The 71599-nt window shown below is 38.1% G+C and overlaps 5 protein-coding genes across 13 annotated transcripts in view; 4 read left to right on the forward strand and 1 right to left on the reverse strand.

The window, feature by feature from the left end:
- Window positions 1–3344: 3344 nt before the first annotated feature.
- Window positions 3345–8731, forward strand: prxl2b (peroxiredoxin like 2B). Its single transcript, XM_057361934.1, has 7 exons — window positions 3345–3479; window positions 3919–4123; window positions 4471–4522; window positions 4726–4789; window positions 4997–5072; window positions 5544–5662; window positions 8234–8731. The coding sequence occupies exons 1-7, from the start codon at window positions 3417–3419 to the stop codon at window positions 8273–8275; spliced, it is 621 nt and encodes a 206-aa protein (XP_057217917.1). The 5' UTR covers window positions 3345–3416; the 3' UTR covers window positions 8276–8731.
- Window positions 8732–13808: 5077 nt separating this feature from the next.
- Window positions 13809–35144, reverse strand: mmel1 (membrane metallo-endopeptidase-like 1). 3 transcript variants are annotated; one of them, XM_057362409.1, is made up of 24 exons: window positions 34925–35144; window positions 26840–27004; window positions 26645–26674; window positions 26300–26362; window positions 26023–26184; window positions 25226–25306; window positions 24928–25083; window positions 23885–24003; window positions 23672–23737; window positions 23446–23580; window positions 22712–22801; window positions 22230–22366; window positions 21880–21973; window positions 21478–21606; window positions 20961–21059; window positions 20626–20709; window positions 20391–20494; window positions 20251–20309; window positions 17876–17995; window positions 17535–17668; window positions 16728–16793; window positions 16409–16504; window positions 15865–15941; window positions 13809–14955 (listed from the first exon to the last, which is right to left on the reverse strand). In XM_057362409.1, the coding sequence occupies exons 2-24, from the start codon at window positions 26994–26996 to the stop codon at window positions 14856–14858; spliced, it is 2358 nt and encodes a 785-aa protein (XP_057218392.1). In that variant the 5' UTR covers window positions 26997–27004; window positions 34925–35144; the 3' UTR covers window positions 13809–14855. The 3 variants fall into 3 exon arrangements, with proteins under 3 accessions (XP_057218392.1, XP_057218393.1, XP_057218391.1); XM_057362410.1 differs by lacking the exon at window positions 34925–35144 and adding an exon at window positions 28469–28603 and having other exon boundaries at window positions 24928–25023; XM_057362408.1 differs by lacking the exon at window positions 34925–35144 and adding an exon at window positions 28469–28603.
- LOC130571448 (uncharacterized) lies at window positions 34418–46404 on the forward strand. 2 transcript variants are annotated; one of them, XM_057362412.1, is made up of 16 exons: window positions 34418–34902; window positions 35746–35912; window positions 36248–36311; window positions 36435–36546; window positions 36728–36804; window positions 37178–37304; window positions 37502–37598; window positions 37812–37937; window positions 40579–40615; window positions 41711–41791; window positions 42136–42325; window positions 42673–42989; window positions 43260–43412; window positions 43835–43854; window positions 44214–44430; window positions 45273–46404. In XM_057362412.1, the coding sequence occupies exons 1-16, from the start codon at window positions 34623–34625 to the stop codon at window positions 45482–45484; spliced, it is 2277 nt and encodes a 758-aa protein (XP_057218395.1). In that variant the 5' UTR covers window positions 34418–34622; the 3' UTR covers window positions 45485–46404. The 2 variants fall into 2 exon arrangements, with proteins under 2 accessions (XP_057218395.1, XP_057218394.1); XM_057362411.1 differs by having other exon boundaries at window positions 36209–36311; window positions 45273–46402.
- A 301-nt stretch (window positions 46405–46705) lies between these two features.
- Window positions 46706–53499, forward strand: tnfrsf1b (tumor necrosis factor receptor superfamily, member 1B). Its single transcript, XM_057361522.1, has 9 exons — window positions 46706–46872; window positions 49026–49122; window positions 49267–49392; window positions 49485–49649; window positions 49759–49849; window positions 49938–50194; window positions 50389–50466; window positions 50613–50647; window positions 51767–53499. The coding sequence occupies exons 1-9, from the start codon at window positions 46813–46815 to the stop codon at window positions 52175–52177; spliced, it is 1320 nt and encodes a 439-aa protein (XP_057217505.1). The 5' UTR covers window positions 46706–46812; the 3' UTR covers window positions 52178–53499.
- Window positions 53500–56294: 2795 nt separating this feature from the next.
- Window positions 56295–71599, forward strand: part of trim62.1 (tripartite motif containing 62, tandem duplicate 1) — a 29664-nt gene continuing 14359 nt past the window's right edge. For 5 of the 6 annotated variants that reach the window (XR_008965034.1, XR_008965035.1, XM_057361518.1 and 2 more), the window contains exons 1-2: window positions 56355–56491; window positions 57302–57738. Coding sequence is in view for 4 of the 6 variants with exons in the window: in XM_057361518.1 (XP_057217501.1) it covers window positions 57331–57738 (408 nt within the window). In the remaining 2 variants the exon portion in view is untranslated. Of the gene's footprint in view, window positions 56492–57301; window positions 57739–71599 lie in introns of all 6 variants that reach the window. The other variant, XM_057361519.1, reaches the window with a different exon arrangement.

The following is a 71599-nucleotide window of genomic DNA, read 5'->3' on the forward strand; positions in this document are numbered from 1 at the left end:
AAAATGCTGCTGCATCCGAAAGCCAGAGGGCGCTCTCGTGCGGAAACTCCAAATACGCACTGCAGAAGAAGACCATAACATGTTCTAGAATCTAGGAAATGCCTATGGTATGGACATATTTTTATCACTGTACCGTAGATGCCACGATTTCACGATCAGAAACTCATTTCTGTATGAATTGAATAACTGTGTGTGGCATAGCATCAGAAACTGTATTAACCAAATATGATAAATGCTTACAAATAAAAGTCTCGTGGTATATAATGCTATTTTGTTCAAATGTAGTTTTTAAAGTTTAAACAGTACATCGCATACGTGCCACTCAAAAAAATATTTGGGCCTAATACATAAGATTTATGTATTTTGATTGCATATAGAATTTCCATCCATTTAGATTACATATTTTTTACCTAAACAAAGTAATAAATTTAATGTGATACAAATTTGTAAGACATATGAAAATGAAACGAGTAAGAATAAGTTGTATGTAATAATATTAATAAATAAAACGTGTTTTAAATTTATAAGAAACATGATCACATATTCTTACATATTAAACCCAATTTAATTCTTATGCATCACATTTAAGTAATTTTCATTAATAAATCTAAATAAATTTGTATTAATTTATTCCTGCATAAATCATTTGAAGTGCTTGCTTTGAACATAATTGTTCCAATTGATAGTAAAAAAATCATTGCTTTCTTGTACGTTTTGTATAGACCCCCTGGTCCCTACACTGATTTTCTGAAAGAGTTTGCGGACTTCCTATCGGACCTATTGGTTAACGTTGATAAAGTACTAATTGTCGGAGACTTTAATATCCACGTAGATAGTGCTAACGATGCATTAGCAGTGGCATTTACAGAGCTATTACACTCTTTTGGAGTAACACAACACATCAATGGACCCACTCATCGATTTAATCATACACTACTTGATTATATCTCACGGAGCCGATCTAACCAATATAGATATTATACCTCAAAGCGACGATGTCACTGATCACTATCTTATAACATGTACACTGCGCACTGCAGAAATCAGCCGTTTAACTCGTTATCGACAGGGTAGAACAATTACCTCGACTACTAAAGATAGTTTCGCAAAGAGCTTGCCAGATCTGACTCCTTTAATAATAAAAATATGAATAAAAAATATGTAATCTAAATGGATGGAAATTCTATATGCAATCAAAATACATAAATCTTATGTATTAGGCAAAATATTTTTTTGAGTGCGGCTCCCAACGTCTCTGGCTGCTAGAGATGCCGCTTGAAGTGCCGCTGTAGCGGCAGTGGCCGGAGAAAGTCTCTGGCTGCGGAGATGCTGCACTTTCAAAATCATAAACTCTTTTCTGTATTTACTGAATAACAGTTTATCGCCTATTTACATAGCATTTCAAAGTAATATGTATATACACTGCATCTTTATAAAGTCATGTGATTTTTTATTTCTTCGGCACTGAAAGAACAAAATATTGAATCAGACAGTTGTATCATTACACACATTATTTGCTGTCACTCGCACGCAGTATTACAATATAACAGTATTACAATGTTACATCGGATTATGTAATTGATCAGCGCAGTTACTACAAAGGGCGACGGGTGCCAAAGAAAGTCCTTGGCTGCTAGAGATGCCGTTGTGCCGCTGCTGAGAAGCCACCGGAAGTGCCGCTGCGAGATGCCGCTGTAGCGACAGACGCCGGACGAAATTCTCTGGCTGCTGGAGAAGCCACCGGAAGTGCCGCTGCGAGATGCCGCTGTAGCGACAGATGCCGGACGAAATTCTCTGGCTGCTGGAGAAGCCACCGGAAGTGCCACTTGAGATGCCGATGCCACGATTTGCGCCAGCCCCTACTGCGAAAATGAGTATGAGTCATGAATAGTATGTCCGAAACCTCAGTATGCAAAAAACAGTAGGCGAGAAATACCCGGATGGTCTACTACTTCCGCCGAGATTCGTGAGACAGATCGGATGGACACTTATCTATCCCATGATGCCACGGGAAGCTGAGCAACGGTCAAATTTCATAAGTAAATCAAATAAATGTAGCGGAAAACTTCAAAGGCGGACTTCTGTTAATGTAAGTGCCAATAAATGAGTTTCTCGTGACTAAATTATGTTTTTATCAATGCTCAAGTGTAGGACGTTGTTAATACATCATAGGTCAAAGAGCATACGGGTCACATGACCATAAAACATGGCGGAAGCAGTATGTCCGAAATGTATTCATACTACTCCCACTCATACTATACAGAAAATACTGTTTTAACGGCCGATAGGTAGGTACTTATTCAAATTCAGTACGTACTGTCACAGTATACGATTTCGGACGTAGCCTATATGAACAAACAAATCCACACGAAATATAATTTATAGAAATTATTTATAGAAAATAAATAAGCAATAATGTGAATAACAAACTATTTTTTATTTAAAATTTCATCAAATCATTGATTAAAAATATATCTGTATTGTTTATGTATATAGATATCTGACATCAACGACACCCCTCCCATCCGTACTGTGATTGGTTGCTCGCAAGGATTCCTGGGTAGGTAACTTCAGCGGAGTCTCCAAAGATGCAGGCTTCACGGAAGACCACCACATAGGAGGCGCTCACGAAAACACGTTTGAGCCCTAAAAAGACGACTGGGACACTCTACGGACTAGTAGACTTGGCGAGCACGCGCAATTTAAGTCCGCGAGACCGCAAGTCCACATGAAGTGCGTAATTTGGGACAGGACCTAAAATGGAAAGTCATTAAAGGAAGTTAATTTTTTTATTTTTAACTAAAGATTAGGAGGGCACACGAATTTTTAAAAGAGAATGACCCACATTGATAAACTTTTTACAATAAACGGTGCAATATTTCATGAAAAAATTCCAATGCAATTTTTAATTTCACTGGGACTTAAGGCTCAGGAAAAACTCACAATGCTCATGTGCACCCATTAATTTTTACAATTTTTTTTTGTAAATTGTACAAAACATTCTGGATATTCATTCCATAAATTAAGAATAAAGCATATTAGTGCACATGTAACCACACAGAACATGCCATTGTCACATTAGGCTTGTTCGAGCTTGTGAGATGCTGCGCCGGCTGAGCAAGCCGGCTGTTCTCGAAATGCTCTCGCGGTATGTCACGTGGCATCGGCGCCGTTTCAAGTCGGACAAAATTTCTAACCTGCATGCACTGCTTCAAGTCAGATTTCGAACGATCTGCGCAGCGCCGCATGAAGTCGAACAAGCCTATTTATATAATACGCCCCGCCTCTCGACCGCACGTTTGGATTCCCGAGTCCGTGATTGGCTGTTACGCGTGTCACTCATACCAAGTCTGACGCAAGTGGGCGTGTCGTGTGTATATAACGGCATCGTTTGTGTAAAAGAGAAATACAGAAACATGTCGTCCGTCGATTTGACCAAGCTAGGAGCCAATCAGCTAAAAAACACCACGTCTGGAGAGGTAATTTACCTTGTTTATGCGGGTGATAGTTAACCAAGTTAATGCAGAAATGTATGTTGTGAAATGTATAGTGCGCTGTCATTTTGTGACTTCCTGTTGGGACATAATTTTTGTTGGCAGGTGTCTGTACTGTATTATCAGATCTGCATCAGGAATACCATTACAAATAATGGTACAAATAAGAGTTTATTTTGTGTTTGCTGTGTGCATTGTAAGATATCTGCATTAAAATGTGTTTCAACATCTCAAGTTGGTTGGTCACATGCACATGTGTATCTGCTGCTATGATCAGGGCCCAAAACAAGCAAAGTCATACACCCTAATAATAAATGCATCTATTCCACATGATCTTGTATTGGAAACAGAGTCTCTATTCGTATTTTTTGACAAAGCACATTATAAGATGATGTTTGTAATTTTGTTTCTCTGTTCTCTTCAGATGGTGGAGGTGGGCTCTCTTTGGCGGGAACAGACGGTGGTCCTCTTCTTCCTCCGGAGGTTTGGATGTCAGGTGTGTCGGTGGTTGGCCGCTGAGGTCAGTAAACTAGAGAAGGACCTGAAAGCGAACGGTGTTGCTCTGGTTGGTGTTGGACCTGAAGTCTTAGGAGTGAAGGAGTTTAAGGATGGAGGATTTTTAAAGGGTGGTGAGTATTAACAAGAGCGTACTGTCATTATGGCTATAGAGGGACATAACACTTGCGTGTATAAAAAAATGTAAATAATTTGAAGGTTTATGGTCAATTTGGATTTTCTTACTTTTGGATTTAGACTTTAAACCCTAGTAGAATAGAATTTAAAGATTGTAAACCCTAAACCTTCATTGAATTTGCATTCATCTCTTATAAACGTTTCGTATGAATCTGTGCCTTTTGCTGTCAGTTAATCTGTTACTTTGTTACCCATGCTTGTGTTTACTTCAGGTTTGCCGCTGATAAAAAGGTGTCACAGGTTTCTTCCTGCTGCTGTGAATCTTTAACTTTCTTTCTTTCAGAAATTTACATCGATGAGAAGAAACAATGCTACAAAGATTTAGGCTTTAAAAGGTATGAGGGCCACTATGTAGTGTCATAACTGAAGTGTTTATCAGGTTTTACCCAATATTATTATATTTTATTGATATATTATTATTATTCCTAAGAAATAGTAAACACATCAGTCAACCAATATTTGAGAAAAGTTTTAAAATGAAATGCATGTTATAAAGATATCAAGAATAACATATTCATTAATACTTTTGATAATACAGGTACAATGCCATAAATATAGTTCCCGCTGCAATGGGAAAGAAAGTACGAGAAATTGCCTCAAAGGTATTTACGATACTTTACAAACTAATTTAATTATTATTATTATTATTTGACTGTAGATGGATCTTATTTGTGGTCTCATTTATTATAAATGGGTGATTTGCTTGTATTGTTTTGATGGCTCACTTGCCTACAACAACCACATTGTTTTCATCAAAGGAGTTATTTTAGAAAAATCATGTGATCCCAGTTTATCCTTCTTTTTTGAAGGCCAGTGCTGAAGGAATTCAAGGAAACTTTAGCGGGGATCTTTTGCAGAGCGGTGGCATGCTCATAGTCGCTAAAGGTAACTTTAAACATTCCTTATCGCCCAGCGTAGTAAGATTCATAAAGTTTCACAACTTGTTTTCATAACTTGGAATTGGCCTCATGTTTTAGTTACGCAAGGCACATGATTATGGCTTTTTATGGGTTTCCTGGAGTCACAAATTCCTCTGTGTGCTTGTAAAACTGCCCTAGCAGGAAGTCATTGAAGTTTGTCACTAGAGGGCAGCATAACTTCACATTTCAAAAACCCAGCACACGCAAACCTGCAGCTGAGAAAAACGTTCCGAAAACAAATGTGATGATGAAATGTGCCTGTGGCAAAGATGACCTCTTGTGATACCTGTTTTGGATTGAGACACGTTTTCAAAACATCTAATTTGAATTAATTTAACTATTGTAGATTATATTTCACTTCCATGAGTTTGATCTCTTTGATCTTTCTGCATCATAAAATCTCAGGGAGAACAAATGACCTCTTTTGTCTGTTCAGGTGGAGAGAAGGTTCTGATGCATTTTGTCCAGAATACGCCAGGAGACAATGCATCGCTTGAAGACATCGCCAAAGCTCTCGGGATTTCAGTCAGTGTTCAGGCTGGTGAGAGACCACAGGTAATGTAGACGTCATATTCTGGGTGGGCATCCTATCTGTTGTTTCAGTGGTTTCCGTGGTCATAGGAAAATAATTGCGCCATATTGTTACTTTGTTGAAGTTTTGGCTGTAGGAATTATCCTCCTGATCCATTTTGAATGGATCTATTTAAGCAAACTTATACTTTGCTTTATAAATCTCATGTTTGTGCTTGATTGCATGTGTTGAATCTGTGTCTTTTGTTCACAAACAATACATTATCTAAGAAAGTCCAGTATCACCCTTTTACTACAAATAAAACCCAAAAAACATGTTTACTATAAACCATGGCCTTGCTACAGTAACCATAATTTAATAATAGTATTTGTAGTAAAACTGTGGTCATACTAATGGTGATCAATCTACAAAAACATAGTTTCTACACTTACTATAATAAAACCATGGTTAGTTTTGTAAGGGCGCTTATAGATGGTTTCAAAGTGATGACATAAACACACGTTCGTGGACTGCCCTTAACTTCCGGTACACATTCACAAACAATAGTGCCTGTAAATGATTTCTGATAACAAGCAAAAGAAACCGAAAAAAAGTTACTTGGCTAAACTTGTCTCTCCAATATTTAGACTGCGATACCAATCTCAACCGCTAGATGTCAATGTACCATGCAGTTTCTTTAAATTCGACCAAACTACATGACCCATTCAACAAATTCTTTATTTAAAAAATTAAACGCAACAAAATTCAACATCGTTTATTTAAATTTTTTATACATAAAATAATAATGTAAATAAATATTAACATAAATTAATTATAGTTTAATTTTATTAGACACTAGCCAAACACAGACCGGAAGTTAACTGCAGTCCTGGCGTGCGAGTCCGATGAAACGGTCTATACTTGCATACTATCCGTGTCATTTTAAATAAATGTAAAACCAGTAAAATATTATTTCTTGCATATTTTGTAAAGAAACACAAAACAGTTTGCTTTGGATAAAAGCATCTGCTAAATGTACACACCGTAATATCGTAGCACAAAATGATTTTGGGTTGCAATTATCAATGCAAAAGGCTAGAACATTTGATACATGGGACACCAGAAAACTGTGTACCATTATATGAAGTTCTGTTGAAACGGTATGTAATAATCAGAAGTGAGTTAAAGAGATCATAATAAAATGTAAAAAAAAGTGAGAGAAAAAAAGCTGTACGTGCTACATCAAGACTAAAGCCTTGTGTTCTGTTGACCTAGTTGAAATATGAAGTTGTGTGACGCTGTGGTCAGTCATGTGTTTGTTGTTGAATGAATTACTATATACAACAGCACAAATCTCTCTGATCTTTGATGCACCTGGCCTTGAGTTTTCTGCAGACCAAACCGACCACTGCCTCCCCCCAGCTGCTATTTTTGTTACGGGGGGATTTTACGCAGTTGGTTCTTAATGTCACGGGCTGTCTGATGTAAGGGTTTTACGGCGATGTCCTGCAGGAAATGGCACTGTTTTCTTTCTCTTGTGAAGTTCAAGACAGAATGACCATGTTATTGTGGGCACATGTGTCTTCAATTTAAAAAAGAAAGCATGTTGAACTTCCTCTAAAAATCCCCTGAGAAGAAATGACATTACGAGTAGGAGTATAAATGTGATGCTGGTTATCAGTTTTAGCCCGCCGCATACAGGCTTTAGCCAATACTTCATCAGACGCTTTTTATCTATTGTAGCTTTATTGATGTTAAAATACTTTCTTATAAACCAGTTTTTATTCCAAAACAGTTGTAGATTTAAAGTGCCATACATTGCAAGGTTTAAACCTAGTCGGTGTATAAAAACGAAGAGATTTCATTCTTGCTTGTACAATCAAAGTAAATGGCCTCATGAATATTTTTTTGTACAATTCTAGTACCTGGCTCAAGCATACACTCATGTCGAGTTTAGTTCTGCGATTCATTTCTGGTCAAGTTTCTAACTTATTTATTTTTAGATATTGAAAATATTTTCGTGCTGCAAGTAGAGATTTGGTTTGCATAAAGACATTTTTGTCATTTGGCAAAAAGGTAAATGTAAAAATGTCTCTTCAAAAGATGTGGCAGGTCTTCGTGAAAGAGTGTGTAGTTTTTGTCATTAGTTTAGTTTCATCAGTGCTGCCATAAACCTTGTTCAGAAACCTTCATTGTGTGGCACCACACCCCGACAACTTCCATCAGATCCAAAGAATAAACATGGTGTCAGTCAACATGAAATCTCAAAGCTTTGAAGTTGAATAACAGGACATGTCGCAGGTCTGTAGATCTTCATCTTTGATGCCACCTCCCGTCTGCTGGTTTTAGACCGGGCGGGAGTGCAAAGGTTTGTTTCATACAGACATAAATGTAGTAACGTACCCACCCATGAACGCTATTCCGGTTCAGAATCCTGGACCTGATGGACAGTAGATAGACTCATGAACTTCTCATTAGTTTCATAAATTAGACTGAAAAACCCCTTTTTTATTTTGGGAAAAATCTTCTGGTTGTAATTTTGACCTTAATGTATACAATATTAGTGGACACGCCCTCAGCTACTTCTGTTTTTTAACCGTTTTTGTCATTTTCAGTGTAATGAAGATGTTTGCACGGGTGATGACAGAAGAACTTAACATTATGATGGATGAAGATCAAGATCTGCTGATGAAGATGAATGCATTCTTTTAAATCTAATACTTATCGACTGTAAATTTGCATTTTGAAAATGTAACTATTTAAGATTTTGATGTATTGATTATTTTTGAATGTATTGATTATGAACCTCATGAATTAGTGTTTGTTAGTAATTAAGCTCTGGCGCTTGCTGTGTTATGAGAGCTTGTGTGATTTAACACTGATCTGCCTTGATCTTCAAACTCCTGACAAATGTACTGAAACTGCTTTAAGATGTTATTAATCACTGAAACAGGTTTACATGCGTGTATTTTGTCATAAACTGTGTATGTGCCGGAGTTTAGATGCTCTGTTTTAATTCCATTTTTTTCATTATGATTTTCTGATCATTTCCAAACTGAAGATGTGACATTTTGACGTATGCATGATTTAAAAAAATATATATTAATATTATCTGTTTGTCTTTTTGTGGTTTTGTATTTCTACAGGAATTTGCCTTAACATTTAGTATAACACAACAAACTTGCCTCATCAGGAAAAATGATAAAGTGGATGTTGATCATTAGAGAATGTGAAGGTGTGAAAGTCTCAACTGCTATCTGAAGTGTGGCATTCACGTCTCATCTAATTCAACATCTAATCGGGATTTTATCCTTGACATAAAATTTATTGTTATTATTATATGCAAACATTTACGATGTTGCCGAAAGGCACAAATTCCTTCCCACAAAAAAAGAACAAATGCTGAAAATTGATTTGTTGCTTTACATAAGTTTATTGTTTAAGCGTACATAGTTTCTCTTAAATATGACAACTATAGTTTCATGAGGTTAAAGAAGCCTATAGCTATATATTATTATTAAGCCTGCAATATGTATTGGCAGAACAATATAATTACAAAGCATTCACTTAGAAAGTATTTCAAATGTATCTTAATTAACATATAATATCAATAACATATTTAATCTTTTAACATGTCAACAAGTCTATGTACAGAATAAGAGCAAGTACAGACATATTGAAATAGCAGCATCTGTGAGCATGTGACATCTTAACAGGAATCTGTTTTTTTCTGATGAAGCCAATTTTCATTACAATTCAGCACATCTTTACCTCCCATTCTCATTACTGTAATGCAAAATAAATCGTATAAGATCATAAACTATAAGAATATAAACTATTCATGCAGTATTTGTTACTGTCTTTATGCTGATTTTCATAAATCATTGTATAACAGTAATGAGAATCTAATGTGTATCGCCTTAGAGAGCATTTAAACAACAAACTTTAAACTGCATAATGATATAGAGAATTTGACGGGGCAAATGTGCTTAATGGTCATGAAAGTAACGCAACAAATCTTTGTCGTCACATAAATAGGCTTCATTATTCACACTAAATACATCCTCTTACTTTTTCCTTCGGTTGTGTGACATGTTAAACAGGGAAATCACAGAATCTGTAAAACTCAGTTGTGGATTAGTCATGTTTCTGGTACAGATGACAAGTATTTCATAAAGTCCTGCACTGAAGAAAGAGAAACATTAAAACATCTATGAAGAATCACTAAATGCACGCAAATGTTATTTTACAATTCACACGTGGCAAACGTGTTTCACAGGCTCCTTTTTCAAGTTTTTTTCTTGGCAGTTGTATAAATCACAGAAGAGGATTTCATTAAATTCACAATATACAAAATATCAATGTTTCTCAAAAGCACATTTTCAATCCTTGGCACAGATATATATATATATATCTCTCTCTCATTGAAGTCAACATGAAATTTGCAAATGAAACTTTCTTGATTGCTCTTATTCATGTTTGATCTAATGGTTAAAGTGATCAAACGCCTTTATTATGTAGATAAATTAGTTTGGATTTCATGTTGACTTCAATTTTGTATAAAGAGCAGGTAGTTCATATATTATTATTTGTTCTAAAAAGTCAAACTATTTACAGCCTTGGTAACGTTTATGCAAGCAAACATGGACTTATTTTGCCAAAGATGAGCCTTCCCTTCCAATTAAATCTAAATAATGAAAAAATGATCAACTTTGAAATGAACAGCTATAGAGAATAACAGGTGTTCAGTATTATAGGTTCATCATTTCTTTAAAAGTCATTGTTTTTAAATGTTTGTTTTTAAATGACAAAGGATTTTGCAAGTGTCAGTATCCGCTTGAATCCACTAAATCGATTTTTTTATGAGGAATGGCTGGAGTTCTTGTCTTGTATGGTTTTACAAAAAAATTATAATTCAGGCGTTGCATTTTATTTGGCATTTCATTTCTGTAAAACCTATAATGCTGTTATAGTGAAATTCTAGTACTATATACTGTGTATGTTGCCTGCATCGATACATCACTCGTTGTCCCGTGCATCAAACAGTACGCGCCATTACAGTGGTGTCGAGGTTTAGATTGGCGAGCAATGAGGCTTCAAAGGCAAATATGAACATTCTCATGATCAAATTCTCTGCTGTGAGAGATAACAGTCATAATCAATATCCCAACCCAACCCCATATCTTTCCTTATTGACTCCGCTAAGCTTTCCGAGAACTCCGCAATCCTCTTCTCCCTCTGCGGTGGCAATCTGACGTTTGTTTGATCTCGATCATATGTTCCTCCCTCCTTCACTTCTGCTGTCATTACGGCTTAATCAAGATAACAGCAGCCTTGACCACATCTCTAATGAGAAGACCGCTTCCACAACAACTGTCCCCCGCCGCCCCGTCAGTCCCCGTGTTCTCGGCGCGCGACCGATCAATTTATGAAATCAGGAGATACGACTTCACTTAACTCGTCTAGGCGGCAAGCGCGAGATCCTTTCACCTAACAAATCCTCCTGTCGGTTAATGGTACAGTGTGTAGTACAAAAATACAAAGTCCTTCCTGGAATCAAAGCTGAAAACCATAAACCAGTCTTGGTTGCAGGACAAATCAGCTACCATGTTTCAAGAACCAACTTGAACTTTGTACAACTGCAGTTTTAAAATGTATAATTAATCGCGATTAATCGCATCCAGAACAAATGTTTGTGTTTACATAATATTTATCTATGTACTGTGCATAATATTTTTGTATTTATAAATACAAACACATACACATGAATACATATTTAGGAAATATTTAAATATATTTATTTATATTTACCAATAATTGAAATTATAAATAAATGTTTGTACATTTTTGATTTTTCTTAAATATATGCATGTATGTGTATGTTTTAATAAATACAAAATTATTATGCACAGTACACAGATATATATTATGTAAACACAAACTTTTATTCTGGATGCGATTAATCGCGATTAATCGTTTGATTGGCTGGAAGGTGTGCATTAAAACCCTTTAACGCACAGGTAGCTCCAGTACGTTTGATTACATTTTAAATTTAACTGACAAAATCACTGTAATTTTCACCTGTTTGATCTAAAATTTCACTGTAAACATCAATAAAAGATTTAACTTGGCAAATGACCATGGTATAAGCGGGATAATCCACAGCTAGCTGTGCGTTAAAGGATTTTAATGCACTTCGCAGAGGCAACCACCCTCCTTCTTGGCCTCCACGTCGTGCATTAAAACCCTTTATATATATGAAGAGTTTGTTTCCAAAATGATATAACTCCGTTTTTTTAATTTTTCAAAAATCATGTTTTTATCCTGTTGCATGTTTTTATTGTGTTAGTTACCTGTATTTTCTTTTGTTATTATGGCTTAAATCAAAACAAACCAACTGCAGTTTGATTGATAATCGGAATGTACAATAAAAAAACATGATTTTTGTAAAAACAATTATCTCATTTTGGAAATAAACTCTTCATATATACAGTATATATATATACACAGTGTATATATATATATATATATATACATATACACACACATAGTATATATATATATATATATATGTGTATATATATGTACAGTATATATATATATATATATACAGTATATGTATATACAGTGAGGGAAATAAGTATTTGATCCCCTGCTGATTTTGTAAGTTTGCCTACTTACAAACAAATGAAGGGTCTATAATTTTTATGGTGGGTTTATTTTAACTGATAGACACAGAATATTAAAAAAAATCAGGGGAAAAAAATGTTATATAAAGGTTATAAATTGATTTGCATTTCAGTCAGTGAAATAAGTATTTGATCCCCAAGCAAAACATAACTTTGTACTTTGTGGAGAAACCCTTGTTGGCAAGCACAGAGGTCAGACATTTCTGATAGTTGGTCACCAGGTTTGCACATGTGTCCGGATACATTTAGTCCACTCCTCTGTCAATCTTTAAGGTTTCTTGGCTGTCGCTCAGCAAATTGGAGTTTTAGCCTCCTTCACAGAGGTTCTATAGGACTAGGGTCTAGAGACTGGCTAGGACATTTAATGTGCTTCTCCTTAAGCCACTATTTGGTTGTCTTGGCAATATGTTTTGCGTCTTTGTCATGTTAAAGGCTCATCCATGACCCATCTTCAGTGACCTAGTTAAGGGGAGGAGGTTCTCGTCCAAGATTTTACGGTACATGGGCCCGTCCCTCAGCCCCTCAATGCGGTGAAGTCATCCTGTATACCTGTAGCAGAGAAAAAGCCCTAAAGCAGAATGTTTCCAACACTGTGCTTCTCTGTAGACATGATGTTCTTGGGCTCATAGTCAGCATTTCTCTCCCTCCAAACACAGGAGTCCATTTTGGTCTCACAGCAGTGCCAGCACTTTCGCCAAAGCCTTTTCTGAATCATTTTTATGTTCATTGTCAAACTTAAGACGAGCCAGGCGGGCCTTCTTGGGCAGGAGGACCTTGCGGGTGCTTCAGGATTTCAGTCTACTGTGGCATAGCGTGTTACCAATGTGTTACCAATGTTTTGCTTGCTAACTGTGTTCCCAACTGTCTTGAAATCATTAACAGGCTTCTTCCGTGTAGTTCTGGGCTGATCTTTAACATTTCTCATGATCATCTTTACCCCATTGGGGAAATATTGCAGGGAGCTCCAGAACAAGGGCATTTGATAGTTATTTTGTATATCTTCTATTTCCAAATAATCACACCAACAGTTGTCTCCTTCTCACCAAGCTTCTGTCTGTAGCCTATTCAAGGTTTGTGCAGGTCTCCAATCTTGTCGCTGACATCCTTTAAAACCTATTTGGTCTGGACCATGGTGTTGGAGAGGTTGAACTGGAAGATACAGATTCTGTTGGCAGGCATCTTTTATATACATAACAAGCTGATTTAGGAGTACTTTCTTAAAGTGACAGGACTAATCTGTGGTCCATATAGGCACATAACCAATCTGTGGAGCCAGAATTCTTGCTAGTTGGTAGGGGATCAAATACTTATTTCACTGACTGAAATGCAAATCAATTTATAACCTTTATATAACATTTTTTTCCCCTGATTTTTTTTAATATTCTGTGTCTATCAGTTAAAATAAACCCACCATAAAAATTATAGACCCTTCATTTGTTTGTAAGTAGGCAAACTTACAAAATCAGCAGGGGATCAAATACTTATTTCCCTCACTGTACCTGTATATGTGTGTGTGTGTATATATATATTTTTTTTTTTGCGTGTATATGTATATATATATATATATATGTATATGTAAGTATATATATATGCAAACAATTTCAAAGCGCACAATGCAGTGACATCTTTGCTAAGGAAAGCCAGTGAAAAACCAGATCAGGAGCATCTGAAATGTTCAAGATCTTTAACCCGCTTATTAAAGCACAAAAAGTCTTGTTAAACAACAAGACAATAGTCTGTGACCTGTTATTTTGTTCCTGTATTGCAGTGTCTGCCTGCCATTTTCTGCTGGCGTACAAGAGTCTGTGTCACAAAGCCAGGCATCGATAATCTAATCTATTTATGGACAAAAACATGAAGCTTGAAGCGTTTTAACAGTCTTAAAGTTGTCAGGTAATAGTTACAGATGCACGTAACGTTAAGCCCTCGTACTTAACCAAATAAAAATACAGGGTCAGCACATGCATTAACAAAATTAGGAAAACTGCAATCAATAAGACTCTGTTTCTCACCACTGCATGCTTTAAACCAAATATGTATATATATATAAAACATCTCAAGGATGTCTATTGAGAAAGGAAAGATGCCAAGACACAATGTACGTGGGCTTCCGAACCTCATCTTGAAATCTCTATGCGGAGAGGCGACAGAATCGAATGCCAGCCGGGGGACTTATCTGTTTACATAATCCGAAAAAGGTTTTTTGCTCCATGTCAGTAAGCCTCGGCACAATGAAACCGTTTGGCATCATCTAACGTCATTATTAATAACGCGTGAGAAGCCTGCAAACAGGCACACAAGATGAAATCTAAAAGTCAAGCGTCTCTTCAACGTTTGGTGAGAAAGCATGCCTCAAAACAACACCCTTCACTACATCTGCACATCTGTTGGTTATGCGTGTGCATTTGAAAGTTCACAGTAAACATCTATGTAGTCACGTATGTTGGCGTCTAACACACATCAGACCGACAGGCAGGTGCCACTGTGGAATAACAGCACAACAGCTGCCGTGTTGGTGAAATATACACAGACTCGGGATATTAACGGGTTACCACACTCGACATTTCTCTTTTGGGTTCATGGGGGTTCCTCGTTCACAATGGAAGGCCTCGGAGAACGCTTCAAAGTTCTGGAGGGATCCGAGGACCCTGTTAAAAGAAGCAGAGCTCTCAGTATTTCATTAAGAAGCTTATTTGAAGCTTATCTACACCCTGGACAGTAACTGGACACTTAAGCCACTTTAAATAAATGTTACATTTACATGTAATCTGGTCCAAAACTGAAAAGCAGAATAACAAAAGCATAGATCATCACATGAACACATTCCCCTAACATTTGACAATCACAAAGCGTTTAAAGGTTTATTATATACTGTACACTACACGTGTCCCTTACTCATTCTATATTTATATTTTTAAATTGCAAAATCACTTTGCATTTTTGAGGACTAAACAGCATTGAAGGATTTTTTTTATCTATGCTAGACTCTTATTGGCTGCTCTTTATTCATTATTTGGTCCAAGTAATCCGTTTAAGGAATAGTTTTAAATAAAAATGTTTAGTAATAAAAAAATGAATTATATTTTTGTCAAACATATAGATACACCTTGAGATAATTGTTTTTGTAAGATTATAAGAAATATTTTTATGGAGAGCAAATGGAAACTTTTTCCTGCGTCTCAGATGTTTCTCTTGAGAAAAAGAGTCAGAAATGTCACAAATGTGTCTGTCATTAGAGTTGCAGAAGAGAATAATGTGTCAAACTGAGCTCAGATTTGTCACGTCTGCAATCAAAAGTCAATATTATTGAAGATCTCAATATGAACTCAAACATTTCTCATCAAATTGACCCAAATCCAGATTATTTTACTTCTACAATCTACATTCATTTTACACCTCCATCCTCTTAATGGATTTAAGCAATTACAGTCTCACTTGTTTCTGTTTTTATTTCTCCTAACCAATTTTAGGAGAAACATCTGAGACTAAATTGATGCTTAAATCAAAGTAACCATTAATATTGAATCACAAATACTGTACTGTGGAAATGGTCTTGCCTGTACTCCAAAGGGCTGTGTGGATCTGTCTTGATAGACTGTATGGCGTATTCAGGACGGCAAGCGCCACACCAGACCTATAGAAAACAAGCAATTCTAACGTAATAATAAAATAACCATTGATGTCTTTATATCTGACAGATACACATTATGGACAGATGAACACATTTACATGAGCAGTTTCTGTAAGCTATACAACACATAAAGATGTGAACAGAACCTTGTGCACTTACTGTCAAAAGCACAATATCTGCCGACATGGAAATATTTTTTCGTACCTCGACCTCCAAAAATACTTTTAAAGTTGGTCATTTGCCATCCATACTCAATTCATTGGACAGCGTGTGATTCAATTATGAATTTCACGCTTGGAGGATTATATTAGAGGGCCTAGAGTCACTTATTTTCAGAAGGTTAAGCATCACCTGCACCTTTAATAAAATGTCAGTTTAATTTGATGCGGCCGTTGAGAGACTGACCGGAATCACCTTGCACGGGCATCAGGCTGAACACATTAAACCCAAACTGATTCATGATCACATACCTGGGCAAAGTTTAGAAAGAAGAGCTGTTTATGATCCATGTCCAATCCGGGAAGACGGGGCTCCTCGCCCTCCCTCTCCACCCACTTTATATACGCCTAACATCACACACAAGATATATACATGATCTGAAGAAAATGTGTCATGTTTGCTCATCAAAAACTTGATGGTTCACTTTAACAACCCACCGCTGTCTCTATATGATGCTTTGCTTTAAATACACGGCTTAGGTTTTTCTGTCCGTCATAATAATTCAGGAGGAGTTACGTGTCAAAAATTCTAACTTAGGCTGAATCTATCAGGAAAGGAATCACTTTAAACCTTATATGCTTGGCGAACTCCACCGTTGTCTGCAATATTCTCTCCTAATGTTGTGATGCCACTGACCTGCGACAAAGTACATGTAACAAATGTCAACAATGTTTGAACAGAATGATGTAATGAATGAAAAATCAGATGTTGCTCTTTAATAGCTCAAGACTTTTAACAGAATTCCCAATTGTGCAGATATAAATCAGACAATTGTAGGTGTACAATAAGATCAATAATTAATGTGGACGGCAAAATGCAGGTCATTTTGTTCGTGAGAACAATATTTGATTTCTCGGATCAAGCACGCAAAGCAAGGCAAGCAGCATTCGCTTACAAAAAAAGTTTGTGTGCTTTACTTATTTTAAACTAAAACATTTAGTAGTATGCTATCAGTCTTTTACTTAGAAATATACAACCTACAAGATCACTAGTACTACATAAAGTATACATTTGTCTTTATTTCAGTACATTTTTATTGTAAAATAAAAATTAAATACTTAAAGATCAAGTAAATGTTTTATTGTAAATATTGCATACATTATATTGTAGATGGCTATAGATCACCTGGACCTAAAAGCAAGCATTTATAAGGTACATTTTGTCACTGACATCTGTACACATAACAAATACACTTTTATTCGCTATGCTTAATAAAAATGACGAAGTATACTTATTTTTGTAGGAGTTGCTGACTACTGCCTATGTAGGGAGCAACTTTCTTAGGACGCAACCAGACTGAATATGATCTTATAGGTGTCAGATTTGAAACACTCCACATAGAAACACTTTCCATCATACTAAACCCAGTAAACTTACATTCTGGCCTCCTGCAAGTTTCCAGCTGAATTTTCCATACTGTTCCACCATGCATTTAGATTGATCTTCAAAGTGTTCGGCAGAATAGTTACTCCACCAGTTATTCATATTCCCATCTTTATCAAAGTTCCGGCCTGCAAATGTAAACGATGAATTTTACGGTCTGAGCTATATTTTAAAGTACAATGAGAACCAATTTATCAGTGATATTTACAAGCTCTACTTCAACTTTGCTTTTAATACATCACGCAGAAATGAGATCATCAAAGATTACAAATGGGTTTTTTTTCATCCAAAACTGAATATAATTGGTACCATCCATCAGATGGGATGTAGATTACCGTGGTCATCAAATCCGTGAGTTATTTCGTGTCCTATAACCATCCCGATTCCTCCAAAGTTCAGAGCCTGAAGTTGTTTCTCGCTGAAGAACGGCGGCTGTAAGATGCCAGCGGGAAAGACTGAAACATTGAGTCGGAGGAGAAAACATCTTATTCAATAATAATAGAGCTGTTACTTTTAAAAACAACCATTTTTTGTTGTAAAAAATAAAATTGTATAAATATAATATTTATATAATTTTATTTTTATATATAGATGTCACATTAAAAATATCCCAGTGTAATATCTGAAATATAAAATGTCACAATTTTTTCAAATGTCCTTTGTATAGAAATTTGATTTACTTTACTTGAAATTAGGGCTGTCAAAAGATTAATCACGATTAATCGCATCCAGAATAAAAGTTTGTGTTTACATAACATATGTCTATGTACTGTGCATATTAATTTTGTATTTATAAATACAAACACATACACAAGTATACATATTTAGGAAATATTTACATTTATTTATTTATATTTACCAATAATTGAAATTATATATAAATGTTTATTCATATTTAGATTTTTCTTAAACATATGCATGGATGTGTATGTGTTAATAAATACAAAATTATTATGCACAGTAAACAGATAAATATTATGTAAACACAAACTTTTATTCTGGATGCGATTAATCGCGATGAATCTTTTTGAAAGATTACTTGCCCTACTTGAAATATAAAAATCTATCAGAAAATAGAAATTATTTTACACAGTTAATGAAGATTCAGAACTATTTTATAAGGTGGCTAATTTGCTGTTAAGGTTAAGGGTGGGGGGTGGGGCATCATTATCAATCATATGTTTTTTATTCAAATTCATATGAAATTTATACAAAAAAGTATATGAAATATAAAAATTCATCAGAAAATATCAATGATTCAACTAAAACCCACAAAAGCTCATTCATTTGCATTTACATTTACATTTAGTCATTTAGCAGACGCTTTTATCCAAAGCGACTTACAAATGAAACAATAGAAGCAATTGGAACAACACAAGGACAACAAAAGCATAAGTGCAGTAAAAACTGGTCTCATATAGCCTACCACAGTATACAAAGCTAAGGTTTTTTTTATAGAAAGAGTAGAAAAGAAATAGAAGTCAGAACTAATCGGTCATGTGTTGACGGATTGTTAACGTTTGTGTTGACGTTCTCGTTTGCATTTTTAACATGATCTGCTTTTGCGTTAGGTTTAGGGGTGGGGCTTCATTATTACTTAGTCAAATAATGCTTTTTGTACAGTTCATTGTGTATGAATTCATACAAAATAGCAACATTGTAAAACGAATTCATTCAATCCCTCACACACAACCAGTAAAAGAATGAAAAAAGTGTTTTAAAGGAGTTTATTGTCTTAAAGTCCACAGGGTCAGTAACACCCAGTAATGTGATGATAATGTTGTATACCGGACAGTAAAACCCATATTACAACTGGAACACAAACATCACAGCCACGCACGCTCTGTCCTCCAGCTATAGTTCACAATCCCGTACAGCTGCCTCTCGTCTCGCAAATAGCAATTCAGAGTGAAGTGTTTCCCAGATTGTCCGAGAACATTAAAATGTGCAATCTAAGAGTAATTACGTGGAAATTTCTCCCACAGAAAATCTGCATAATCACCCGGCTTTTGTAATCTCTGTATTAACCCGAGCTGAATAGCGGCGTTCTGTGCCTGAAGCTCTGGAATATCTGAAGCGCAAGCTTTGTGGCCACCGGAGCCTGAAACTAGCTTTGTTTTATCTATAGAAAAATGCACAATGGGCATAAGAGGCGTTATGGCAATGGACCGAGAAAACATTTCTATCAGGAGCCGAGTCTTCAAGCTTAGCTGCTAATATGACCAGAACAAATGAAGAGTCAAAGAAGAGTTACATTTTTTTCAAAAATCATGTTTTTTTGTGCATTCCAATGAACATCAATCAAACTGCAGTTGGTTTGTTTTGATTTAAGCCATAATAACTCAAAAAAAATACAGCTAACTAACACAATGAAAACATGACATAATAAAAAACATGATTTTTGAAAATTGAGTCATCTCATTTTGGAACCCAACTCTTCAAATATACTTCAACAAGAGGACCGGTGTGAATTCATTTTTTTGCTGGTTTAAGCTGGTTAGTACTGGTTTGGTTCTTAACTAGCTGACAGCACCTAGAATTGCAAAAATGATATTTTCCACGTCACCTTCATGCATCAACTCTGGAAATAACATCCAGAAGTGTTTTCAGTCACCTAGTGGACTATTTTAGACTATCGTCTATAGATCATTTGAGGTTTATCAATGACAGGAAAGCAGTTTAGTATTTATAAATGGAAGTGTGAATTTACCAATCTGGTTTCTGTTGTGCGAATAGAAAGCGTTGACCACCGCAGCACCAATAATCCACCTAAAAACATTCAGAGAAAAAGAAAAACATCAGGGTTCACGGAGGAAACAGTGTTCATTTGCTTATTTGGTGGTTTCGTACATGTGGGGATCCACCGCCTCTCTCAGCTTCTTATGACCTTTCTGAGCGGATGCTGCCAAGTTCTCCAGAACATTCTCAAAGTAGTTCTCCTGACTGAAATTCAGCTGTGTGGAGAGAGAGAGATCAATGTTTATTTCAGTTTAACGTATGTTCTTATATTTCACATTTCTGTGAATGAGACATTATATTGGTTTGAATGATGTTGATGTTGAAGGTCGCATTGAGCGGTTCATACGTGTGTATATTCCTCGTCCAGCTTCTTGTTTTCCTCCTCCAGGATGTGGTCGGGATAACCGATCTGTTCCGATACGGCCATTGCCTGAAATATCAAGACAGTAGGAGTGGAGGGTGAACTTTTGTGGGGTATTACATGGTCTACCAGAGTAGATCTAGTCTTTTCACTCAACACACAAAGTTTAGATCTCACATGATAGACAACGTAGCTAAACCAAACCATCTGTTATTCACTCACTTCCAAAGTTTATTTTAGAAGCTACCCTACAGCTATAAAAGCTCTGCCTGTGCAAAGCATCTGCTAAACGAAGAGATGTAGCCTAAATGTAACGTTACCTTCTCTCTGGCCTTTTCTTTGGACTGCTCATCCATCCAGCTTAACTCCTCCAGGGTGTCCACATAAGCTTCTTGAATCTTTTTGATCAGATCTCCCACCTGATCAACACATTTCAAATATATGAGATCAAAATACAGCCACGGGAAAAAATTAAGACACCTATTTTCAGTTATGTGTTTAGGTAAAATTATCATTTTTGTTTCGTTTTGTGAACTATTAACAATATTGCTCACCAATTTCAAATGCATTTATTTGCAGAAAAATATTTTCATAAGTTCATATTCACTTTTAAGCAATACAACAGTAATATCTGTGCTTAGGAAAAGTTTGTGTGATTTTCATCATGCTCTCAGTCTTTCACATTGACGTTGGATGACTTTATGTCCCTCCTGAGGTTTGGTTTGGTTTACTTGAAATTCAACAGACACTGGACTGAAATGACCACAACACATCTAGAAACGCTGATTAAATGAACATTTGGAATCTGGTGTGTTTTGGCTAATGTTGTGGTCTTACCATTCGTTTACTGTTTCCAGAGAAGGTTTCCCGGACATAAAGGGCGCCCACGGCGTTCTCCATATTACCCTGAACATAGCGGACACAATCTCTCCACCTCGCTTCTTCTACCGTTGTGCCATGCAAAGCCTGATATAAAGTGACTGTATTGTTAATAAATGCATGCTTAAACTGATTTACAGTACAACAATGCAGATGGTATACACATTGTTCAACTCAGGATTGGTGAGGGAACAAACCCATATAGTTTGACCACTCATTTATATAGTGCACTCGTGTGCATTAGTAGAATCTAATAGATTAAAAGAGTCTGTATCTGATGCACTCTTTTAACAGGTGATAGGAACGGGCAGAGCTAAATGTCACGCGGGCTCTCCTCTCTTCTCTCTCAGCGTAACTGACCTTTCTGTAATGCGCTCTGACATCTTTGAAGCGTCGACTGAGGCTGCTGACTCTGTCCATGACGAGCGTCCAGCCCAGATAGTTCTGTAGAGTCCTGCAGTCATCACCAGATACGATGTGAAACCGATTATGGTCTCAGGTCTCAATATTAATTCTTCATTATTATGCATCAAACTGAGTTCACTGCTTCTGGCATATCTGCGCATATCTGCGCAGTGCCCTTCAGAAGAATTGAACCGTTTTGTACCTTCTAACGGATTCATTTGTGTCGGTCTCTTCGGGGACCTTTTTTCATGACAAATCTCTCAAAACCAGTTGGCACGCGTCCAACATGCACGTTAGAAACTCACCTGTGGTTGTATTTGGACAGAACATCACTGAGTTTCTCCAGGTAAGGTGAGCAGTACACAACGATGGCTTCCTCTGGCTGCACCGCAATGGAAACGCTGGACATGATGCCTTGAATGTAGCGCGTCCAGTTAAACCCCTGCAAGACAAAAGAGAAGCAAATGGAAGAAAAACAAACACATCACTGGTCCTGTTAACATATCTTTCTGGTCCTGAAACCCAATCAGGGCTAGAAATTAGTTTTAGGGTTAATGGGATATTGCACCCAAATAGGTTTTCAAAACTATGGAACACAAATGAAGATATTTTGAGAAATGTCTCGGTGGTTCTGTGCTCATACAATGAAAGGCAATGGAGTTCAGTGTTGTTTGGTTACCAATATTCTTCAAAATATCTTCCCTTGTGTTCTGCAGAAGGAAAACCGTCATACAGGTTTGTAATGCCATGAGGACAGATGAAAAGACCTTTACTCTCCTGCACTTACATTGAGATTGAAGGTTTGCTGCAGCTCTACAAGTGTCATTTTGTTGTACAGCACAGTGATGTCATTGCGTTCTTCTGCCGGTGAGGAAGCCTGTCGAGACATCACATATCAATCATGTTAACTTCATGTTATTTTTGACGTTTTTGCCTTGATTTGTACAGAACGGTGAGAGGAAGTGACAGGGGGCGAAGTAGGAGGGAGAAGGGGGTGGGATCGGGAAAATGAGACGGGAATCGAACCCGTGTCGCCCAAAGTTGTTTGTAAACGTTAACGTTTTGCACATTGATGTTGGACACATGTATGTGCATAATGAATTCTGTGACACGTCAGAGGAGACCTGGCCCTCCCGACTGAGACTGGGTTTTTTTCATTTATTTATCATTGGAGTTGCAGGGCCGTGTTGGCTTGCTTACCGGGAGACTGATTTTATTAGATATTATTTGTTATTTATTAGAATGATCTGGCTTGCTCTATAAACACCATGCACTGTGTTTTACCTTTTCTTATTTTCTCCTGCAAAGCTGCTTTGGAACAATGCACATTGTGAAAAGCGCTATATAAATAAAATTGAATTAATTCAAATGTGCAATTTCTTCACCAGCACCAAAAAGAAATACGACGTGTTTGTTTGTCTGGGTTGAACATAACAATTTTAGCTGAACCAATGGAATGAATTTGGCGCATTGTATGTGGATTTCCGTGCACACTTTCTGTGTTTCTCTGGTTTAACTCACATTAGCGATGTCTGTCTCAAGCTCCAGCACTTGAGTCATGTCCTCCCACACACGCTCTTCATCCTGGGTCAGGTTCCTGTCTTCTCGTGCTATCCTCGCCATGGAAACCATGAACTCCAGGTAGGCCTTGCGCACCTGCCCACAAACACAAACAACGGGGGAGTCGTTGATTCATGTAATTATAACCCGAGCAATAGAATGTCTCTCACAAAAACTCACAAAGTACCTTCTTATAATTCCCATCGCTGAGGTAATAATCTCTTGATGGCATTCCTAAAGCCGGCTGGTCAACCTGTGATAACAGAACAATGGATTTAATGACTGGATCATTCAGTAGGATTTTGTGACATACAACCATTATATTATAGCAGATGTCCTAAAAAACATATTTTTGTTTGTGATGCATAAGAGTAAATTATACAGCGCATTTGCATCTTACATGAACAATATGTCGACTGGAGTCACGATCGTCCGGCCACACAAACATCTCCAGCACTGCTTTCTTGTTGTACCGTGCATTCAGGACAGCCAATGTGTCCTCCAAACTCCAGGATTCCTCTGTTAACACAAACAGATGTAAACAGGACAGGACATCTTTTCATTCATTCCCAACTAAAATAACATTCAGACTTCACGGACACCTTACTCTTAATAAGCACGCCTTGTTTTCAAAATTGTATTATTTTTTGTTTTTTTGTACAAAGTTTGTACAAAAATGTGTTGCATGATTTTTATATTAGAATTAAATGTAAACTATTATAGAATAATTATTAATATTATAAATTAGGAGTGGGTGGTTATGAATGTATATGCCACAACAGATTTTTCTATTCTGTCCATACATTGATATGTAATTACATGACTTACATGACACGAAGTCACCCCTACTACAAATAATAAAACGTTTATAAATAATAATTCACATTGTATCCTATATTAATATCATAAAGCAGAAGTGAACTTTGATTTTTTTAATGTCGACTGTAATATTGAAGCAGATGTTAATGCATTCATATACAGTAATCTCTGGTCAATATTTGTTCTGCTGAATATTGTGAAAAGAAACTGTGTAAACATTGTCAAAAATGACCCAGTTATACAAAAATATCCCAATCTTTACATGAATACGTAATATGAATGCATTGTGCAATTAAACATAATTAAAGGCAGATTCAGTTGTGATTCAATGTTTCCACTAAAATTAAATCAATTCTCAATCAATGAGCAATGTTTTTGGTTGGGGATGATGTAGCATCTTAAAGTGGCAGTGGCAGTCATCTCATCCTCCTCTTCACGGCTCTATCTCTCTCCACACATAACAGATGTTGCTCCTTCTATCAGTCTAGCGCACAGGTCTAGCACCTTATCAAGCTCCAGTGACACCACGGCTGGGGCGATTGTATTTATCCCATTTAGATAAGCTCAAGACGCTGCCATTCTCTGTGAGAGTGAATTAGAGAGGACTGCCGCTATCTGCAGTACCTGATGTGCCATTCCAGACCTCAGAGGCCACGGGCCAGTCGCCGATGCTGTCGATGAGCCCGAGGAGAGGCTGAGAGTCCCGCTGCTCGATCAAAACTACAGGGGGCGTCAAAGAGACAGGAGAGGCTCCACAAACACATAAAGCAGCCTGGGCTTCTTTTCTCATTTGAAAGACAATGTTCAGTATAGTTTTAGTCCATAAATGGAAAATTCTCTTCCTATTGATTCATTGTATGGACACAAAATATAGAGTACATCAGCGAGTAAGGTAAAGATTGTTGTGTACAGTAGTACTTACTTTCATTCATGCAGGAGCTGTAAAGTGTTTTAGCTTTCTTAAAGGCTTCTCGGTCGTTCTCATTCTCCATCTCAAGAACTCCTGCGAGATAAAGCAAAAAAACTCAACACAGACAGACAGACGAGACAAAAGCTGAAAACAAGATGACAAATGAATAATAAAAAATTTGAGATGGGAAGTCTTCTTTATAAAACGAAAAAAATCACAGATGAAACCTTTCTAATCGCAATTATTTAAGATTAAATAATTGTGATCTAGATGTTACTCCTGAAGAACAGACCCCTAAATCTCATAGGCTTACATTCTTAAAAATAAAGGTGCTTAAAAGGTTGATGCCATAGAAAAAACATTTTTTTGTTCCACAAAGAACCATTCAGACAAATCTCTTCTCTCAAATCAATCTCTTTCTTACTTTTTTATAATCTGAGGAACCTTTTTTCGCCACAAAGAACCTTTTGTGAAACAGAAAGGTTCTTCAGATGTTAAAGGTTCTTTATGGAACCAAAAGGTTCTTCTATGGCATCGCAGAACCTTTTGAAGCACAGTGTATATGTCTTAACTAGAGTTTCAGAAGAGATCTCAACAATGTCGTAAACCGAGCTCAGGTTTGTTAAGATTAAGATTATCTTGTGCGATCAAAAATCGGGGCATTCAATATAAACTCATGAAGTCATTCAAAACCAAATTTTAGGATAAACATCTGATGCTTAAATCATATTTGAGAGCTCCATTTAGTCTCTCGCAAACTCCGAGCAATAACATGTTGCTTTATGCTGCATTAGTCTGACATTACAAACCCTTGAGCACAATCTCCAGCTCGTCTCTCAGGATATTAAAGACGCTGTGAAGTGAGCTCGTCTCGGGAATGACGTGGCGCTCGATCCAGCCTCCACAGGCGTACTGATAGAAGTTCTGGCATGGTTTCACACTGGGGTCCATGTTCTGGAGCAGTCGGGCCGCTGTATCAGAGCAAAACATTGATATGAGCCAAGAAATCACTTCAGCTCTAGAAGAAAACATTGGCATCTCAAATTCAAGGTGTAAATGCATAAGTCTGAGAAAATGTGCTCGTACCAGCAGTGACGCACTCTGGCGTTGCACAAACGTTACTGTCAACGTTTGATCGATATTCAAGCCCTGTGGAGAGACAAACGACACCGATGCGAGGTTCATTTCTGTCTCAAATATATATGAGATGACACATGTGACATTCCCTTTAAAACTAGCAGCACGCATGATGTATGACATTCTGTAGCCAAAACTCAAGATGCATAAATGTTATTTTATTGAAACAAAATCTTTCTCTCATCAGCAGGAGGAATAAGAAAACTATACCCTAAAAGATGATAAAAACATGGTCTTGTGGTTACTGTAATATCTAACTAATCTTACTTTAATATTTGACATCATATACTGTACCTTTTGAAGATCCATTTCTTTTAAAACGCTCTAAAAACAAAGACAAAAATAAGATCTCAAAGAATCAGACAGATTGATGAACTCAAAAGTGAAACTAAGATCTAATAAATAAATCGATAAGTCTATTAGTTAATAATGTTTAAATAGCCTAAATATTCATTATTTTGCAATATTACAACAATGTTTATTGGTCACCTCTCAGTGCTGAAGTGTAGAGCACTGTAAGTCCAGCCAGCGCGCAGCTCATCAGAAGCACAATGATGGACAATCCGATCTCCACGACGGTCCAGCGATGCTTTCTGGGTTTGGTGGTTTTCTCCATGATGTCCATTTGGCTCTCTGATTTTCCCATTCTTGGAGCTGTTGAATAAAGTATTGAAGTGTTGGTAGAGAGCGTGTACGTCTGAGCACGGGTGAAGCATCTAAAGCATTCTGTGTTTTTTGTTTGTTCCTGTTCTTAAGTCAGAGTGGTTTTAAATGTGGACACATCTGAGTCATGTGTTTGTTATGACTTTAGGTTCGTTAGGACTTTGGGATTTAGAGCGAGACCTTGAAGTGTTCAACCTAATAATGAATAATTATTCAAGTCATACATAATTGGATAAGATTTTATTCATTTCCATGCCTTACAGGCACTGACAGGTAGATTGGGACGGCCCCATTGACGTTCATTGCATGGAAAAGAGTATGGCGTGAATTTTCTTCTCGGTATCTATTTTTGGTCTCCATACAAGAATAAAATGCACACAGGTTTAGAACGACAGGGGGATGAGAATTTCATGACATGATATATTTTTGGGTGAGCTTTCCCTTTAATAGCAGTGGTTGCATATTGCAAGTTGAATGCAAATTTTAAATTCACAATCTTATTATGTCTCCTACCTCACCATGACATTCATTTAGCTTATAAAATCCAAAAGTGGTGCTTTGAAATTCGCTTGTTTACAGCATCAGCATTTTTTCTGTCTTGCAAGCTGGAAACTGCTGATAAATGTCTTACTTGAGTTTTTAATTTCCTGACTCATTTGATTTATGAAAACAGTAATCTTGGATGGCATTTTCATCAAGTAATGACTTTTATATTTTGTAACATTAGTATTAAGGCTATTAGCTAGCGCAAGAAAGGATTTTAGTGTGCTGTTGCCTTCCAATAATTCATATTAATAAATACATATAGACACGTCAGCTGAAAATCTTATTAATGTGTGTACATATTCAAAACTGCTTCGTTAACAACATCTCATCGGACCAAAACTGGTAAATACAATCCAGGTTTTTTTCCACATTTTAGATAATACACGTTTTGATGAAAACCACATAGTAAAACACATTAAATCCAAATTACATTACTTAGAATAAAAAGTACATTTTCTGTCCCAAACGGTATGAAACTTGTAATTGACCATACATACACACTAAGCAACGCAATACAAAAAAATCATAAGTTAATAAGACTCACAGCTTCTGAACAGCCATCCACGAAACACACACATAAAGCTATGCCATCACGTGCCATTGACAAGTACATCTCTTCCTTTAAATTCTGCAATCATACTTCGAGTTAATTATCCACTATGGTTTTGCAAGGGAAATCATGAATCCCATGCGACAGCTCCATCGATCATTCAAAAATCTAAAAGAAGCTAGTTTAAAGAAAGAATAAATCACTTACAATAAATCTGTGAAGAATAAAATTCCTTTAACCGACCACAAACAGCAGTGTCCATTTTTAAAAGAGACTGTGCATAACTCTATACAGATAAACTATTGCATGACTTTTCAACACAAACACTCTCATATTCCAGAATGTATAATCTTTCCTACCTCTGTTTGATGATGGAATCCTGTCTGGCCCTTTTAGGACGCCTTTCAATTTCCCAAACACCCCTTCTGAGTTTGCACCCAGAGCTGGTGTGTGGTGAAATGAATCAGCGTCCGGACAGCTGGATGTCAAAGGGACTGTCTGTTCAGATGTGACTCTCAGTGAGTGAGTGAGGAGCAGAAAAGAGAAAGAGAGAGAGAGAGAGAGAGAGAGAGAGAGAGAGAGAGAGAGAGAGAGAGAGAGAGAGAGAGGCGTGTCTAGGAGGAGGAGCAATGAAGAGCAGCATAATGCTGATGGTTATTAGGAGAAATATGAGGTTTAGAAGAGGGTTCAGATGGCCACTATCTTCTGAGATTCAATAATTCATATTTATTATTTAAGAAATGAAAATTTTCTTTGAGCATCATGCAAATATTTGATGAAAAAATAATAAAACCAACCACCATCCATCAAATGGGTTAAATTAATGAACAAATCAGAAAAAAATTAACTTAATTTGCACGGGCAAATGATGCTTTTCAATGCAAAATGATGCAAGGGTGGTTACCAGGGTGATGCTAGGTGGTTGCTAAGGTGATACTTGGCCCAATTTATAAGAGCCCCATTGACTTGACCATAGTAATTTTATTTATATGGAAAATCAATGGGGACAAGTTTTGGGGTGAACTATTCCTTTAAACCCATAACCCTTAATGCACCTTAAAACAAATAGAAAGGCTTTATTGGTTTATCAGATGGCTTCATCTCACCCCACAATTAGAGGCAGTCCAGCACAAGCACACAGGTTAATGTCTGTCGGCCTCTCATCATTCACAGACCAGGTGGACTGAAGATCGCACAGCAGTCGGAGAGCTGGCAAGAACTGACATCAGCTTGGCCGGGAAGTGAGCTTCCCTCCCACCAGTGTCAGCTTGAAATGGCATGATGCCCATACTCATTACCAGGCTGATTAACCACTGTAATTAACTGATATTAGAGAGCGCGAGAGGCACGGGTGCAAGCCATCAGCGCTGGTGCAGAACTGCCCAGCTGTCCATATCAGTTAGCCCATCATAACACAAGTCCAGGGATAAATGCTAGACACCAGAATAGAAGCAGAACAACCTTTCTCTCACAATGGGGAACACGGGTGAACAACTGATAATGACCGCCGTCTATAAAAGATCTGCAGGCTGATGTCTGTTCACGTTCAGAAACGAGATGAGAGATTGGACTGGGCTCGAGATGAGAAGGTTGGACAAGAAGTAGAACCATTATTCCTTGAAAATGTAAAAAGCTTACATTTAAGCTAATGATTTAATAACTTGAGGGTAACTAGGCCCAGGCAGCATCCGCCTAGCAACGCCCTAGCAACCATCCAAGCATCTAAATGCCTGCATTAACTGACAGATCTGTAAATGCTGCCAGATTTGTATTGTATTTTTTCATTAAAATAAAAACTTTTGTACATAGGTTGTGCATATACGTTTTCAATGATACACTGTCGGTCTCAGATGTCTGGTTACACTTATTATGGGCTTCATGGCTCGTCATTTGAATGCTGAGGCACCTGGGAACAGTCTAAGACTTGGCTCTTCTCTGCAAAACGTGTCTAATTGTGTACCAGTGCACGGAGAACAAATCTAGTCATTATAAATGTATTTGTCGTGACCAGGGACCGGGTACGCACGTTCGGTCCGCAAGTAAATACTGCACTCATTGATTAAAAACAAGCTTTAAAAGCTTTTTAATTAGAGGAAACTCGTACGGTTAAATAAAACCGTATGCTTATAAAGCAGATTGGTAGGCATTTGCTAAAAGCTCATTCTGTTCTAATAATTAATCAAATATAGTTTTTAATGAACCAGTCTTTATTTCAGTGATATTGTGTTCATTTAGAACTGGTTTTGTTATGAGTTTATTGTTATAAGGCAACTGAACTTGATTACCTGTAACATTTATAAAGTTAATTGTCAATGCTCCAATCTGAATAGTAGCCTTTTTATGAGCAAATCAGTTCATTACCATCATATCTCAAATAGTATAAGCCAATTTGAATACACTTAAAAACTTGGTAAGTGATAAGGAAGCGCATAGCAGCATCTTAACAGAAAATGTAAAAATTTGAGATTAAAATGTTTGAGATATATTTGTTGCAAAATCTGCCTTGAATACATAAATATCCTAAATATATATATATATATATATATATATATATATATATACAGTATATATATATTTCACAATTTATTTTAAGATTAATATTTACACAAAATGTCCAAATGGACAGATCAATGCGAGCCGGTGTTGTTTGTGTGGAAGATGCATGCTGGACGTGTCCATCTTTCGTTCCAACAGCTCGTGGCAGATTCATGGGCCGTGGTCACGGTGCGGTGACCTGCCCTTCATCACCCAATCATTGCATTCCTGATTGACTGCTATGGTCCCTTCGGGAGATTTACAGCTTAAATCAGACAAGGAACAAAAGGTACAAAACAGAGACACAAGAGGTCATCAATCACGGCGCACCCTGCAATCCAAGCACAACTTTTTGTTCCCCCCTTTAGCTCATGAATAACCCTGAACTACTAGAACCGGTTTGAAATGTAATCTTTTGGTTAAGCTCTGTAATATGCTTAGTGGTCAAGCAAAGGAATCCACTATATTTGAGGAATATTACTTAAAAAAAAATATATATATATATATATATATATATATACATAGATGCAAAGAACACTAACATCAAGCAAAGGAGCATCAGTAATGATCACTTTAACCTCATGGCAATGTAAACCTTGTATGTAAATAAATTATAATAAGGTACTAGACATATTATCGTCGTCCAGGCTTAAAATAAACCCACAACTCTTGGGTTATTAGCCAAAATCTTCAAGCACTAAGCAACATTAGCCCAAAGTGTCTTGCGGTAGCACTGTTAATCACATGCGCAACAAAATAATGATGCCGTACTTCAGGCGCTAACCCATTATTACTGTCTATGTTGCCAAGGAGATGCGGGGAAGTGCATTAATCCTCTTGTTTAGGGGTCGACCTCTTCCACAAAATGTATCTTTCATTACAGTCTTTGCTGTTGCTTTACATAGTTTGAAACGATGGCGGTCGAGGCCCTGAGCTGCTCGTGCGGGGTGGTCTTGTTACATTCTGTGACTTTACATCCAACTAACTAATCTGTTTTATCTTAATAACATCTGCTGCATAGCCGAAACAATCGACCCAAAAGTCTTCTTTTATCTGTCTATCTGTCCACACAGTGTTCAATATCAGGCTACCTGCTCTCGAGCCGCGGTACCTCTCCGGAGCTTATCGGTTTCAGAACAGTGTTTACTGTTGCACTGACATATATTCTGATGTATTTTAGGATATAGCCTCTGTGGATGTTTCTCTCTGTCATGCTAAACTCAAGTTTAACATTTGTCAATAATAAACAGGATTTTGTGACGTTACTTATTCTTAAAGGGACAGTACGCACAAAAATAAAAATTCTGTCATCATTAACCATACCCTCGTGTCATTCAAAACCTGACTTTTTCTTCTGTGGAACACAAAGGGAGATATTTTAAGAAATGTCTCAGTGGTTTTAAATCTAGACTAAAGACGCATCTTTTTAATCTTGCATACACTACTCTTCCATAATATAAATCTTCAGAGGGTTTAGGCTGCATTAGTTAGATCAACCGGAACCAAAAACACAACTGATGTACTTGTTGCATCAAAGAGTACAGAACAGTACTCTACTCTCAGCCAGTCTTGTCTCATTGTTCCAAGGTTACCACAGCGAGCAGGATGCAGTTCATGGCCTGACCTGATGGTAGAGCGGAGAATGGGAAGTGGGGACCTGACAAGAGCTGAGATGATAGAGCTGGATAAAGAAGGACGCGGTCTCTTGACATGTCTTCACCACAAAATTTCAAATGCTATTAGATTATTAATGATAATCTTAAACTATAATTTATTTTATTATTAAGTTTATTTATTTTATTTAGCCTTGTTGTGCAAGTTCTCTGGAGCTTGTGCAGAGGCAGCAGCTTTTGCCAGAGGGGAACTGGAATCCCCTGGTTGGGCCTGGGTTCTCCTGAGGTTTTTTTTCTCGATTAGAGTTTTGGGTTCCTCGCCACCGTTTGCATACTGTTTTTGTCATCTGCCTGGCCGGGGGGGCTGCTTTAGAATTTTAAAGTTTTACTTAATTAATATTGCATATAGGAATTTATTATCTGTTATATTTGACCTGTGCTTCTCTCTCCTTTATCCTAAATGTGTGCTCTCACTGAGCGTGTGTGTGTGTGTGTGCGTACTTGTCTGTGTACGTACATGTGTGTGTGTGTGTGTGTGTGTGTGCGTGCGCATCCGAGTGAGTGTGTGTCTCTGTGTCTGTGTGTGTTGGTGCGTGTGCGTGTTGTGTGTGTGGAGTGTTTTGTGTGTGGGTGTGTCTGTCTTCTGTGTTTTCAACCTTTTCTTGTTTTTGCAGGTACAACTTTGATTGTTTTGCTTGTAGTCAATGTGTCTCATGTGCAGCTGCTTTGTAACAATGAAAATTGTAAAAGCGCTATATAAATAAAGTTGAGTTGAGTTGAGTTTTGTGTCCACACAATGAAAGTCAATGGGGGCGAAATAAATATATTATTTTGTGTTCTGCAGATGTGAGTCAAACAGGTTGACATGAGGGTAAGTAAATGATGAAGAATGATGCATTTTTAAAAACTCCTTCTAAAGACTGACATTGTTTGTTGAGTCAGGTGTTAATGTCTGCTATGTGTCCCACTATATTCAATCCAACAACTATAAAATGTTTGACATGTTGTCACTTGACAAGGCAACAATGGTTCTTTCTCAACAACATTGCTCGTCACACATCCTCCTCAACAAATTTGCCAAACACTGCCCTCTATTGTACACAAACCAACAAGCAACTCCAGTTGACACAGGGATGCGAATCTTACAAGGTCAAATACAAATCCACCGACAGTTAAAAGAACCCCTGTTCCTAACTCACAACTCATAGACTCTCAGTTCTCGATTCATATTTCAGAACCTGTTTGGGTACTATGCCAGTATTTACATTTCATCCACCTGTTTTTCTTCCTGAAGCCAGAAAGACTGATCCCTCATTAATGTGCTATAAAGTATTCAAGCAGCAGGCTTTAATCGTCCACGGCACAACTGGTGAGAGAGAAATTATAGGGTCGTTATAGGGGGCTTGATTTTATGACTAGCAATAAGATGCCACACAACAGTGCAGTGGTCAGTCTAATGATATCGCATTTGCTGGAACATCACAGAATGCATTAGATACGTGCTCTGAATACGGACAGCTAATGCGCCTGCATGGGCCTCGTCTGAGCTGCAGGGGAGCGTCCATATTATTACTCACCACACTAGCTGTCACATGCTGTGCTTTGATTACTGCCATTATGTCTGGACAGCACTAAGTGAGAGTGAAGCACAACACTTACGGATCAAAACAGAGCGTAAATAAATCCATGTACAAGTAAATATGAGATCATATATGAGAGATTTGTTTTGAGTTAAAGCAAGGATGTAACAAGCCATAAGTAAGTAGAACATTGGCAATACTGTAGGTGGAGACTTTATCATTATTTTTATTGTGGTCACAACAAATTGTATAATTTAGCAGAACTAAAATATAAATATATATGGGTAGTTGACTAATAAAACTGTGTCCTATGGTGTGACAGCAATTAACAATGAAGATAAATCTCTATTGTAAGTATGAATATTAATAATATAAAATCATATTATTAACCGTTTGTTTCTATGCCACACGGTAGGACACATGTTTGGCAACCACCCATATTTGTCCACCATATAATTGTGTTACACTAGGAGATAAAATAAACAGACATACAGACAGACAGATAGGAGTGCGTGTCCCTTTAAATGAGCGCAACAGCAGTACAGAGGCATTGTGGGGGAAATCTTGAGCCAATCATATTTCTCCGTGGACGGTTTAACTTTGCCTCTAGAAGTTGAAGATACCTATCGTTTGTTTTGTTGTTGTATTTAATAATATTATTAAATGAATGATTAAACGAATCTTTAGTTACCTAAGATGCGAAAATAGCGGTGCGCCGTTTACTGTAGTTTCTTCTCGTTTGAGGAGCTCTTGCGCTCTTAGGAACGCGTTGCTATGACGACGCCATGGCCGAGCTCAAGCAGCTAGAAGCTCTGCGAAGACAGAACAAACGTTTACTGGAAAAACTCACGAAACAAGCCGAAATAGTACATGAATCGAAGCTGTCGCGCCCGGATGAGGAGGTCGCGGGTCAAAGCTCCGTGTGTGAAGTGTTTACCGGATGCAGCGGCCAACGCCGAGCGCCTTTAGCGGAGAGAAACGGAGATCTGACGGTGACAGGACGCGCGAGCGTGGCGCGAGCTTCATATAAACCAAAAACAAAGCTAGAAACCTTTAAAACACCCGGTAAGCAAGATAATAAACTGACCTTATGAAGCTGTAGTGCTGTAAGAAATATCTGCGTTGCGGTGTTTACCGACAACATGTGCTCATGCTAAGAGGAGCTGCTGGGATTGATCATATACTGTAAAGGCCCTTTCGGAGCAAACGAATGTCGAATACAAAACAAAATTGTACAATAAAATATCGTCGAAAACAACAAAAAGCTTGAAACCTCAACAATTCCACAATCACAGCTCAAAAAAACAACACTTGTGTCAACTGTAAACACAAATACGGTTAAATAATATCAGATAAAAACTATGTAGGAAAAATCCTAAAAGGGACATATTGTTTTTGAACCTTTGCATAGTATAAAATATCACGTATACCACAGTATTTACTATTTACTACAGTTTATGAATTCGAAAAAAAGTTAATACTACAGGATACTGTAATATATATATTTTTAAAAGTGGTCATTACTAACTGTATAATATACTGAAGAATATTACAGATTTTGTTAATGCAGAAATCACAAAACATAAAAGTCTGAAAACACAATGCCACATCTAAAACAAAATAAGAAATCAGAAAGCAAATTCTATACCATATTTTTTGTTTTGTGTTGCGATTAAGACATAATGGTTGTTATAAAGAAGATCTGTCTGTCTTTTTTTAAATGCTGTGTAGTGCTATATAATAAAGGTTCCTAAAAGGCTCCGCTCTGTGTTGGGCTGTATGGTTCTATAAAGACCCTTTAATATCCACATAATCTTTTTGGTGGACAAAAAGACAGAAACACTGCGGATGTTATGTTGGGTCTATAATAAGGACGGTTAAGATGATCCTGAGTCCTTGTTTTCTCAGGTGAGCGGTTTGATGGAGATGGTAAAGTCCCCATGCCAGATCAACATAAACACGACCACACTTCAGCCCTTACCGCGTACAGCAAACTGCTACAGGACACGGGCCACAGGAGAACCACGAGACTGATACCGCCCAAAACAGCACCTCTTACACAGGATAAGATGCAGGTCCATAGATCTTCCTGCAATAAAATTTCACATCACAGTCAACTAACTGAGAGACTGGCTAGATGGCACCACATTGCCAGTTGACAGCAGGGAGAAAAACAGCACCAGTTTCTAATCTTATGGAAATCAAATAGTGTGTGCTGATTTCCAGTGAAATGAAAATCAGTTTTTCGTGTAATTACGCATGTGACTTGCCTTGTATTCAGTTGCATACAAAGAAATCCCCAGCTGGTACAGATTAACCAGAGAGTTTCATTTTAAATGTGTTGTGTTTTTATCTTTTCTGTGGACTACAGAGAGATTTTGAAAGTACAACGTCTTTGTCCCCTGGGCAGGAGAATGACACTGCATCAGAGAGACAACGCATACAGCCTTTACTGGGCTATGATTGGATAGCAGGTATTTAATTTGAATAATATGTTGTTAAATGAACTTATTTACGTTTCATTTGCATAGTTGGAATACACCATGATTTCCATGCTGGATATGAATCGATGAAGCTAAAGGTTTGATTCTTTGTAGGCCTAGTTGACGTAGAGAGTTCCCTTTCTGAACGCCCAGAGCACTTCTTCAGTGAACTGCAAAGCTTCCGACAGGTCAACCGAGACGAGTGTGTCCACAGCTTACTGTCAGGGTCAGTCTCTTACTGTAATGTAACGCTTCAGATTGTGTAATCTGTTTCACATACATTTACGCCTGTTAGACCGATACTTAGTTAGACTGATATTTCATATTTAAAAACATGTTTCATTTGATCAAGTTCATTTCTAATCAAATTCAGGAGATCTGGTCATATAAATGTTCTCTTTCCACAGACCTCCACTTGTTGCTGATCTTGCGTCTTCTACAGTTAAAGGCGAAGAGCCGCAGGAGCCTGCAGACATGCATCAGTGTAGGAGATCTGCTGATTTGTCCCTTAATCTGCTGCTTTATACCACGTTTTTTTAGCACACTTTTTTTAAATCGTGAAGATTACAGCAATTTGACATGTTCAGGATTTTTTTTTTTCTCACCCTCATGTCATTGCAAACCTGTACAACTTTCTTCTGCAGAGGATATTTTAGTGAACGTTGGTAACCAAACACTGTTGTCCCTGTTTGTCTTGTATTGTATGGACACAAAACCACTAAATAATTTCTCAGAAAAGCTTCTTTCGTTTTCCACAGAAGAAAGCGTCACATACAGGGTGACATGAGGATGAATAAATGATGACGGAATTTTTACCTTTGGGTGAAGTGTTCCTTTAATTTGTCTCTGATCTTTAGGTACATTTTGCTACAGAATTAACAGTCGCTTATTTGCAACCCCACTGGACCCACAAGCTGCATGTCCAGTGTGCAAGATGCCCAAATCAAATCAACCCCATACTGATGCAGAGCCAGCTATCATCAGGTGAACAACACGTGTACAATCTAAACTTTTTGGAATAATGTCACCATATTTCATCATATTTCAAATCAGTGCTATTTTCAATATATTGTGAATACAGTTTCTATAGACCTACTTGATTTCCTGGTGCTGTTTATTTTAATAATTGTATTATGTTTGATGCACATTATACAGTAAACATCTGTCTTTGTTTGCCACAGGGTCAGTATTCCTCGCTCCACTCTGTTGCCGTCATACAAATACAATGCCCATCGGCGCTGCAGTTTTGACCCCTCTGACAGTCTGGGTTTACCCTCAGTAAGTTTCTGCATTCTTACTCAAGTCATGAGTGTTCATAAACATATCGATAAATCTGATCGACATAGCTTTCTTCTAAAAAGCCTTTTACGAGAATGCTGCTTTTGTATGATAGTCAGAAAATGCAAGTGCTTTAGGGAAATGCTTGTTTTATTGCATCATTCATTCATTGTTAAACTGATGAAAAGCTAATAAACATGCAACTTTTGGCAGCACTGTTTGTCTGGGTGGTCTAATCCCACCCTGAACTCTGGCTCTCTGATGAGCAGTCTGGATCTACGGGGTTCCCTGACAACACCAGCAGCTGGGTCAACCCTGTCCTGTTCAAACAATAAACTGGTGAGATGCAGTTATAGTAAAGCAATTGTTAACTCGTTTCCCCTTCGACATCGTCAACTTGTCGATTATTACTCTTAGCATATAAGAGCTGTAGTGTTCGTACTGTTTTGTTTTTGGTAAAAGAGTAAATGTTGTCATTCAACACTCAACTTGGAATATATTGCATGTCACTTGTGACAGATGTGGTCACCATCAACAGATTTGGTCACATCCGTTGTGTGTATCTGTTTGTCCATAAGGGCAGTTTTTATTTATATGACTAATATAAGACCAATACATTTAGTAACACAAAATCACCTTCACATTTTAGGACTCATCCTTGTTCAAGCAGTCAAGACACCAGCGTTCAAATCAGTACTTTAAGGTGTCACGTTTACCACGGTATCACTTTCAGCATTTGGACACAAAGATGCCAGAGAGCTACTACAGTCCTGACACATCAACAAATCATTAAAGGCGTTAAAAAAAGTCAAAACGGTGCCACACATGAATGTTTGTCTGTAGTGTTTGTTGAACTGAGTGTGAATATTAAACGTTTGTTTGCATATGTAGCCTAATAATGAAAACGCATGTGAACCATTTTGTTTCAATGTGTGTTTAACACATGGGATATTCAGCATGCTTTGTTATATTTAACATGACCCTTAAAACAGAACATTGTTTATAAACATAAACTAATAAGACATCATAAATGTAGTTGTTTTTCTGTCTGTCCATCCGTCAATATATGAAATATGTTACAATTTGCGTTTTACCACTGATGTATTAATGCAAAGTAATATGGAAATATAACGGCACCTTTTTAAATGTTATTTACTTGATGCAAAAGCAAACTATATGCGTGATAAATAGGCGTGATCTTGTCACCCACGCGCTAAAATATAAATGCGCTAAACTCAAACTGAGAGTCGCTCAGAAGTGCGCACTGCCTGCATCATGAAAACATCTACCTCATCCAGCAAGACTGTCATCATGCTCTTCTATCTGGTGAGTTTAAAAGCACCTTTCAAAGTTTTGTTTTGTATGAAAGTGATCAGGCCAATGTAATCGCTAAAATATTTCATATTAAGCGCTTTCCAAATGCGCATAGCCTACATTTCATTCACTTACATTAGAAGCCGTTTTTATGACTACAAGCAGTGGAAGCGTATTCATCTTTTGAGAACACTAACGCCAATATCTGTACATTAATGAAACACAATTTGAAGGACCCTTGTCTCGATTTGATTCCGTCTAGTTGTCATAGTTCGTCCGTGTCTAATAACTCTGAGGGATCTGATGTATTATGGTCGGGTTAGTGTCTAAAATACTAGTTGATTCATGAATAAATATAAATTCATTTTTGTTCTTCAAAGAATATTTAAGTCAAACGTTCTTTAAGGAACCAGTTTCTTTTAATTGTTCTGTGGGCGTTAAAGTTTCCTAATAGAACCACACAGCTTGAGAAGGACCGTTGCATATACAATCCTCCCCTCAAGTTACTGCAGACTGACCTCTTAAGAGGCTTTAAGTAAGTGCACTTCAATGATTAGTCACAAAAAAGCTTCTAGTCATTTTTGTAGAAGGACAACGATGCCTGTTTTTGTACCAGTAGTCACTCATTTCACTCCTCGGACACAGAGGGACAGCTCATTCTTCTTTAGTTTAACCTCAATACGTGCCCACCCATGTAAGATAACAGTCTATAAATAGCTGAACCTTCAAAACAGATCAATGAAGTTAGACTTAGCTGCAAGGAATGGACATGAAATCGAATGTTTTTTATAAGGAGGGTTCCCTGAAGCTTATTCAAGAAGAACCCAGCTGCCCACTCACAAGGCAGATCTCTCGAGTTGTCATTGTGGCATGACTCTCTGTACATTTTCTGTGGTTTATCTGTTGACCAGGCCACAGACATGTCAATGATAAGATACTTCTCTGTGGGTGTTGTTGAAGAAATGGCCATGAGATCTGTTTGTTTTGTGGAAAAACACTACGGACACATGTAAATTTGTCAATCTTGTGTTTAATCAAGTGACACGAAAACATTTGTTTCTCAATCCCATGGGTTTTTCCAGGAGGCTGACATGAGTTTTAAATGATTAAATGAGATGTTAAGCACTGACGCAATGTTATTGCTGTCATCTAAACTTACAAAGCACTTGAGTAAAAACTATTTGTTTTAAAGCAATGATGATCATCCAACATGTGACGGACCTTAAAACACCATGATTTACTTGTCTACTAATTACAGTGGTTTGACAGCTTTAAAAGCTGTCCGCACCCTTTCTAAAAAAAGTGTAACAATGTTAAAGGAATAGTGAAAAATTGTAACTAAGCTGTTTTTGGTCACTGTCGACTCCAATAGTAGGACAAGAGATTATTTTGGGAGTCAATGGTGACCCAAAACCGGTTAGTTACAAACTTTCATCAAAATATCTTCATTTGTGTTCAGCACAACAAAGAAATGTTTACAGGTTTGTAACAACTGGAGGGTGAGCAAATGATGAAGTTTATCTCTCTGTCACTGTTTTGTAGTTCGTTGAAGGTCAAAACAATACAAGTGGGCATTTAGCGGTTTTGAGTCAATCCATTTTCAAAGTAAGACTTTTGATTCATGTCAAAACCTGATTTGTTTGTATGTTCACTGTTTCCTTCACAGCTTTTGCACGGCAGCTGCCCCAGTAATTGTGCCAATAGTAAGTACACGCCACTTCCTCCATAGAGTCGTATTAGGCTATACAGGTCAGCGCGCTTGATTTTTTCTATATCAGTTATTGCATCTGTGTCTGTTTTAGAGACATCAACTCATTTCTGACTCATGTGTTTTTTTGTGTGTCCTGTTGTTATCTCAATTTCGCATGAAGTCTAACTTGTGTGTTATAACTGATGATGTGTTTATCAAGATTACCCAGGTTTGAGAAAAGTTCACAAGAAATCTATTAGATGAACACGCAAACGTTGACTTATTGTCTGATTGTCAGACATAATTTTCACATACATTTATACTATAATGTAGCGGCACCTGTGGCCACTGACCTGTATTCAAACTCTGTAATTAAGCTTTGTGATGTGGATATTTCTCCAGAAACTGAACTACGCACTGCGTAACCGTTTACAGACTATTTACGGACATTTACGTAAATGTCTAAAGGAAATTACAGTACTTATTTCAGACACATCTTTATAACGTACACATGACCTAATGTCCTTATATAGATAAAAACAGCGTAACACCTGTGTGTGTTATTTGGGTACGCGGTTACTAGGGGGTTATTAGGGGTTCAAACAAAACCTCTACTTGTAAAACAATCGACAATAAAATAAAACAGATTACAGAAGTTCACGCTTTGAAGCGAGTTGTCACATGCAGAACAACAGTTAACAAATCAATGATATGCATCTGTTGCTGTATTTTCAACACACTAAACATTTCTCAACGGATCTTAGCTTATCAAATCCTGCGACCGCCTCCATTAATAGCATTGAGTTTTGCATGTAGGCCTGTAGTGAGAGCTGATCCAAAAGTGTCTGTCCCTTTCAGTACCCAACTGACACATCCAGCACATATCAGCACATCGCAAACTTACACCGTCAGAGAGATTTTACTCAGCTGTTAACTGAACTTTTTCCCGTGAGTTTCAGAATGTCTGTGTATCTTGGTTTTGTTTGAACGCGTTTGGCCAGTCACATCAAAACCTATTTGAAAGGTGCTGCAAAATGTACTTTTACATTTGCACCGGCAGTCTAGCTGTCGAGATTACTTCTGATATCTGTGACGTTTGGGTTTGCAGGTGGTGCCGAAGGATGCTCCGGCGAGAAGTACTTACGACAGGGACGCCCGGGCTGTGAACGCTGCACACAAAGATGCTCCGGTCAGTTTCCCAGCATTCACAGCTTTTTCACATTGGAAATTGTTAACACAAGGTTGTCTTCAAGCTCAGGTTGATATAATCCTTGCCAGTCAGGTTTCGAGGTTTCAGACTGTATGTCTACGCTTGTAAATTCTGGGTTAACATGGATGAAATCCCTTATGTAAGGAAAAGCCGAGGGTTAAAAGTGGCCGTAATACCATGCAAGTTATGAAAAACAAACGTGAAAACACTTCAAGACGTTCCATAATATAAAGACATTTTTGTGCACATAATGAAAGATATTTATCTGTGTGTTTTTTCATTGACTGTTCTGTATGTTTTTTTCTATATTTGGGTGAAAACAGCGGAATATAATCAGGTAGAAGTAACTTCATGCACTTCGGCACATAATCGTGTGTGCCACTGCAAACCTGGTTTCTTCTGTACATACGAGAACAATTATGTCACGTTTTGCCATAAACCGTGTGTTCCATGTGTGCCCGGCACGTTCTCCAATGTGTCCTCTTTGAATCCATCCTGCACCCCTTATACAGAGTGAGTATTTTTTATACATATTGATGCCATGCCGATGGAAAGCTAATACAGTTACAGTACATAATTTAACATAAAGATCAACATAACGAAAACGAAACATGCAGGGACATACACTGTGCAGTCATCTAGTTTCACTGTGTCTCTTTCTAATTTTCTTTCTCTCTCTATATATATTCATATATTTTTAAGTGTTACTTTCAACGTTCTGTCTGACATAATACACTTTGGGGCTCAAATAAATGTAATGTAAATTGGACAAAAAAGTAATCAACAATCAACAAGCACTGTAAATATACTCAATAGTAATGTTTTCTAAACCTGCTCATGTGTCATCCTCTCTGCCTCAGTTGTGTCAAATCTGAAAAGATGCTGAAAGAGGGTACAACGACAAAAGACAGAGAGTGTGGGCATGCCAGGACCACGCCCACAATGATGACCACACCCACAATACCAGCCACCCCATCCAAAATCATCATAGCCCATTCTCGCACTACAGCCACAACCCCCAGCCACAGCCATACAGACTTCACAACCATCAACGCCATGACGGTCCCCTTCATCCAAACCAGCAACTCCCTCCCACTGTCACATCCCAACCCGGAGGCATCACCAACACATCGAATGCATTCACGGTCTGCGACTGGGACTACTTCTGCAAGTACAGGTAGAACCACATACAATGTTGAATTTGTTGCATTTTTTATGTGGAATACACACAGTTCCTGCGCTCACGGAAGATCTAGAATTATGAAGGGATTTATCAGATTTAGCCCTGGAGAAGTTATGTAGTACATTCATTAAATTTGAAACATTACAGAAAATCTAGCAAATGCTCGTTTACATAGTTATGTTTTGTTCTAAAATATGTCATTTACCAATCAATAAAAACCAACGCAGAATTCTGTTTTAAACATATTGTATTACCCTTTTTCAGCACCAGGGGGCAATCTGCAATTGAAGGATTCAGACACTATGTCAAAAGACGGTCTGATACTATTGATGTTACTGATGATACTGATGCTGCTGGTGGCTGCATTCTGCATACTGAGAAAAAGCACTGCACTCAAATCCTTTTACAAATGGACAGGTATGACATCAAGACTATAAGGCTTTGCAGAGAATTATCCACGGATAATACTGTATGTTTGTCAGCAACATGTTGCATGCTTTTTGAAATGGTTAAAGACTAAACATAACTCTGGGAAACTTTGAAGGGCACGTCTGAAGTGCAGTGCAACCACCTATAAATGAGGCTGGAATCCACCCAGGTCACTTTTTACAGTAAAACAAATCATCTCACGTGCTCTGATTCCCATAAGGCCATGCTCGACATAAACATTTCATGTGTTTCAGTATGACATTCCTTTAACATATGCAGCCTGAGAAACCACAAAACGCCCAAGCATGCGACATGCAGCTCACAGAGTCAGCATGCGCTTACTTGAGCAATCTGTCACACAAATTAGGTGACACATGCAATAAATTTATTTCATTTTTTTTCCATTTTAGGTTTCATTTCTGGAAAGCATGTGAGTACTTTTCTGCGATTGTGTATCACTAAAAGGGAAATTGCATGTGTCTGCATATTAAATTTGTAATATTCTTCATGGTTGTTTCTTTTGAAGAAATAGTTTACCCAAAAATGAAGATATGAATATCTTTAAGATATAAAATATATTTTAACCGTGTCCCCCCCCACTATTAGCTATCCAAAAAAGTATCCATATAACTCGTACACTAAATACCAAGTCTTAGTATCATAGTAAAGCCATGCAATAGCTCTGGACCAACATTTAAGTCATTAGCCTTGAGTTGATGAAGAAAACTACAGAATCTTATTTTCAGATTTGCTGTCCCTTAAACGTGTAGCATTTTACGCTCCTTGCAGGAACATCCAGATTGGAGGAAATGTCAAGATGCTCACCGTATTTCATCGAATTCCCAATTCCAGACCATAGCCCAACTAAGTCGTAGCGTGGAGACCGAGTTACCTCTCTGCAGTGAGGTCATAGGTCAGAATATGGGGGTGACGTCCAATTCTGGGGGTGGACAGAGGGTCAGCATGGAGCACAATGTGAAGGGAGAGAATGTCAGCAATACTGTAGGTGAGTACTGTAAACCCCCTTTTCAGCATATAGATATATATATATATATATCTATATGTTATATGCTGTATAAATAAGAGCTTATGATGATAAACTGAGCAGAGGTAAACTAGAGGTATTTATGCCTTTCGCAAAGAACTGGCGTTCACTGTAGCAGGTTTAAACGTGTGCTGTTTACATTGTGACTACATATATAAACGTCCGAGTTTTGTCATTTGAGCCTTGACTCCACTGATGTCTTAATTCCCATTTTCACTTCCTGTTCTTCAGGGGGTTTTGTCCATTACAAAATTAATTTCCTTTTAAAGGTCGTTGCCAACACTAATGCCCCAAGCAAGAAGTAAGGCAAATTAAAGAGAGGAAGACTGATAAAAGCACAAATTAAAGCTTTCACGAAGCTGACACTGCTGGAGTTGACAGGGAACTAAATAAAAGGCAATAAAATTTGAACTTTCTTTGCATCTGCAATGCATTCTGGGATTGCTCTATCTGCAAAGAATATAGTTTAGTTCACCACAACATGTCATTCCAAATCCGTATGACTTTCATTTTACTGTAGAACACAAACAACATTGAACCCCACTGGCTTCCATTGTATGAAAACAAAACCACTGAGACATTTCTCAAAATATCTTCTTTTGTGTTCCACACTAGAAGTGTCATGAACAGGTTTCGAACAACAAAATGGTGAATAAATGAATTTTTGTTTTTTGGTAAAGGTATCAAGAAAGCAGTTTAAGCAGGCTGCCTGGTATTTGGAAAAGTCTTTGCATCGTCATGAGCGAAAACTGTTCTTATACAGAAGAAAAAGCTGTTTGTCTTTGATCCGATGTTCATTTTAGGGTCCATTTACATCTACTCTCCTGGCACGGTGATCCTGGGCTCCAACTCGGGTGATAAAAAGGAAGATGCAGGAGTCTGCGAGGAAGATGTTCCTCTCATAAGTCCACCTCAGCAGGAGTCGACTCCTCCTTCGCAGGAGGTCAGGATACGAATGAGCGCACAGGAAGAGGAAGCGACTTTGAGTTTTCCTGTGCCTGCTACTGGAAAGTGAAAACTCAATTTGTCTAGAAGGTCTTGAGTCAGTTTTTAAATGGACCACAATGCTGTCAACTCTTGGGCACTTGAGTCAGAGACCAAGAACTTACAAGCTGAAGGATGAAAGATACTTGTAGGCTAGCCCAACTAAGATTGTGTTGTTAACAGTGTTAAGGGTCAGTTAAGGGTTGTGGGTCAATTTCCACTGTAAGCCGAATGTACAAAATGTGTTAATGTACAAGATAGAAAGCGTGAAGTAGGCCTAATGGATTTTAAAACAACCATTTTGCACATTGAGAAGAATATTTATACTTAGTTTTTAAACGTTTCTAAATGTTCAAATATGTGGCTGAAATTGCTGCTGTGGAAAAAGTACAGCATGTTCAGTATTCATACACTGTTTGCATCTCCAAACCAGTTTTTCCTCTTTGCAACGTTTTATGTCTGCACACCGTCTACAAATAAGGGTGAGAAAAATAAGCACAATGGTGTTTTGCAATTTAACGTAAACGGTATAAAACAGCTGTTGTAAATATATTGTTTAAAGTGTAAATGAATGGTGATGTTACTGTGTGAGTTTGTGTTACATTGTGAGCGTGGGGGTGTTTAATATGCATATCTAAAAATATCTCACCCTTGGAAAGGTCTGATTTTGCTTATGTGGGAGGTCAAGGCAGCTTTTACCACACATCTTGAATAAAACTGTCTTTTATTGTTGGTAAAAGTGGCTTTATATCCTCTTAATGGAACTAGATTCATATCACAGTGTGATCATTTCAACTGTATTTATTTTGTGTTGTTTTACTTGTTTTCGCAAGGCAGTCTGTATGAAAGTTTTTTTGTAATATTTGCTTAATGTGTGTTTATTGTTTTTTTTTATTAAAGAAAACAATGTCTATTCATTTAACTCGTAAAATGAACTCTGATGTATTCTGAGTATTGTTCCATGTCACAGTTTTGCTTACATTTATTGACTAAATATTTCATATCCATACTTCAATGTTAATATTATTTCAAGGTATAAATTCGATTTTAAATCCATTACCCAATCACTAGAAACCATCAGATACATTTTCATGATTTTAATGGTCGTGGGTCTACTGGTAATGTGTTTGTTACCAGTTAATGATTCATACTGATATTTATAAATGTCATGCATCACGTGTGCAGAGGGGCTTCGTTCTTTCAGGGACTGAGGGGTCTCTGTTCAAGCGCACAAACACGTACACACACTTCCTGATCATGCGCGCGGACTTCTGCTCGTGCAGAGACATTTCCTGCGCGCGAGCGCGTCTGTGATGGTCATCGCAACTTGGCTCGCGCCTGCTCTCGAAGCACCGAAACATGATTTTATCCTTACGGTTTTTATTTCTCGCGGCTGTGTGTCGCGTGACGGTCATGAAGGTAAGGAACGTCTTTGATACGTAACGCAATGATTCATTCTTAAAGTTTTGTGACTTTCAGAAGTTGGTTTTGGATGATAGAATACAAATCTGAAAGCAAATTGTGGGCTTCTTCAAATGAATTAGATTGCTGTCTGCGTTCATGTTCATCTTATTTGTATACTGGGAATTTCTAATGTAGGTTGTGCGCGTATGGGCTGTGTCGTCACAAATCCTAGCCATCCTTACAAATAATTTCTGGGCATCATCAAATAATTTGGGTTTGTTAGGAAAAGTCACTCACAACCAAGTCTGCTGCCTATCTATACATCTTTGGGCATTTTAAGCATCTCTGAACTCGAAAAGATGCAAAATGGTGTTCTGTCGAATTTGGACTCCCCGCCAGATTACGACTCCCCTCATTGATTTTGCTGGGGATTGGCTAATCCTAACCCCTCTAAAATCTGTTTTCGGCACAACACCGGCATTCCAAAGCTAAATGTGATGCTTTTCTATAAAGAGAAAACTAGGATGCTGTCAATCTTGACTTTGGGGGCAATTTTGGGCCCCTAATGTGTATTGCCCAACGGTGCTGTCTGGTTAGGTACATGATTTGGTTTTGAGACACTTTCTTCCACTGTACTGTCTCAGCAGTATACATAGATGTTGTGGTTTAGATTGAGAAGGTGGGGGAGTTCACAGATATCACAGTTAAACTATAACTCTTCTGAGGGCAGCGTACTTTACCAGATACCAGGGAACCAATGCAGTATGTTAATTTTGTTACTGTCAGTCTGTTGCTGTTTCTCTAGCAGAGGAAAGTCCTAGAAAATGAGGTAACAATGCAGGTTACACGTGGTGTACTTGTTGATCATCAAGAGCTTAACAGAAGCGGGAAGGAAACCCAAAGATAAGAGTCCAGAACGATGATTTGAGCGTTAGATCCACAGCCAGACAGCCAGACATTTTACTGTAAACGGTCGTTACTTTGGCTGATATGCAAGGACGATGAAAGATCAAGGGCAGTCAAGTTCAGTCAAATTCTTAGTCACTGTTCTCAAGTGAAATGTACTGCTGTGTAGAGGAAGTCTGCTGGTCTGTATATGTGGGTCGTTTCCCAGTAACACACCTCAGCAATTTCCTCTCAACAACATCTTCAGCGTTCGCCGTCTGTCTTAAAACGTCAGCGGTTGAAGCGATGATGCAGTCATTTTTGGTTAGCTTTCATCTCATTGATTATCTGATATCTTTTGCTGCAGGTTTTTCACAAGGAAGACCACATTTGCTAACATTTTTACACTTCAGACTGTTATTTTGCCATGTTTTGGATACAAATGACTCATTTGTCAGGACCGTCACATGAATCATAAAATTATGACACAAGATTTCAACATCGATTCTTTTGTCTTTATGCCAGTCTGGTGAAAAACGTAGAGCTATAGCTTCCTTGTTTAAAGTGCACGTCACTGCACATTTTATTGGCTGAATCTCACTGAACTTGTCTAAGAAAATATCCGTATTAAAGCCTTGAGAAGTGATTATTTGCCGTGTCATTTATGGTCATGTAAATAAAAAAGAACCACGAAAAGTTCCAGATGTTATGCAAAAGTCCCTTGCTTTTCCTCTGAAAAAAGCTTCTGAAAAGTCTAGTTTCCCGGTCTGAGTTTTCCAGGTCACACACAGCTATTTCTCTATTTCGTTTTGCACGTTGGTATTGCACGAGTTATTAAACGCTCCTTTCCCACTTAATTCACTTCTGCTTTTTTAAACTCATCTCGGTTAATGTGTCACGTTTACGGTACTTAATAAAGTTCACAGTGAGTGGACACTAAACAGCTAGCAAGTAGCAAACAGCTTCATCTTCATTTATGAAATCATCAGTCAAGTCATTTTCTTTCTGTATAACTCTTTAATGCCCCAGTGTATACTTGACTTTGAGGATAGTCACTGTTTTAGAATCCTTTGTCTCTCAATGCCAGGCCTTCAGCAGTAATGTTGACCTACTTTGAGCGTTTGCATCAGCTCAATTTTGAATTTTACATGTCAATGAACGTTTGTGTTTGTGACAAGACAAGAGCTCAAACAGGATAATGTGGCACGTTGAGAAGTCACATGTGCTGATGATGCAGTTTCAGTTCCAGATACTCCATAATAATGTTTTGTCACCGTTCGCAGATATCTCCTCCATATAAATCAGATGGACAATGTAACAACAGCACTTTTGAGTTTTACAACAAAGATGCACGCATGTGCTGCAGTAGATGCAAACCAGGTAAGATTCTGAATACAACCATGATTACAAAATATATATAATAATATAAAATATAAGTGCATTCTTTTTCATCGCTCATTTGTGCCAGACAGAATGAGCACCACTTACCTTGTCGTCTTTTTCATTTTTGTGGATTGTTTTCAGGGACCCGCTTGGGGGCACCGTGCACGAGTGTTCAAGACACAGTCTGTTTGCCTTGCACTGATGGACAGTACTCTCAAAACACGAACCATTACATCAACTGTTTTTCTTGTAAAAAATGTTCAAGCTGTAAGTTGACACATTAAGGTTCAAATGCATTGGCTCTTAAAAGATAAGAATTAATCTGAATTGACTTGAAATCTTTTGCATTTCTTTGTTAGCAAAAGAACTGATGTATGCACGACACTGCGCGGCTGATACCAACGCAGTTTGTGTTTGCAAACCTGCAAGCTTCTGTGTCCGTCATGCATCTACACCTACATCTGAATGTACGGAATGTAAACGGTATAAATCCTGCAAACCGGGTGAAGGTGTCATTAAAAACGGTAAGGAGCATCTATTGAAACGCACATCAGCTTTTTTATTTTTTAAGATTTGTGGATTTTCGGTGCAAGAGTTATTTTGCATCATCGTATCTTGTGTTCATGAATGCAGGAACAGCTACAGCTAATGTCCAGTGTGGACCCTGTTCCGAAGGAACATTTTCAAGCCAGTCTGACACCGAGCCCTGCAAACCACACACACAGTAAGTCACAAATTTAAGCGAGCACGTGACGCGCTGTATTCTTGCACATACCTGCACACAGATGTTTAATTTGTCTTTGTCATGTTAGATGTGATGGAGGTTTGGTTCTGCATCCTGGCAACTCCATAGCCGACACACGGTGTGGGACGAAACCATCAACGGCAATGTTTTCCACTTCAGAAATGCCAAAGAATCATCCTCCGAGGGAAATCCAGAGCGAGACACAGACAGCAGCGTACATCACAACATGTCTGCCTACATTGGCCAGTGTGACGTCCAGCACAGCTGAAAATCGAAACTTCATTGAATCCAATGACCCGTATCCCATGAATTTCATTTACATCGGTAAATATGAGCTCATATTGTTAAAACATTAAGCACTGGCAGTTTTTTGTTAGTGAAGTAGCTTAAGAAATGGTGTTCATGTACAATATGAGTTAGACAATAGTTTAGGAATTCATTCTGCATCCCTGTCCTTTACCCTATTAACCTTCATTCTTCTTGTCCGTGTCTCTTTCTCTCTCTCCTTGTCATGCTAGGCATTGTTGTTGGTTTTTTGCTGGTTGTCCTGACAGTGATAGTAATGGTGATAACCTGCAAATTGCGAAACAGAAGAGGTATTGTGGGTAATCTTACTTCTATCATAACAGACCATACTTAGATATTGTTCAGATTTTGTTCTTTTCTTTAACACCATGTTCTTTGGTGTCATCATAACATCAGTAAGCTGTTGGTGACGTGTTTCTGTAACATCTACCTGCAGGTTTAGTAATGGATGCAAAGACAGACAGCAAGGAGGTAAGAGTGTGTACATCATCACATCCAGACTGACAAATCAGCAACACTTGAACTTAAACTTCATGTTAAACTAATGCATTTTGGCACGGAGTCCGTTTGAAATAACGCTTGTAGTGGTATTTACTCCTTTGATTGAGTATCATATTAAATGCTTTAAAATACTTTCATAAACTAAAAAATGTGCTCAAGTATTGAAGAATATAATTTAATTTCACTTGTAGTATAGTTGCATTACAAATGGAAAATGCAGTTGTTTACTCAAAGTTTTACTGCTTTCTTTTATAAATGAAAGAATGGGCCGATTTGGTTCCAATTTAGTTGAGTTACTACTAACACATGGATATTAGTATACTGTACATACTACATAAAGAATACTTGAAATACACTTGAACTTGTTGTTTGTAGCATACTTACTAAAGTTAACTTAAAGTATACTTATTTTTTTAAGAGTAGCAGTGATGTTAAAGAGTACATAACATGAGATCATGAAAATGACATTTCATGCAGTGTGTAATGTTGCCGTGTTTGAAAGTAAACAGTCTGCCAAGTTGTAAATCCGAAGGTGAATGAATAACAAAGTTATTGGCTTGGAAAAAAGGGAGTCGACTCTGAATCACGCAACCGCCGCGGATGTACGTCACTACATATAGTCCCGCCTACGTTGTGCTAGCACTGCCCGCGAAAACTTCACTCTTCTCCCCCAAACACTGTAGCTCGTGAGCCTCATTCGCGGTAGACCAATCACAGCAGACTAGACCATCTGACCAATCAGATCAGACTAGGCTAGTGGAAAGGAGGGGATTAGACAGATGAATTGCGGAACGAATCATTTGAGAGTCAGTCAACAGTCACTGCCTATTGAAACGAAATAATAGTGTTTTACACCTTCTATGTACATAAATTTGTTGGACACTACATAAACCAAAGTAGGACCTTAAAATCCCTAGTTATGTACTCTTTAAATAATATCCGAAGAAGTTCATGCTTGATATTGCTTTCGGTCCTTTTGTCGCATTGCACATAGAAGGTCAAGTCAGTTGCATTGCATCATGGGATGTTGTAGATCTCCGAATCAACGAGGGCCAGACATGACTGTTTCTTTCCTTGTGTTCTCTTCAGCCGAATCCGAGTTCCCCAGCAAGCGTTGCACCTGAACATCAGTGTCTGTTACCCGGCAACAGTTGTCAAAAAGAGCCCTCCATGACATCATCAGACAGCCAGAGTCAGCCAGACTCAAGCCAGAGTCACAGCAGTGGTGACTGGTTGGAACGCACCAGCCAGGAGGAGTCTCTACATGAGCAGCATTCTATCTCCAGCCCTTTGGTCAACCTCAGCATCACGGCCACGATCAACTGCCACCTGAACCCAGCAACGGCTTCCTGTTCCATCCCGGTCAGCCCATCCACGCTAGCGCCTCAGGCTGATATTTCAGTGCCACTGTCTCAGGAGGAGGTCTCTATCTCCTGCCAGCAAGAGGATGGTAAAGAAGCCCTTCAGTCCGTTCAGGAGAGCGGTTTGTGTGTGTTCTGATTGGTGGAAGTCTCAGTAAGTGTTTCGTGTTTTTTTTTATATAACATAATAAAACACATTTATTGTGATGGTGACCAATATAAACATGCTGTATTTGATAGTACATAGTTTGTGTTAACAATAGCAAATGACATTCATGTATACAAAAAATTGCTAAAATATATATATATATATTTGTTTATTATATGCCATACTCAAAAATAAACGTTAAGTGTGTTGGTCACATTATGTGAACATGGTTTATAGTTTTATGGTTAGGGTTCTTGGCTAAAAATATAGATTCAGTCCAGACTGCATGCATTCTGGTTTGCAACACTAGTTGGCCCTATGGAAAATAAAGAAAGAAAATTTAGTACTAAAAGATTAAAGTAATTAAGTATTGGCAACCTTATTGATGTATCGACTGACCACTTTTCTAAATCATAAAATCGGTGAACTTTGCTGACAGTTCACCCAAAAATGATCATTTACTGTCCCTCTTTCGCAGAACACAAAAGAAGATATTTTGAACAAAGTTGGGAACCGAACAGCACTGGACCCCATTCACTTCTATTGTATGGACACAAAACCAATGCAAGTGAATGGGGTCCAGTTAACAACATTTTTCAAAATATCTTTTGTGTTCTGCGGAAAGAAGAAAGTCATACAAGTTTGAAATGACAAGAGGAAGAGTAAATGATGACAGAATTTTTATTTTTGGGTGAACTATCCCTTTAATGATCCCTTGCATCGTCTAACTGTTTATGTTTTATAGATTTTATATTTTATTATATATTGTTGACATATTTGTTGCCAATAGCAGCTGATGAGGTTGGAAGGACTAGAACAGAAATTGCACTCTTTGTGATATGAAGCTAGCGCCACCCAGTGGTTGGTTTTCTCATTACGCAATTATTCAAACTCTTTTAGTCATAAGAGCTATAAAGGAGACAAGTGAATGTGTTCACGTTTGTCATTTGAATGAGATAAAGGCAGACTAATAAGCTGGGACTGATTTCAGTGTCACAGGGTTATCCTAAACATTCAGAAAAGAAGTAACATTTTCATGTAAGTTTAGCGTAATTCTGATTGTCAAGGATATTGTATATGGTGGATTATATTATATTCCATTGGTTATAACAGACATACTTTTTTACATTTGTATATTATTCAGTTGTATAGGAATCTTGTTATTGTAATATTTTGTACATACAGAATGTTTATTCAAAAGTGATTATTTTTGTAGTCACCCGTGATATATTTTTATTTTTAAATAAACTCTGTGTAAGAAAGTTTGATGTGCGAGTCATTCCGTACCATTTGCACAATAAAAATGAATAATACCTGAAATTATGCAGCTTGTCTTTTTTAAGTAGACAGTTATTTTAATAGTTTTTAACACATACAGAAATGTCCCATTCACTTACATTAAAGGAGGGACGGAAGCCATGCAGGGAACAGTATATAGACCTTTCACACAAGTCATTAAACAACCTTCTGCATAGCAACACCTTGGAAACCTTCCAGCAAGTTACACATGTCCAGTCACTCACAAGCCAAAAGCCTTATCATATTTTATAAGCTCTCCTTGACTCCACTTAATATATTTTCATTACATGGGTCTCACACTGGTAACGGTGGATTGAGGCCAAACTGTGGCTTCTTGTACAATCACATCCATTATAAAGAGTAAATGCTGTTGGTAGACCACCAGCACAAGAAGCACTGTCAGATGAAAGTATCTTTAATGTGAGGCTGAGACGGGACTGGAGTTCACCCTCCAGCGATGGATCAATACAGGTGTTAACAGACTTTAGGAATCACAGAGACTCATCTCCTTAGGAGCTGATTAAATATTGATCAGACCCTCCAAGAGTGTTTTTATGCTTCTGTTCTCCCACATCGATACTGTGCTGCTCATTTCAACTGTGGGGCGTGTGGCTTTCTTTTCTGAGCATTGAACAAAGTGAAAGAAACCCAGGCTGATTGTTGTGGGATCCGTTCAGGAAACCTGTATGAGTAATCACATTTATTCAGGTTTAGAGTATGCATGTATGAGAATACTCGAGCACTTTCTTAATTGACAATAAAATGATGACACAATGAAAAAAATCTAAAATTAGGACTTTTGATTTGAGAGTGAAAAATATAAATATTTTTCACAATTCTGCTTTTTCAAACACATCTTTTTATTTCCAAGTTTAATTTTGATTTCTAAACAGATCTTGAATATGCACTGTGCATGAAAAATGTGTGTTCTAAAGCCGAAGGTGTGACTCATTTTAGTACAACATTCTTGCAATTTTCATGGTTCATCTCTGTTGTGAAACCACAGCAATGTGTAAGAAGCATTACAGGTGTTGATTATGATTATGATTATGATTAAGCAAAAACTGGAGATGGAGTTCGGTTTGTGGGAAAGAGCTTGTTTGCTCTTGTAATCACACACCCTGTGACAGGAAATCCTGAGATCAATGACCTTGTTATTAAGGTATGGAAGTTACAAAACCAACGACCTCTACACACTAACCTAAAAGTATTGCCACTTCACCGGTGCAATGTTTGCAAGCGATGAATGAATTGTGATAGCGTTTTGCTGAACTGTTTCATAATGAACGCATTGTGTGTACTGGAAACATATTGCTTTGCAACCGAGAGATGCAGATAACAATCATAAACCAGACTATCTAAGCACTGACGTTGATGAATGTATCTAACAACCAATAACATTTATGAATCAGCACTTTTCTCTGTGCTTTTCCTGTAAAGTGTGCACAGGTGCACAAGTATCCTTTTCTTCCCTTTGGGTGCACTAATATGATATTGGTGCCAGTAAGTTGTGAATTTCATATTCTGTTGAATGTGTCTTGACAAACCGTAAGCATCAGAATAACTCAGTGTGAGGCAATAGGGTCAAACGTCAGTTTCAGAGATGAAGTGTGAGGTCAGTGTCAGGAAATGTGGGTGCATGTGAGTAAAAATGCTATGCCAAGTAGATAGGATTTTAAAGACAAAAACTGTTGTTATGCAGTTGACACTTTATGCAGTAGGTGGCTGTAAGCAACATTTCCACAAGGGTCACTTGCTCTGCTAACCTGCTTAATGTAACAATGTGATACAAGCAGTCAGAATGGAAATGGAAATGTTGTGACTTGATCATCAAACGCCAACTGCTGCAGACATATTGCAATTGCATATCACCGTTAACTGACCAATCGTTAATATGTTTATTTCATCAATATTATTATATGTTGTTTACTTGTGGCTGCAAATTTGATCATTCTTTATGATCATTCCCATTAAATTCTTGTTCCTTCATCAATTATTTTATTTCCCCTGCACAAGAAAGGAAGATGAACAGATCTCAGTTTGATACCTCAATTCTTTCTGAGATTAAATGGGGAGCAAGTACAGGTATATTTCTCCAAAGAAAAAGAAAGAATATCACAAATGTCTACATTATAATTTCAGAAGAGATCGCAACAATATCACAAACAGAGCTAATATGTGGCAAGTTTGCAGTCAAAAATCAATATCGAAGATATGATCTCAAATATTTCTCATCAAATCCAGATTACGCTACAATCTACATTCATTTTACACCTCCATACATGTATGTTTCTATGATAATAGGCCTACAAAAGATAATAAATCCACCTAAGAGTCATGCCTGCTATACTTTTACTTTTCCTAAAAGTATTTTTTCTGTTTTATTTTGAAATATGACAAAAATGTTCTTGACAACCTTTGTGAGAGCCAGATCAAAAAGGCCACAATAATTTTCAAAGATTACTTGGATTCTAATCATTTCGGCGCGTGTGTTTCTTTTTTAAAGACTACAGAAACATGTCAAATACTTAAAAGACCAAACTCGACATACAATCCTTCGCCAGCAGAGTGCGAGCAATCATTCTAATATTATCACGCTCATTTCTGCCTCCTTGGCTATGATGAGGAAACCAGAACTGTACCAACATAACAGTGGGGGAATCATCCTTAATCCTGATTAAAAATCGTTTGTTTGTCATTTATTAATCCATTCCAACTGCATACACTTTCATAATATATATGGCGTGTGTAGGGTCCAGAAAGACTTGCTGTTTTTCCTCATCTACATTGTCGCCCCTGTTCCGTGCTTGGCGATGGTTCGCTCCGTTGCTGTGCTGCTGGATTGAGTCGCGCGCATTGGGATTGTGAGGAGCCGAGCGCGAGGACGGTCACCTCAGCTTTGAAGAATCTGAGGTGATTAAAATGTCTAATTAAAACAGCTTCCTTGGTTTTAAATTACGTGACAAGTCGCTCTTTCTGGTCTTTAACGCGCCGTGAACGTTTGAGGTAAGCGAATGAAGTGAAAATGTCATTTTTGACACGATTAAATTAGATGGAAAATCTGTTTACACATTCAGCTAACGTTAGCTGGCTAATTATTTAGCAGCCGGCTTTGATAAACACTATAACAAAAGTTATTAAAAAAAGACAGTGAACATGGTAAAAGATGCTTTTTAGAACAAAGCAGTGATGGGCATAACTTTTGTGGGATTGTCATAGTGTAACTGTTACATCCGCTTTCTATTTTAATGTCACGGATTTAAACGGGCTTCATAAGATCTCTCTGAACTGTGTCAGTCTATGAATGACTGTCTGTGTAATAACCTGGTTTACATCGTAAACGCTATAAATAACCAGGGAATTAAAACATGAAAGGTCTTAAAAACCCTATTTACATTGAAGATTTGTGTTAGTCAGTGATGACTGTCGTCTTCGGTCAGTCTGTATGCATAACAATCTGACATAGCCCTTTATTTAATTTTCTATGGAATGCAATTTTGGAAATTTTAATACAAATTTTAGATAAAGTCAATTTTCTATCTCTGAACCTTTATGCATTTATATTGTTTGATATGCTTGGGTACTTTTACCTTTGTTTTGATCTGTTTAATAAATATATTCTGCATCAACACTTGGTGTTCAGGTTGCAGTGTTCCATAATCATCTGATGTTATTTTTCTGCTCCTATTTTCCAGAACATGTATTGAAGTTCATTGAAAAGAGAATTTCAAACCTGACTGTCAAATAATCAGCCTGACTGTGTAAAGAATCTACAAATTCATCACTGATTGTTTGTGTTTTCTACCACCTGCACAGTGCATGATCTGAGTCCTCCGGAGATTCAAATGGCTTGCTGTCTGAAGGACGAGCTTGTGTGTTCCATTTGTTTGAGCATTTATCAAGACCCGGTGAGTTTCGGCTGCGAGCACTACTTCTGTCGTAAGTGCATCACTGAGCACTGGAGCAGGCAGGAACATCACGTGGCGCGGGACTGTCCTGAGTGCAGGAGGACCTTCACGGATCCCCTGCTGTCCCCGAGTCTGAAGCTCTCCAACATCGTGGAGAGGTACGCAGCGTTCCCGCTGGATGCCATCCTGAACGCACAGAGAAACTCGTACCCGTGCAAGGATCATGAAAAGGTCAAGCTCTTCTGTCTGAGCGACAAGAGCCTGGTGTGTTTCTTCTGCGATGAGCCTGCTTTGCACGAACAGCACCAAGTGACGACCGTTGACGATGCCTATGAGGAAATACAGGTGTGTTTTCTTCGGGTTGTTAAATGTCGCCTTGCCATCCTTGTTGTTATATTTGACAAACAAGCTCTTACTGTTTGCATTGATCGGCACATTGTTTTATAAGGTCCCACAAAGTTTGACTGTTCTGTAACAGGTAATGAGAAGCAATTATTACAGACACAAGGTGTCAGCCCACAAGGAATGTCAGATTTTGCCTAAAAAGTCAGGCTGCTTTATTTTTCACATGTTAAGAAGGCGAAGAATGCAGAATCTAAACACTTTGTTGCTATCGTCCTTGGAAGGTTTCTGATCAACAGGGAGTCTATACCTTTATATTCATATAAGAGATACAGATACAGGAAAATAATAAAATTATGCTTCTGATTCACATAAAACATGTTCCGAATCTCAAAATTCTAGTAACAACCAAGGCTTTTTTAATAAGATGTTTGGTTATTCAAGAGCTCTCAAAGCTTCGTGATGCTCTTTGTTAGGTTCTCTTTATTTAAAATACTTCCTGGTCAGTAGAGCTAGTCATAGCTTGTATGTAAACATTGCTGTAAAAGTGCTATGCCTGTCAAAACTTGATATAGACTATAGGTTTGCTTGTAAGATCTGCTGCAGTGTGCACACAGGCCATCCAGACATTTGTCTTAAAGGTTTTTGAGACCTTATTTCAAAATGTGCTGCTAAAGTAAATGTGCTTTCTAATCTTAGCTGCAGCGTGTTCAAAGCTGACTGTTCCTTATACTCAATGAATTTTGTGGTTACACATATGCAGCATTACACAATAGTAATCTGCACTCTGTATGAAGTTCTGCTTATTGTGTACTGGATTTCACCTTGAATTTCTGTAATTTTTGTATGCACGCAAAAAACTGCCCATCCGGGTTTTTGTAACCGACCACAAGATGATCGTCAGCTTCTGAAAAAGCTATGCAACTAGTCTTCCAAATAAAATGTTTATATTTATGGATCAGTGTAGTAGTACACTATACTGCTCTTTATCTTAACAGACACTAAAGTTTGACATATTGGTCGTTCAGCACCTTCATCGAAGTCTTGATAACACACATCAGAGGCGACTAATGGGGATGCTTGTGTCTAGTGCAATATCATAGCCTTATCTGTACGACTCCTGTTGACGGAAAGTGAGAAGGTACTTGAGGCAGATAGAAAACAGTAGTGACATGGATGCTATTAAGACAAGCAAATGCAGGGGAATGTTTGAATTAAAAGATGTCTAATATAGGTCGACAAGTTTGACCTTGAAACGTAGACACAGTGATGGAACGTGTTGTTATATATGTGTTTTATTATAATTTACTTGTCTTGTAATTATAACAGCACCACTTTCTTTAGCTTTTTTAAATTACAGAAACTCAGCTAAAAGTGTGTAATATTGTTGGAGAATTAATTGGAGCAAGTTGCTGCGGTTGTCGGACAATTAGCAGCCGGCTTCAGAGACGCTCTCCAGGGACAGATTTATAAAGCGCTTAATTCCCTTCCTTGTCTTTAGAGATGCACGGATCGAGGGACATGTATCCTCTTCAATACTTCAAAAGTTTTAAAGGTGCACTGCACACTGAAAGCCTCCGTCATGAGCAAATGCTCCCCATGAGAAACTGCGGTCTCTAATGCCAAGTGTGTACTTGATAAACACACTTTGCCACAATTTGGTTTCACACAACAAAGAGCAAATTGCAAGGGAGTTCCTTAGCAGCTCTTGGGTGCTAATGAAACTGTTTATCCTCAACAAACCCTTTTGGCTAAATGAGGTAATGTGTTTGAGTCTGGATCTGAGCGTTGATGTGGTTTTATAAGATTTGGAATAGCATGGGAATTGATGAAGCACTCCGTAAGGTTTATTCAATAAGCAGAAGAGAAGCTTGCTTTGGTTTCTTTTTAACTTTGAAAATTATCAGTTATTAAACCTCTTTTCTAATCCAAGTGTACAGTTTTATGTACATTAATGCTTTTTATATATTTTATAATCTACAAGGTTAATAGTAAATCAATGTATTATAGTAATGTTTTTAACTCTTTTCCTATCTGCTCGTCTCTTCCTCCTTGTTTGTTCTCTTTAGCTCTCACAACCATGTTGTGTTATCATTTCTTTTACTCACTTGATTCTTCAATTTCATCTGAGCTCCTCTGTCTATTGCTCTCCCTCTCTTTTTCTTATTTCTCTTCTCATTTATTCCCATCACTCGTGTTGTAATGACACCTATAGAGGCCAGACACCTCTGTTTCAGCGGAGATTGAGTAGAGACTGAGAGGATCGTGCTGCTGGGAGGGAAAATAAAAATTCTGTGCGGGTGTTCCATCACCTCCACAGAAGCAGGGAGCCTTGATTTAGGAGGAATGACAGCGGAACTTGACTGGTTCTCATTTCATGTGACGCAGGTCTGCTTCTTATGGCATGCTAATAAAGAAGAGTTTTGTTTTAGAAAGCGAGAGGCTATTCGATGTTGCTATTGTTATTGAAATATGTTTTTAGTTAGTTAAGTTAGTTAAGACCAATTAGCTCAAGTACTAAAAGAATCTTCAGTGAATTCAGTAAGGCATCATAACTCTAAATCATTTTGATTCACATCTCATTAGTTCTCTCATTTGTAGTCTGTGCAGTGTGGTCTCAGCAGGCTTATACGCTTGTTTCGTACGTGATGTTTACGTTCCACTGAGGTTTGTATAAAGTATGCATGCAAGAATTCTGATGCAGGCAGATCTCAGCGAAGCTGTGTTTTAGCTGCCCGACTTGCTCTTGTTGAGCGATAAACATATGTTGTCTCTGTTTGCCTTGTCCTGCAACGCTGTGAGATTTGGATTTCGCCTGTTGCTGTATACGCTCGCAGTTGGCTGTTTGCGTAAGCTCTTTTACATGGCATGTCTCACCCCTATGACCTATCAGACTTGCGGGATGCGGCAACAGCATCTGTTGACGGGCATTTGCTCATATTTGCTTTCTGTCCGGTCCTCTTTCCCAGGTGCTTATGTTACATTTCTAATGCATCTGAACATTATCCAGCCCGATAGCATGTAACGGTGCTCTCAGTGTGTTTAATGTAGATGCTAAAGAGGATAGGAATGGATTTGTATGGTGCTCTGAATTTTGCTTCAGGGGAGAGTGGGTTTTGACTTCAAACTAATGGACTCTTAGTCCTAAGGGGCCTAAGGCTTTTGGTCCTTGGTGCAAGCCCTCAACAAATGTCAGCACTTGCATACTTGTGTGTGCGTCTGCGCAATGATGATGTCTGTTTTAGTCCTGTTTTATGTTGCAGGCAGAGCTTTTGGTCCTTGGTGCAAGCCCTCAACAAATGTCAGCACTTGCATACTTGTGTGTGCGTCTGCGCAATGATGATGTCTGTTTTAGTCCTGTTTTACGTTGCGAGCAGTTTATAATAAATGGGGTCTAAAAGGAGGATATAAAAACATATGAAGCTTGTGTTCTTGTCAATGTACTGTTTGTTATACTTCAATAAAAATGATGTGTAGTTTGTAATATTTTTATGTTTGCCATGCTGCATTCTCAGCTGCTAGCGTGTTAGCTGAGGGACATTGGCGAAACAAAATCTAAGCTGTGAATATGTGTGGGATGAAAATGTTTGATCTGGGGGAGCTTAATGGTTTTTGGTGGAGGCCTCAAGTGTACCCCAGAGAGTCTTTTTGGGGTGGGTTTAGCTGAGGTACTGGTGGGAGATAGTTCTGCTTTTTGTCTCCTACAACCCAAACGCCCATTCTGCTTCATACAGTGTGTGTTTGTGGTGTTGGCGGAGGACTGATTCTAAAAGAAGGTTTAGTGAGTCATCTTATGGAAATCATGTCCACATCTCAACTAGCTGAGCAGTTGCTTCATGATCGGAACTCTTTGCTATCAGCAGACACTAAATTCGAGAGACATTAGAGACATTAACTGTCTTGACTGGTGGTGTTTGTTGTGTCTTCAGGTTTCAAAACTAAGAATTTTCTTCTGTAGTTTAGGCTTTGTCTGTGAGCATCTTCTCGCTTCTGTCCATCTCATTGGACCTGAAGTGTGGTACTGAAGAGCTGCCAGCTTAAAGATAACTTGTGACCAATTCTACACCTATTTTTCCCTTTCACCCTCCCTGGTTTATCTTTCTTTCTTTCCCAGACAACTTGCTTTAAAGGAACCTCAGCTCTTCAGGTCAGTCAGAGTTTTTAGGACTCTGTGAGATTGTTACTAAGGGATGTGATTTCCCTCAGGTAGGCTAACAAAAGAAAAATCAGCGGGTGGTCCGGCGAGTTGTCACTTTAATGCAGAATCATAGCCGCGGGGAAAGGCAGAACGGTCATGTTGCATTAGACGCATTACAGCCTGTAAATGCTTGGCGGAATGCCTAATACACTATGACAAAGCATGCAGCTAACATTCTCTATTGCAGGATGCTTTTTACTCCGATTGAGGGTGACCACGCGGGATGAGCTGGGGGTCGTTTTGATTCCTTTATAGGGGTAACACAGATGACTGAATTCCTTCTTATAGATGTGGGAAAAGTAAGATGTGTCAAGAAAACACATCATTTTTTCATAATTTGTTCTGTATGCTGTTTAAGATGAAGTAGTGCTTAGGGATAGTTTAAATGGTCTGACATTATTAGTGTGCTTTTTTTACAACGTTCATTAAACGTTAAAAGACTTGATACAGTCTAATCCTAGTTGACTGTATACTTTATGAACAACATTTCCCATATATTTTCTTACACGCATACATAATTAAGCTAGCATATACTTGCCTTTTTTTAAGAATTCCCAATACTGCCGTTGCATTAAACATTTCATCATTTCATCGCCTTAGGCGATTCACATATTTATGTTTTCACTCGGATGCATGTTTTTGAGTTTGTAGTTCACTGGAAGTGTTGTGGGGTTTAGCGGCTGAGAACATTTCTTTGTTTACAGCGGCATTGGATTGTCAGGTCAGTTCCTACACAAGACTGCATTTGGGAAAAACGGATTTGCATGTCATCTCGGGGAAGTGAGTGTGAAAGTGGTCCGCTAAACCTTTGAAGTCTTTAAACGCAGCGTTACACTGATCTTTAGATGGGATTGTGAGGGTAGGTGGGAAAGCCTAAAGTTCAGAGCAGTCTAATACATTGTCATACATTTGACATCTTTTTTTTCTGGTTTGTCAATGGTTTTATCTCTCTGTAAAATTATGATTTGAGGCACATGCTCTAATAACAGTACGTTCATAAGTTTACCCTTGACCAATATTGTGAAAAGCTGTTAAACAGTTGTGAATAACATAAAATACCATTTAGCTAGAATACAGTTGACCCTCGTGCAAAAATGTGCTTTTTTTATTAATGGAGTGAGTATTGATATAAAAGCCCAGTCTTGCTCTGTACAAGAAGTAAGAATGAGTGTAATTGATTTTTCATTGAGCTGTGTTTGTTCAAACTACACATCATGCTTTTAGGCTCTCGTTGATGACAGCAGACGTAGATCTCTTCTTCTAAACACCCCCATTAGGTTTGGGAATTAGCACAGATTACTTGACCATTGTTCTGTGGCCAGCACTGGACTAGGATGTAATCTGCTCTAATTCCTTTCTGTGATTAGCTCCAGATGACTCAATTAGACAGTGTGTTTATGGGTAGGTTAGTGCCTCACATTAAACCATTTTGTATGTTTGCTAAACATCCCTTACTGAAATTTTGTCAAGCAGATGGGTAGCAGAATGAAGTGAAGTCTCTTGCCCTCAGTACAGTACCTTTACTCTGCCGTTTTGTAGTGGTGATGTGTTCCGGGCCGTAGGGAAATCACGCTTAAGCTAGCCAGACCGCCTGCGGCAAGCTACAGGGTCTGGACGCATCTCTGTGTTTCATCTGCGCCCCAGCTGCCCCTTTACCGTTCCACACTGCGCTTTTCCGTCAATCCGTCAGGGGCCCAAAGCAAATTTTTTACTTCAGATCAAGGCAGTTTGTTCAATATAAATGTCCCACCTGGTAAACAAACCTGAGATTGTTCTTTGAAAATGTCCCATCTGATATCACACCATGTGCTTTTCAGGAATGTTTTAAGAGGCGGGAAGCAGCAGGGATGTGGTGATTTGATGCACAATTATTGTGATTATTTGTTTAATATTCAAAATATAGCATTAGTGTTTACCCAATATTATAGTATTTTCAACTTCTCACAATTTTGCTCTAAAGAGAACTTTACCTAAAAATATGGTGGAGAATGTTGGCAATATTGTCAAAAAAGCTGTGTATTAAATCTGAAATCACCAAAAGTCTTCATCCTTAACTTCAGATCCAAATTGTTAAATGATTTGCATATTTATACTTGCGATAATTGCACAAAAATTGGTTTGATGAAGTAAAGATGAATTGTCTTTTAGTTCAGATAATAGAATGAGCTCACTGTCATTTCAGCCTCATTACTTCTTTATTACCCTCTTGCCCGGCACTCGAGTGTTGAATGTGGTTTATTGACCTCTCTCCTTCATGGCATGCTGATACAAGGAAACTCTTTTTAGCACGTTCTCTACATAACACTTGATGTGGAGCAGATGAAATCTGCAGCGCTTTACGGCTGCTGGACACAAGGCTCTGTTTAGATGTTTGTTTTTGTGCTTTACCTCTTAAATTCAGTTGCAGATTAACCTTTCCAAAAGCACTGTTTTGGATTTCAACACTACATGACTCTAACATTAACCCTCCAGCTTGTATTTTTTTATATTCTAATGTGTTTTCTCTTATCCCTGGTTACTGTGCACAGACAATCTGAGGAAGGGCATTTAAAACTAGGTCACCAATTCTTGTAACATGCATTTTGTGACCTTATAATTCCTGGCTAACAGTTGGGGTTTTAGGAAAACCAATTCTCGGAAATGATCATTGTTTTTGCAATTTTCTTTGTCGCTGCTTAAATGTCCAGTGTGTAATTTTTTGGAGGATCTATTGACAGGAATGCAATATAATAATATACATAACTATGTCTTCAGAGGTGTATAAAGATCTTACACAATGAAGCGTTATGTTTTTATTACCTTAGAATGAGCTATTTCTATCTACATACACCGCGGGTCCCCTTGCATGTTTTCGCCATGTTCTGTCAGCCGTCGTAGTGTTTCGAACAGGAGGGGTGGAGTGAGCGGTTGGTTGTAATTTGCAACCTTGCCGCTAGATTTCACTGACCGGACCTTTAAAATGACACACTTACCTTTAAGAATGGATTCATGGCATTGTAGGAAGATTCAGCTTGAATGTGGAGCCAGTCTCAGATGGAGCTGTTAGTGACCATTGCTAGGGTCACTGGACCCATTACACTCCTCAGCGAGTCAGTAAATGGAGGCTGCTTGTCTGGTTTGATGTCTCTGTTTCAGCTGCTGTTCTGTTCTGTTCAAACATCTTTGTTGTCCACTGAGTAACACCATTTATTGTGAAACAGCTGTTGAAACCAGCACTTTATCCCCTGCAGGGCAGGAAAAAGATTACTCCAGAAAGAGAAACTTTGTAAGAGAGGTTTGTGTATAATCTATATATCTCTGAGGGGCCATATATGTTGTCAAGGGTTTTCTTAATGCCATATTTTTGGCATTACAAGACCTGGTACCTTTTGTATTGAAAGTGAGGCAAAAATCGATAAAAAAAAGTACCAACATTAAAGAACTGATGGAAACTGTATATTTGTTAAGTCTTTAGTTTAGGATTTAAAAATGAAATGGAGTAGTTCACTATAGGGATGTCGTGATAAACCGACGATAAATATCACGTGATTTATGCACAGATTTTGAGTGAAGTACGGGAAAATGCTGCTGCATCCGAAAGTCAGAGGGCGCTCTCGTGCGGAAACTCCAAATACGCACTGCAGAAGAAGACCATAACACATTCTAGAATCTAGGAAATGCCTATGGACATCTTTTTATCACTGTTACTCAAGCCTCATCAGGTATTTTGATGATAATAAAGTATATGATCATGTGACGGGTGTTGCTTTTTCAAATGCACATTATAAGCGACTCAAACTCGCACTGCTTTTAGATCGAGCAGCATTTCCGACTGATCCCAGAGCCGTGCTTCACGGACAAGCTGCGCGTTAAAAAAAATATCGACACATTGCATATCGCAGCCAGCTTGATTTCAATAGGATTTAGTGGTATCGCGATAAATTATTGTGCAGCCCTAGTTCACTATGAAAATAAAAATTTCATGATAATTCACTCACCCACATGTCATACAAGCCATCCATGGGTTTATTTCTTCCGTCGAAAACAAATTGAAGCTTAACTGTTTCATAAAAGTTTAATTTAACTGGGGTGAAAAATACTGTAAGCATGTATTCTGGGTAGGGCTGTGTATTGGCAAGTACCTCCCGATACGATACATATCACGATAGATGGGTCACGATACAATATATTGCTATGTATTTCGATACGATACACATTTGCGATATATTGCAATACTTTAAATAGAAAATGTGAAAAGTAGAGCTAGAAATACAAAATGCAGTGCACCACCTGGGGTTTTCTGTAAGGATAAGTGTAAAAACATCCCTTACCTCTGCAGAGTGGCCATGATGTGCGATGCATGGACCTTTAGATCAGAGCTTCGGGTTCTCAAACTGTGGATTGCGCCCCTCAAGTGGGTAGCACAGGGGAATAAGGTGGCTCACGCAAGTCACTTGGCTGTTGTGGTGCATTACAGGTAAAACACTGAACATGGGCAGTATAAAACCTCTGGTTCATCAGTGCTGTAAATGTGCTGGTGTCACATCCGTGAAAGCACAATAAATGTCATTGTTACTTTTCTTAATAAACTTTTTGTCTAATGCACTGCAGTAGCCAAGTGACTTGTGTCATGACTTGCGAAGCCTACAAACAGCATTATTTTACATAACTCATTACTCCATTACTTATTTTGAAAACCAAAGCACACCCACACATCAGCTCTGAGAGCTCCAAGCGTTCTTATATTTTTCGCCACGCTCGCTTCCACTTACTTTTGGCCGTATGTATATGACATGATTTTAAAAATATATATCGATAGTAGAGGTATCACTATCGATACACTATTGAAAAAAAAATTGCGATAGTTACATGTATCGATATTTTTGCACAGCCCTAATTTTGGGTACAGAGTCCCAATGAATGGAGGGAACAGAGCTCTCTTTAATCTCAGTTAGTCATGAAATGGTTGTGAGACTCCATAATTTACTCCCTCCTCACTGTCTGTTTTTCAGTCTCAATCTTCTCATTCCCACTGTAAATAACCCTTCACCCCATGCTTGCATCTCCGGTCTGTAGGATCGCGTGGATGTCTCTTCCCGTTCACAATCAGGATATACGTGTTACAGGAAAAGCAAATTAGGCTGGATGATCCAATAAAAATGGTATTCAGTTTGGAATGTTTAGTTGAATTTGACAGCATGTCAAGCGTTGATGATGTGCGCTGATGCGTTTGAGCAGCCTGGACCCAGAGGATGCTGTTTGTTTATATTCTCCTGAGTTTCAGAAGCACTTGATAGCTACTGTATCAGGGTCTTTCTCTGTTTGTTCAAAAAAGATCTCTCATCCAAAACTTGTAAACTTCACTGGGATTAAGCTTTTAATAGTTTGTCATAAAAGGAAAGTTGCATCCTATAGCTCTTCTTACAGCCCCAGGCCCATATAAAAAACGTCATTGTGCAGACGATCTGCATTTCTTTAGAAACTGGTTTGCTGCTTTGTCCTTGGAAACAATAACACAATCTCATACAGGTTTAAAATGGTCAACCGATATGTCAATTCTGCCTAATTTTCCGTTTTATTCCTTGTTCGTTGTGGAGCGAGTTTAAACTGTTTGCATCTCTTTGTTATTTTCTGGTTCATAAAGGACCATCGTGACTCCAACAAGTCCTCTTGGCAGCTTTCAGCAGAAGCAGCAGGCGACACATGCGCTGCCTGCCAAAACCACGGGTTCTCTAATGTGACAAATCAACAAAACACCCCTCATACCCTCCATGTTTAGTACCTTTTTGTTAATGGACAAATCTGGGTCTTTGATCTATATTCTGGGAGCCTTCCCAACCACCAATTTCTAAAAAGCTCCCATTATTAATATTAGCATGCTGATGTGTATTTACTTAGTCATGGCAGTAGAAGTCATGAGTTTGTTGGAGACTGTTTGCAGGCAGATTCTTTGTCCAGAACTGCATACATTTAACCTCTAGAGGAAACACTTGACTTTTCTCATTTGAATTTACCTTGCATCATATATTTCAGAAATGGCTTCCACAGCGTCATCCACTGTCAGCTATCGTGACAAGAAAATGGGGAATAACGTGTAATTTCTGTCAAGCTATGAGTCACTCTTAACCACAAGGGAAATGAGGTAGATATGAAATGGCACAGACGCAGAGGAAGAGGCTGAGGCAAGAATGACAGCTTGCTCTGACATCCCTTATGATTATATTTCATGAAATCTTCAATTTGTTTTGAAATTCAACCCTTGTTATAGTGTGTATAATGTAATGGCATTTCTGATCCATATTAGAGTGCGGAAGCCATTTTCACTCCATTATGTTGTTTTAATCTTGTTACAGGAAAGATAATCTGAACCACAACCTTTCCCGATGGTCACTTCTTTGATGCGTCCAATCACAGTTCTCTGTCAGTTGGAAACCTGCAGGCATCCATCTTCCTCTGTGAGACTGAAAGGAAGGGCTAGAACAGAAACAATAAAGGTCGGATTTGTCCATTTGCGAGCTGAAGGTTTATTTATTATTGGCATGTAGCATTCAGCCTGGACTCTCATGCTGTCAGACACGACAGTGATTGACACCAACTGTAAGTCACGGTTTGTAGAACCGTCGCTTGTCTCCAAACAAGGTCACTTCATATTTAATGGTTCTGGCAGTTATTTTATTTTTCCCCCTCAGACTTTTGTGCATGCCAGTGCGGTAACGTGAACGCAATTGAGATGAGTCCTTTCATGGCAGCCCCATCTGCGACCAAACAGCACACACTTGCCTTTGGTGCATTCAACTCTGTTTTGATATGGCGGTTGACAGCATGCAAATCATGGAGACACATTCAACGGTGTCCAGGCAATCCGATCAGTGTTTGGTGTATGAAATCTACGAAGTACAGGCTTTAGATTGTGTCGCAACTGTATGCCGTGTCAGTGTGTTGTGGCAAAGATGACGTGCTTGGACTGCAGGGAGCAGCTCTCTCTCTCTCTCTCTACCAACACGCTGCACGCTCTGCTGATAGCATGAGGCATGAGAAAAGCAGCCATAAGCTTTTGTGGTGCTGTTTGAGCACATTTTCATATGTTGAAAAGGAGACTGGAGCTGTGAGGTTTCTAGCCAGACTTGGCAGTTCTGTTTTGCATTCAGGCATGTTGTGTTTTTTTGTCTCGCATTTCCTCGCTCTCATTTTTATTCGGTTTGTGTTTAATAAATAATATACAAGGGTGCTCATTATAGCAGTCAGAAGATTTTGTTCCCCTGTGCATCTCCAGGTGAGCACAGCAGGGCGTCCTTCACTGACATCTCACAGTTAGCACACTAATGGACTGTGTAGAGCGCAGATACAGCAGAATCATCCAACTCATTTTAAGTTAGTTATACAGTGAGGTACAAACATTTGTTAACTGCCAAGCAGATGTAGACAAAAGTTAATCTGGCCATGTTTAAAGTGCTGACTATTGAATTGAAATTAAAAGCTTTATTTATATTCAAAGCAGCTTTGTAGAACAAGAACAGAAACACACTTCTGACTGCACATCAGTTCAAATCTATATCAATGTGCCAAATTGCATTGTTTATAGAATGATACTTTGGCAGCCATAGGGGGCGATCACATAGATCGTGCTTTTTATGTTCGAAAACGCGAGGCGCGCCGCGAAAAGAGCAGCGCGCAGTGTTTTTTTATGTGGCTAGGAAAGCTCAGAGCAGTAGGCGGCAAAAACGTGACGCGCCCAGTGCGCATAAGCAACGTGCAAAACGCTCCTTGCCAACTGAAAACAATTCAAAAGAAGCGTGGCTAACAGCAATAAACGCTTTCTGTGTGATCGGCCCCATAAACTGCCTGAGGTTAATGAATAAGCTTTTTTTACTTGGATGAAGATTTGTTTATTGTCATTTAAAAAAAAATTGTTAAACAACAACTGTTTAACTTTGTTAATTTATTAACATAGCCTACCATGTTGATCATGGGAATTTGTAACTATTTTACGAGGTTACTAATTCGTAAGGATTCGTATGATGTGAATCGTACAAAAATGTATTTATTAGAAAAACGCAATACTGAAGCCCTCCCCTAATCTTAACTGTCACTGGCACGAAATCGTCCAAAAACATACTTGTAAGATCATACGAATTAGCGACCTTGTAAAATAGTTACCAATTCCCATCGGATTGTGAGATAGTTTGGCATGTGTTGTATACCAGCACAATTCTCAGATTTGATAGAAATACAGCTAGTATGAATTAAAAATGTGTTTTATTAAAGTATTCAGGAAACCAGGATTTGAATGGGAATGGGATTGTCAAGTCTAGAGTTGAGTTGTTTATGAAGATATTTTCAGAAATAACTTTAAGGGATGTCTAGCCAAAAGACGTGCTGTGTCTTGTCAAGTCTTTCACGGCAATGGCTAAATGATTCACACGTGGCCACTGCCCTTATGATTCACGTTTGTTCTATGTGCTTGAGTTGGTTTGATTGGGCCGTGTTCTGGAAGGAGCGCAGATGACACATTTGCTGTCTGCTTCAGATGTGATTTACAAGCTGGTCATTAAAGGGGTACAGCTGAACCGGCCTTGCGTACCCAGGCTGTTTATTGCTTTGAATCTTGCTGCCTTGCAGAATTATGACATAGACGCACACAAGGTTATGCCAAAATGTCCTTGATCGTGCTCCCTTCAGGCTTTACGCTGATGAGAACCATGTTGGATGACTTAAAAAAAACTTTTAGTTATGGCAACAATACACTGTTAGATGCCAGTTTGCAAGTGAGCGTTCTGCATTTGACGTCGTCTAAAAAGTGTTTTTCAGTAATAGAAATGAGTAAAAGGATGTTCATCATCACAGCGAGTGACACCCGAATGGTTTTATGGACGTTCTGTAATTCACACTCCAGATTCATCAATAATGACAGAACACAGTTCTCCACGCAGTGTACTTGATCTCTGGGGTTGAAGTAGCATGCACAGATCTGAGCGTGCCTGGTGCTTTTCATTATTTATGCACCCTTGATTATCTCCTTCACTCTCATCATCTCCAGCAGTTGGAACGCATCTTTAGCTCCTAGGCAAGTGCTTGTTTAATGAACCTTTCAGAAGGTTTATGGAGAGTAGTGGAATGGAGTTCAGCAGCAGGGTTCTTGAAGTTAAAATGCTATTTAAACTCTCCATTGTGAAATTGAATTTTAGCATCTCTGTGTAAACCGTTCAAGACAGACCTCCATAGAGCCTCGGGGTTGTTAAGTGATTGTATATGCTCCCGTAAAAGCCAGAACTTTGTGTGATTTCAACTACTTAATTTATAAACTATATATTTTTAAGTGCCAAATTCTCAGTGAATCAATGCACATAATCCTGAATCCAAATCCACCAATCATAGAAGATGCTTGGAAACAGGTTTGCACGCATGTTTGTGGGGAGTTTTTGCAAGCTAGACGGATAATAAGTTGTGCATTAAAAAGAGGAAATCTGATTGATTCATTTAGATCATGCACAATAATTAATGAGATGAGTAAATTTTGAATACAATGTTCAAATGATTAATTTTAGAGCTGTTGGCTTGGTTCAAGGCTTGAAACTTAGAAGAGTTTTTTGCTTAGGCAGAAAATAAATGGGAAATATGCTTTAAAAACCCAGGTCAGTGTGTTGTCAATGAGTATTTTTTATATAGAAAGATTTTTTTTTTAAAACA

Source organism: Triplophysa rosa, linkage group LG20 (genome assembly GCF_024868665.1).
Source record: "Triplophysa rosa linkage group LG20, Trosa_1v2, whole genome shotgun sequence".
Classification (NCBI taxonomy): Eukaryota; Metazoa; Chordata; class Actinopteri; order Cypriniformes; family Nemacheilidae; genus Triplophysa; species Triplophysa rosa.

Coding starts and splice junctions, on each gene's coding strand:
- prxl2b (XM_057361934.1), top strand. CDS start 3,417: ATGTCGTCCGTCGATTTGACCAAGCTAGGAGCCAATCAGCTAAAAAAC. Junction 3,480..3,918: donor AAAACACCACGTCTGGAGAG/GTAATTTACCTT, acceptor TGTTCTCTTCAG/ATGGTGGAGGTGGGCTCTCT. Junction 4,790..4,996: donor TACGAGAAATTGCCTCAAAG/GTATTTACGATA, acceptor TCTTTTTTGAAG/GCCAGTGCTGAAGGAATTCA.
- mmel1 (XM_057362409.1), bottom strand. CDS start 26,996: ATGGGAAAATCAGAGAGCCAAATGGACATCATGGAGAAAACCACCAAA. Junction 26,675..26,839: donor CTACACTTCAGCACTGAGAG/GTGACCAATAAA, acceptor CTTTGTTTTTAG/AGCGTTTTAAAAGAAATGGA. Junction 26,363..26,644: donor AAGAAATGGATCTTCAAAAG/GTACAGTATATG, acceptor GTCTCTCCACAG/GGCTTGAATATCGATCAAAC.
- LOC130571448 (XM_057362411.1), top strand. CDS start 34,623: ATGGCCGAGCTCAAGCAGCTAGAAGCTCTGCGAAGACAGAACAAACGT. Junction 36,805..37,177: donor GCCTGCAGACATGCATCAGT/GTAGGAGATCTG, acceptor TCTGATCTTTAG/GTACATTTTGCTACAGAATT. Junction 41,792..42,135: donor CTGCACACAAAGATGCTCCG/GTCAGTTTCCCA, acceptor GGGTGAAAACAG/CGGAATATAATCAGGTAGAA.
- tnfrsf1b (XM_057361522.1), top strand. CDS start 46,813: ATGATTTTATCCTTACGGTTTTTATTTCTCGCGGCTGTGTGTCGCGTG. Junction 49,650..49,758: donor TGAAGGTGTCATTAAAAACG/GTAAGGAGCATC, acceptor TCATGAATGCAG/GAACAGCTACAGCTAATGTC. Junction 50,648..51,766: donor CAAAGACAGACAGCAAGGAG/GTAAGAGTGTGT, acceptor TGTTCTCTTCAG/CCGAATCCGAGTTCCCCAGC.